A 72,089-nucleotide genomic window follows, 5' to 3' on the forward strand; every position below is an offset into this window, starting at 1 on the left:
TGTTATGATAATTTCAGTATATATCTTACTGTCCTTTGCTGATCTCATTGTATTTTCAATTCATAGGCAACTCTCCGACGAAGTCTCCTCCAGGTAATATATGTCTCATGCTTTCTAAAGAGTACTAGTATACTGACTAAACTATCCACTTGCTATGCTTAGCTGCTCTGTTGTCTGAATCGTGACACTTTGCCAGCTGAAACTTGCCTATCACACTATCGCTGCATTGCTCAACTAAAAACACAAATATTTGTAGTTTTTGCCTATCATAATGCAACTAAGCATACTAGTCTCAACTAAGCATACTAGTTTTTTGTAGTGAGACAGTAAGATAGTGAGACAGTAAGAAGGAAACTTCCCAAATTATGTAGAAAGAAAATACTTGGTTTGACAGCAAGTACCATGACATGAATCAAAAAACATATACGGTGGGAAAAATAAAATGGCAGAAACCTGGGAGGTTCTGGTTTGCTGTATCTCCACCAGTTTGGGTTGGTGAATGTGGATGATTTTTTTATCCTGTGAACTCATTGTACTGCTACAAGAATTTGGTATCATCATGGTGTAATTTTGTTAACATTCTGGTTTTGTTAGATAGTGGCTACACTAATCTAGAGTGATACAATTTTCCTTCCCATTTGGTATCATCATGTTCAGTGTATACAGTTATAACATCATGTGGGTTTTTTAAGTCTGTTTACAGCTCATGTGGGTTTTAACATCATGTGGGTTGGTGAATGTGGATGATTTTTTTATCCTGTGAACTTGAATGTTGCAATGTTGTTTTCTTCAGAGGCTACTGTCAAAAACTTGAGCTACTGTCTTGCAAAGATGATGATCATCTTGCTAGTTTGCTAGGTTTTGTCTCCGACCATTGTGTCGTGATGAATTTGCAGGTACCCCAAGTTGCCCTTGAGTTTGCCGAAATGTCGATTAACTTCCGTTCCGGCAAATTCGGGTGCTCCATATGTCCTATTTTCAGCAAAGGTCATGCTAAAATTTTCCGTGGATTTTAGCATGACTTTGCTAAAAATAGGACATATGGGGTACTTGCGACTAATGCATGGCCCGGGGTATCTTAGTACTTAGTTAAGTAGGATCAACTGCCCTGCCATTCTTGCTGCATTAAACCATAGGTGGCAATAGAGCCAAGTTATTAGGCCCAACTTAGAATTCTCCTTAGCATCGATAAACCCTAGATGATAAACCCAACATAGGTGGCAATAGAGCCAAGTGATTAGTGCCAAGTGATTAGGCCCAACCTAGGGTGCCTCGGCATCGATAAACCCTAAATGATGAAAACTTAACTTGGCTGCCTCGGATGCCTCGGTGTCGATGAGAACCTAAATGATGTACGCTTAGGCTTTTAGGGTGCCTCGGCGTCGACAAACCCTAAATGATGAAAACTTAGCATTTAGGGTGCCTCGGCATCGACAAACCCTAAATGATGAAACCTTGGCTTTTAGGGTGCCTCGGTGTCGATGAGAACCTAAATGATGTACGCTTAGGCTTTTAGGGTGCCTCGGCGTCGACAAACCCTAAATGATAAAAGCTTAGCTTTTAGGATGCCTCGGTGTCGACAAACCCTAAATGATGAGACCATGATCTTATTCCTTGACAATAACCAACTTTTTGACCAAACTTTTTTCCTATTTAGAGCGAAACATGGCCCACAACGATGAGGTCGGCGGTTCGGGCGGCAAGCAATTCTGGGAGCTGTCCCAGGAGTTGGAGGAAGAACCTCACCGCTATGAGGACGCCGCGGAAGACACCGATCCTGACTACACAACCCCTAGTGGCGTCGGGGATGACACCACTGATGATGGCGCCGTGGATGCCACCATTGATGATGGCGGTGCACGCACACATGGCAGCCAACCGAAGAGGCAACGGAAGGACCGGCGCCCGAACATGCTCGGCACCGTCAGGGAGGAATTTACTGAAGTGAACTCCAACGGGCATCCGACGGCGCCCAAACACGTAGTCAAGGGGTACTCGATTCAGCTCGGGTGCATTCTCTGGAGCACCGCCTCGATCAACACCGAGAACCTAAGGCATAAGGACCGAGGGAATTTGCGCAGCCTCCTCTTCACGAAGCTGCACGAACGATACAAGTTCCCCGCTGAGTTCGCAAACACACGCCTCTCGGGTAATAAAGTGAACGGTGCCACCCTCACGATGATGCGCACGGCCCTGTCTACTTGGAAAAGCACGGTGAAGGCAATGATTGACAAAGGTGATAGTTATGAGAAGATCAAGGCAAAATATCCTTTGATGAGCGAAGATGACTACAAGGAGTTCAAGATCAAGTGTGAGAGCCCCGCAACCTCCGAATCAAGTAAGTGGGGGAAAGAAATGTGGCAGTTGAACATAGGGGTCCACCAACTCGGTCCCGGCGGTTACAGAGTGGCGGAGCTTGTATGGGACAAGGAGGACGCGGAGCATGCCGAGCAAGGCCTACCGCCCCGCTTCGAGAAATACAGTGACAAGCAGACCAGGAACTTTCTCAGGGCCCGGTACAAGGAGGACCCGGTAACAAAGGAGCTTACCACGGATCCGGAGACCAAGGAGCTTGAGCTTGTTCTAGTAAGGAATACACCCCCACGCAATTAGCTCCATATGGTTGCATTCTAATTAATCCCCAATATTTCTAAATGGTTCACGTTCCTTCCGCAGGACAAAGAAAGCAGTAGCGCGGGGTTGTCTCAGAGCTCCCCTTTCGACACTCCTTTGAATAGGGCGTTGAGCGTAATGAAAAACAAGGATAAGCTCAGTAAGCCAACGTCAGCTGGTCGTGTGGCCGGCAAAGGCTTGTCCACAAAATGGTCGTCATACTATACCGCTGGTGGGCGAAAGGAGAAAAAGACCAGCTCGGAAAGCCAGTCGCGCGAGGTTGAAGCACTCAAGGCGCAAGTGGCGCGGATTCCGGAGATGGTCCAAGAGCAAGTGCAACAACAACTGGGATCGATGCTCACCGGCATTATGCCTACCTTGATTCATGGGATAACGACGTGGATTGCGGGTGGCCAACAGAGGCCGCCCCCGATTCCCAGCTTCATGGCCAGCAACTCGCACAACGCGCAGGCGGCGCCATTGGTGTCTCCGGCGGCGACGGTATTGGTGTCTACGGTGGCGGTGCCATTGGTGTCTCCGGCGGCGGCGGTATTGGTGTCTCCGACGCCGGCATACACCCGGGTGTACGCCGGCCGACACCTCGCCAGCAAGCGGCCCCTCCGTCAGTTGCACGCCCGCCGTTGGCGGTGCCTCGACATTAGCCGAGCTCGACGGCATCACGGTAACTAAGCCTCTCGACCGAGGACTTCATCTCCTTGCCTTTGACTGGGCATCCCTGACGCCCTACATGTTTTCGCAGGGCGTCGCCGATGTTCCTTGCACTCTCCTGCACTTCGTGGGCGGCGAGTTGGTCGATGTCGCCAAGGGCAGAATCGTTCAACCGGGCAACCCCGTGTTCCATGGTAATCCGATGCCACCCACAATGTATAGGGTTAAAGTGGTTCGGGTGCTGCCAGGCTGCGACGAGCTGTTACCTCCGATTCGACCTGCTGGGGCCAACGAAGAAGATGAGATGACCCTCAGCGCCTTCGTAAGCTGGCCCCTGCTTTGGCCGAAGAGCTAGATTTGTTTGGGGGCGGGGGACACCACCCCACAGATAAGACCGCTAGTCATGCCGGCACCAAGCCATGGCAAGAATGCCGCAACGCTACCGGACATGTCGGACATCCCTATGGCACAGGATCCGGACATGCATATGGCACAGGATCCGGACGAAGACGACAACGACGATGGTACATTTACCAACGTCGATAAGTACTTTGCCGAACATGGGTACGGTGACGAGTTCTGCGGGCCTCCTTCTCAAGAACCCAAACAAGACGACCGCGATCTAGCTGGTACGGTGGAGAAACCCAATTGCAACAGGCGTCGTCTGGCGTTCAGTTCTCAGGAGACGCCTCCAGCTGCCGCCTTCACCGAGCCTCAGATAGCGGAGGTGCCAAATATTATCAGCCCCAACACGCTCAAGAAGGCGGTTTGTGAGCAGAACTCAGTCCCATTATAGCAGATCAAGAAGAAGGGCCGGAAACGGCCGACTAAAAAGGGCGTCGGTGCGAGCCAGCCGGCACCGAGTATGATCCATGCTCAGGACGGGCCACCTTCACCTAAGGATATCTCGAGGAGGGTGCATGTGGCGGGTAGGGTGATGCTACCGACAAATATGCTCAATGTTGCAACCGGTGCTATGCGGAGTCTGCACGACAGTGTTCTTTCTTTGGAGAAGCGGCGTCTCAGAGAGAATGATGTGGCATACCCGGTTTTCGTGGCCAAGGTGCCAGAGGGCAAGGGCTTTGTGGATGGCGCCATCGGGGGTATGATCGTCCTATGGTTTGATGACATCTTTGCTATGTTCAACCTTCATCCGCTGCACTACACCTTCGTTCGGCTGTTTTCGTTGAGTATGGAGATGCGGATCATTAGAGACAAGACCCCGGACATCGTGATCGTCGACCCCTTCTACATGCGTGCCAAGCTCTTGAGCAGCGCTGGGGACCGCCAAGTCGTGAGTTCACACCTTGAAGACGTCATTCTGGCAAACCCAGATAAGGATAACTTCCTTGTGGCTTACTTTCCCGAGTAAGTCATCCCTTAACCGCCCCGTAACATATGATTTCTTAGATTTCGATCGTTCTTTTTTTTCTAACATTCCGTGTTCTATGCAGTGACACACATTGCACACTCATCCTCTTAAGCCCGAAATATTCCATGGCCACGTATTTCGACCCGAACCGTAACTCCAAGATAGACTACACAAATATCAAGAAAGTTCTTGATGATGTTCTCCCTGGCTACGCCAAATCTGGAGGCACCTTCATCAGGGAAGTTCGTAAGTACGGCAAGCATGTGTTCGCCCACAATACGACGTTCTGCTGCGTCAAGCAGCCGCCTGGCAGTCAGAAGGATGCCTACTACACCCTCCATCACATGCGGGCGATCGTAAGGGACCATCATCACCTTATGCTACCAAATAATCTCAAAGATTTGGCTGCGAGCTTGTCGGCAATCCAGGACGCGGACATTAGACAAGAATTCTTTCGCATCCAGTCGGAGTTTGCGGACATCATCCATCAAGATGTCCTTCATACCTCGGGGCAGTTCTTCCTCATATATCAACCGTCCAACATTGAGATAGACAGAATGCTACAAATGCAGGCTGACAACTCCCGCGATTTCATGACCATCACGACAGACGGCGGCTTCATCCACGCTCCTGTCCATGAGTCGAGTCGAAAGTAGTGATGTGTAGTTCTGAAACATTGATTGGCTCATGTTGTAATTAAACTTTAATGAATTGTATGTCTCTTTGGTTTGGACAGTCATTCAACTTAGATGTAATCGATGCTATTTATTAGTAGGACCATGAATCGTGCTATTAATGTCTTGCTTTTCTCTTCCGATCCTTTTGTTGCATACTTATATATTGCTTATGTATGTATTGTCTGTTGTTTGGCTTGTGCATAGAGATGCCGTCGTATGTCGTGTACAAGGGTAAGGTTCCCGGAGTCTACGACGACTGGGAGGAGTGTCGGAGACAGGTTCACCGTTTCAGCGGTAACAGTTAAAAAGGGTACACCACTAGGGCGGAGGCCGAATCTAGATACGCCCGCTATCTAGCGGGAGAGAGGAGGGAGCATTGGAGGAACCGGATGAAGACCAGTTTGATCGCAATGATGCTCATCATGATGACCGCAGCTCTCTTCTATGTGATGGTAGTTTAGATGATTGATATCGACTTGTAATGTGAAGACAAACTCGATACTCACGGTCTTGAGACTTGTAATGTTTTATCTTTGTTCGGTCTTTTGAATTCGGAGACTAATATGATAAATTGTATTCGGAGACTAATCTTCTATTGTATTCGATGAATCTGCTGTTGCTGTGTGCTGCTGTCTATATTCTGCCAAATAATATATTTTGTAACCTGTGCAAAAATTAGAAAAGTAAAAAAAACCAAATATTCATACTAATGGCGCATCACCACAAGGTGCGCCATTAGTATGCCAAAGGATACTAATGGCGCATCAAGACAGAGTGCGCCATTAGTATGCCAAGTATACTAATGGCGCATCTATCCGCAGTGCGCCATTAGTGTGCCAAAGCACATGGTTAAATATGGCCCCTGGGAGGCACACTAATGGCGCATGGTTTTATATACTAATGGCGCACTTGGTGGTGCGCCAAGTATACCAGATACTAATGGCGCACCAGTGGTGCGCCATTAGTAAAAATTACTAGTGGCATGCTAGTAATGGCGCACCAGTGATGCGCCATTAGTAGGCAAAACTGGTGCGCCATTAGTAGGTCTTTTCCTAGTAGTGGCTTCTTCATGGCCATAGTTCCTGCTGAAACATGGGCAGTACGAAAGGCCTGCTGAAACTGGTCCCATGTGACAGCGTCGACAGGGAAAGTGGCTGTGAAATTCTCCCACCATGATGCTGCGGGTCCTTCAAGCTGATATGCGGCAAACTTCACCTTCTCCGCATCCGTGCATCCTGTGTGGTCAACTCTCTAGCTGTCTTGCGGAGCCAATCATCTGCTACTATCGGCTCGGTGCTACCGGAAAACACCGGTGGATTTAGCCTAAGAAAACGGGCTAAGTGATCAACAGGTGGTGGTGGTGGTGGGTTGTTGTTGTTGTTCCCCTGGTTCTGATTCTGGACTAGCAACTGCATCAATGTGTTCTGCTGCTGGATCAACTGGGTGAGCTCCGGTGGAAAGGTAAATCCGGGGTCACGTCTCGGAGGCATTTGAGGGTTTAGAAAAGATGAGATGTAAGAATAGAGGGGGTCTAAAGAGAAAACACTACCCATATGCACATGAGGCAAAGGCAAACAATTCACTTCATTCAATCAAACAAGGGCATACAATCGATCTAGCTATCGCAAAAGTACTCGGACTACTATATTTACATGGTGGACTACTACTACTAATGAGGTGGTCTACTAGAAATATTCTTCGGTTGCAGACTCCATGATATCTGCTCTAGCTTCATCAACATAGTCATCATCGCTTTCATCTGGGTTCGAGTCTGTGTCGTCGATGATGATGTAGTCTTCCGGGCTAATCTCCTTGGGTTCTTCGTCTTCATCTACTGGTGTAGGGTCTCCCATAAATATCGCTAGCTTCATAGTTAGGTCGGCATTCTTATCCACCAATACTTCAATTTCCTCTTCATAATCTTCATGTGTAGCCTTGAGTTCTTCCTCCAGTTCCTTGATTCTTGTCCTTACCTTCTTCAGATCTATCATGTCGGCGCACATCTGGTTCTCCTGTCGTCGAATGTGCTGGTTTAACTCATGGATAAAAGCTGCAATTGATCTATCCTTCCTGGTGCTGATCATCTCCCAGTGCTCATCTCGGAGCCCACAAATCTGGTAGATAGTATCCTTGAGATCATTGCGGCAGACTTCTCCAATGCGTCCCATGGCGATGTGAGCTGCCATGCTCTTTCCTAGACTCCAAGTTGGTGCATCAAAAGAAAACTCTATGGGCTCAGTGACTGGCATGAACGTCCTTCCTGGAACTTGAACTTGAATCATCCAGCGCTCTTCTTCAGGTAAAGTGGCATTGTAGGTTCCGGTGAAGCTTGGTACTCCTATGTTCAGGTATCTAGTGACTTCCTTCAAGTGACATCCAAAGGGTGTATCTTCATCCGGTTGTGTGAACTTGTTCCTTGCATCCGCCATCCTAAAAGAGTAGAAAAGGATGAGGAGTCAGAGGAGAAGAGAGTGAATAGTGATCTAGGTCTTTTAGCTTAGTGGTCGTGTCCTACAGTCAGCGTGTGCTCTGATACCATCTCTTTTGCGACCAGACCTCAAACAGTCTGATCTCTGTGCTCCGGTGTCATCCCTGGATCAGTAATGCTAACACCACACAGTACTCGGAAGATTTATAACAGAGTGGCAATCACACACTTATTACATCGAATGACTCCATACAGAACTGATTACAATAAATATGGCTTAAGGCCATCTAATAACAATAACAGCGGAAGGCTTGGAAGATAAGTGAGTCCATCAACTCCAACGGCATCACTGAGTATAGAACCACGACCTAAAAACTCCTTAATCGTCGTCTGAAAAGTCTGCAACATTAACGTTGCAGCCCGAAACGGGTCAGCACATGGAATATGCTGGCAAGGTAACACATAGAGAGTAATGGAATGAAACAGCTATACTATATGCATATTTGGCTGGTGGAAAGCTCTATGGTTACAGTTTTGCGTAAAGCCAATTTTTCCCTACTTCAAAGGAATAAATTTATTTAACTATCATGGTAGTTGTTAAACATTGAGAATGGTTGACAGCATTCTCAATCCAATTAAGCATCATCATTAAACAAAGCCCAACAAAATTAATTTAGGGTAACATGTTGAGATTCACATGATAATCCAGGTACTAGATACTCAGTATTGTTCATAACCGGGGACACGGCTAACCATGATTAGTTTATTACACTCTGCAGAGGTTTGCGCACTTTTCCCCACAAGACTCGATCGCCTCCCTTTGGTTTCTCGCATTACATGGTGTTTGAGAAGACGAATGACCGAGACATAGTCTTTCAGAAGCGCTAGCACCTTACGATCGGGTAGACCGTACCACCTACATCCCCTACATCTGCTAGTCTACCACTGTAAGAGTTCGCACGACTTAGTCAACTATGCTAGAGCCCATAATAGCTTGTGGCTGCACATGGAAGTTTCTAGTATGAATAGTCTCATGATCCCTTTGAGCCTTGGTGGCGGTCCAAAAGAAAACGGGCAAGTCCTGGAATACCCAGGTGCCTCAATCCATCCAGATGTGTGTTTAAGTTTCCACCTTAGATAAACCATTAATTAACAAACTCACATCTGTCATGGATATCACTCACCCAATCCACGTCTACTAGCATAGCATGGCATAATAGGCAAACGTAGAAGTAACTCCCAAAGGTTTGATAATAAACAGGTAATAGGTACTACCTCGGACGAGACTTGCCTGCTCCCCCGACGTGCGCCCATTCGTACTCCCGCATACGTGGTATGGTTTGATTGGAACAAAATAAGGCCCGGCCCTACCCCCTTAAAATCAGGGGGAGATGATTAGATTAGAAAGAAAAAAGAGAAAAAGACAGCCGTAGGATGGAGTGGGAGCACGGATGGGAGCATGAGGAGGGAGCAGGCAAGCCGGATCCTACTACCTCAACTACTTCCCATCCCACAATTTAATTAGATCCTAATCATGCAATGTGTGAGGATTGATCTAATGCAATAAAACTGGGTAGTAGGAAAGGTATGATCAAAGTGTTACTTGCCTTGCTGATGATCCGAGAAACCTAGCGATTCGAAGTAATAGGCGCCGCACTCCGGGTATTCTATCGCAGACAAACAAACAAACATACAATAAGTACTCATCTAATGCACAGGTAAAAGTCAAATAAGAGATCTAACCAGAAGGTTCAACTTAAAAACTCCAGTTTGCAAAAAGAATCAAATCGAACGAAGCAACGAAAGTCAAACGGCGAAAGAAAACAACTTCGTTCTACTAATATGGATCTAAGGCAAATTTTATAGTAGCAAAAACTTGTTTAAGTTGGTTAAACGGATAGAGGGTTTCGAGACGAAACTCCAGGCGCTTGAATCGCCTGATTCCGATGAACGAGCGAAAAGTTATACTAAAAAGAAAATCGGATCAGGAATCGCGATCAGAAAAATCACAGATTAAATCCAAGAAAAAGAAAAACGACGAACGTTCACTAGAACGAACGAACAGGCGAACGCTCGCTAATTAAATAAATCAGAAAAACCGATCTATTTAAAAAAACGAAACTAAAAAACCGATGGAAAAACCGGACGGTTTTTCGAAAAGAAAAAAATAAACGGATGCGGATTTCGAGGCGCGGCGAACCTCGGGCGGCGTGCGGCGGCGAGGCGGCGGCGGCGCTGGGAGGCGGCGGCGGCGTGGCGCTGGGGCTGGGGCGGCTTAGGGTTTCGGCTGGGCCTCCTCTCCAGCTTATATAGCCTAGTCGGGCCGGAGTCCGGGTCGGACACGGCCCGTTAGGTCAGTTCGTTTTTAAAAAAAAATTACGCGCAAAAGAAAAATAAAAAGAAATACTAAACGGACTCCAAAAATCCCGAAATAAATTTTCCCGGGCTTCTAAAATCAAGCCGCACAAGGTGAACATTTATTTGGGGCCTAAATGCAATTTTGGAAAACGCACATTTTTCCTAAATTCAAATAAAATAACAAAAAACTCCGAAATAAAATCTTATTTGATTTTACTATTAAATCCTCAATATTTCTTTATTTTGGGAAAGTCATTTTATTCCCTCTCTCATATTTTTGTAATTGAAATAATTGACGATAAAATGAATAAAATCAAATGATTCTATTCTCAAAATTTGAGAAAACTCAAATATGAAAATAACGAAATCGCCAACTCTCTCCGTGGGTCCTTGAGTTGCGTAAAATTTCTAGGATCAGAACCAAAAGCAAAATAAAATATGATATGCATTTATGATCTAATGTATAACACTCCAAATTGAAAATTTGGGATGTTACATCCCATCTTGCTCGACCACGTCTCGCAGCATGGTTCTGGACAAACCCGAAACCTACCTTTATAAATATCCAGTTACGGAGTAGCGTTTGGTCGGCCCAAAGCAAGTCTGTTACCATCCCGAGTACATGCGTCAGCTCAGGTCTTAGGACATAGAATATATGTTGTACTAGAGACTCACAGATGACATATCGTTGCGTCTCATAGTTGGGTCTGCCCGCTCGGACCTTATCTCGACTCGAATCCGACTACGTCGAATCTGACCAGATCCTTCCAAGTCCATATTATCCGGTTAGCATCCAATGCTCCATGGCTAGTGAGACCAAGCCATCGACCGTGTCATATGCTAGTCTAGTTGGTTGCGCGTCCACACAGCCCTTTCGACTAGGGACCTTTTAGGACAATCATCATACAATGCATAGTCCCACAAACAAGTCACGTACTTGCTGATACACATCATTGATAATGTCCATGGACTATCTTTATTCATAAACACATAGGAAATATCATCATACATGATTGCCTCTAGGGCATATCTCCAACACTTTAAAGACTGCCGCATTCACTTTAAATAGGGCACCGTCGAAATCCGTTGAGACGACACCGTATGAATTATGGTTTAGGAAGAAACCTAAGTTGTCGATTCTGAAAGTTTGGGGATGCGATGCTTATGTCAAGAAACTTCAACCTGAAAAGCTCGAACCCAAATCGGAAAAATGCGTCTTCATAGGATACCCTAAGGAAACTATTGGGTATACCTTCTACCTCAGATCCGAAGGCAAGATCTTTGTTGCCAAGAATGGATCCTTTCTAGAGAAAGAGTTTCTCTCGAAAGAAGTAAGTGGGAGGAAAGTAGAACTTGATGAAGTATTGCCTCTTGAACCGGAGAGTAGCGCAACTCAAGAAAATGTTTCTGTGGTGCCTACACCGACTAGAGAGGAAGTTAATGATGATGATCAGGAAACTTCAGATCAAGTTGCTACTGAACTTCGTAGGTCCACAAGGACACGTTCCGCACCAGAGTGGTATGGCAACCCTGTCCTGGAAATCATGTTGTTAGACAATGGTGAACCTTCGAACTATGAAGAAGCGATGGCGAGACCGGATTCTGACAAATGGCTTGAAGCCATGAAATCCGAGATAGGATCCATGTATGAAAATGAAGTATGGACTTTGACTGACTTGCCCGATGATCGGCGAGCCATAGAAAATAAATGGATCTTTAAGAAGAAGACAAAGGCGGATGGTAATGTAACCATCTATAAGGCTCGGCTTGTTGCTAAGGGTTATCGATAAGTTCAAGGGCTTGACTACGATGAGACCTTCTCACCCGTAGCGAAGCTGAAGTCTGTCCGAATCATATTAGCAATTGCCGCATTCTATGATTATGAGATATGGCAAATGGACATCAAAACAGCATTCCTTAATGGTTTCCTTAAGGAAGAATTGTATGTAATGCAGCCGAAAGGTTTTGTCGATCCTAAGAATGCTGACAAGGTATGCAAGCTCCAACGCTCGATCTATGGGCTGGTGCAAGCATCTCGGAGTTGGAACATTCGTTTTCATGAGATGATCAAAGCATTTGGGTTTACGCGGATTTATGGAGAAGCCTGTGTTTACAAGAAAGTGAGTGGGAGCTCTGTAGCATTTCTCATATTATATGTGGAAGACATACTATTGATGGGAAATGATATAGAACTCCTGGAAAGCATAAAGGCCTACTTGAATAAGTGTTTTTCAATGAAGGGCCTTGGAGAAGCTGCTTACATATTAGGCATCAAGATCTATAGAGATAGATCGAGACGCCTCATTGGTCTTTCACAAAGCATGTACCTTGACAAGATATTGAAGAAGTTCAATATGGATCAGTCCAAGAAGGGGTTCTTGCCTGTATTGCAAGGTGTGAGATTGAGCACGGCTGAATGCCCGACCACGGAAGAAGATAGAGAAAAGATGAGTGTCATCCCCTATGCCTCGGCCATAGGGTCTATTATGTATGCCATGCTGTGTACCAGACCTGATGTAAACCTTGTCGTAAGTTTGGTAGGAAGGTACCAAAGTAATCCCGGCATGGAACACTGGACAGCGGTCAAGAATATCCTAAAGTACCTGAAAAGGACTAAGGATATGTTTCTCGTTTATGGAGGTGACGAAAAGCTCGTCGTAAAGGGTTACGTCGATGCTAGTATCGACACAGATCTGGATGACTCCAAGTCACAAACTGGATACATGTATATTTTGAATGGTGGGGCAGTCAGCTGGTGCAGTTGCAAGCAAAGCGTCGTGGCGGGATCTACATGTGAAGTGGAGTACATGGCAGCCTCGGAGGCGGCACATGAAGCAATTTGGATGAAGGAGTTCATTACCGACCTAGGAGTTATTCCCAATGTGTCAGGCCTGATGACTCTCTTCTGTGACAACACTGGAGCTATTGCCCTTGCCAAGGAGCCCAGGTTTCACAAGAAGACCAGGCATATCAAGCGTCGCTTCAACTCCATTTGTGAAAATGTTCAAGATGGAGACATAGAGATTTGTAAAGTGCATACGGACCTGAATGTCGCAGATCCGTTGACTAAACCTCTTCCACGTGCAAAACATGATCAACACCAGAACTCTATGGGTGTTCGATTCATCACAATGTAACTAGGTTATTGACTCTAGTGCAAGTGGGAGACTGTTGGAAATATGCCCTAGAGGCAATAATAAAATGGTTATTATTATATTTCCTTGTTCATGATAATTGTCTATTGTTCATGCTATAATTGTGTTATCCGGAAATCGTAATACATGTGTGAATACATAGACCACAACATGTCCCTAGTGAGCCTCTAGTTGACTAGCTCGTTGATCAATAGATGGTTACGATTTCCTAACCATGGACATTGGATGTCATTGATAACGGGATCACATCATTAGGAGAATGATGTGATGGACAAGACCCAATCCTAAGCATAGCACAAGATCGTGTAGTTCGTCTGCTAAAGCTTTTCTAATGTCAAGTATCATTTTCCTTAGACCATGAGATTGTGCAACTCCCGGATACTGTAGGAGTACTTTGGGTGTGCCAAACGTCACAACGTAACTAGGTGGCTATAAAGGTACACTGCGGGTATCCTCGAAAGTATCTGTTGGGTTGGCACGAATCGAGACTGGGATTTGTCACTCCGTATGACGGAGAGGTATCTCTGGGCCCACTCGGTAGGACATCATCATCATGAGCTCAGTGTGATCAAGGAGTTGATCACGGGATGATGTGTTACGGAACGAGTAAAGAGATTTGCCGTAACGAGATTGAACAAGGTATCGGTATACCGACGATCGAATCTCGGGCAAGTGCTATACCGGTAGACAAAGGGAATCGTATACGGGATTGATTGAATCCTTGACATCGTGGTTCATCCGATGAGATCATCGTGGAGCATGTGGGAGCCAACATGGGTATCCAGATCCCGCTGTTGGCTGTTGTCCAGAGAGATGTCTCAGTCATGTCTGCATGCCTCCCGAACCCGTAGGGTCTGCACACTTAAGGTTCGATGATGCTAGGGTTATAGGGAATATATGTACGTGGTTACCGAATGTTGTTCGGAGTCCCGGATGAGATCCCAGACGTCACGAGGAGTTCCGGAATGGTCCGGAGGTAAAGGTTTATATATGGGAAGTCCAGTTTCAGTCACCGGAAAGGTTTCGGGGTTTATCGGTATTGTACCGGGACCACCGAAGGGGTTCCGAGGGTCCACCGGGAGGGTCTACCTGCCCCAAAGGACCTAATGGGCTGTAGATGGGTGGGAACCAGCCCCTTAGTGGGCTGGTGCACCCCCCAAGGGCCCAAGGTGCCTAGGGTTGGAAACCCTAGGGGCCACTGCCCCCCCTAGTTGGAAACCCTAAGGGCCCCCCCTCTAGATGGATCTAGGGGGCCGGCCCCCTCTCCCCTTCCCCCTATAAATAGTGGGGGGTGGGAGGGCAACCGCACCCCTTCTCCTGGCGCAGCCCTACCCTTCTCCCTCCTCGTCTCTCACAGTGCTTGGCGAAGCCCTGCTGGAGTGCCACGCTCCACCACCACCACGCCGTCGTGCTGTTGCTGGACGGAGTCTTCCCCAACCTCTCCCTCTCTCCTTGTTGGATCAAGGCGCGGGAGACGTCATCGGGCTGCACGTGTGTTGAACGCGGAGGCACCGTTGTTCAGTGCTTAGATCAGAATCGGCCGCGATCTGAATCGCTTCATGTACGACTCCACCGACCGCGTTCTTGCAACGCTTCCGCATCGCGATCTTCAAAGGTATGAAGATGCACTCCCCTCTCGTTGCTAGTAAACTCCATAGATTCATCTTGGTGATGCGTAGAAAATTTTTAATTTCTGCAACGATCCCCAACATGGCTGGTCATAGTGGGGAGTAACTTAGACTAGTGTCATGCATATGACACTAGTCTATGTTACTACCTTCATAGTGCAAAGTGTCATAGAATTAGTATCATATATGGTTGCATTTATTAGCTTATAGACTCAACATTTCTTGGGAAGCGCTATGTGATGGTAACATAATATGTTACTCCAAACACCTCTCTCCTCATTAACTAGGTGCAACATAAGCAAACTTGTTTTGTGATGCGTTATGTTACTAGCTAAGTTACTCCCACTATGACTAGATAGAACGAGTAACACACACAGGCGCGCACACACAAACACACACATCTATAATGCCACATAAGTGTATCCCTCAACACATTTTCAGTAGCAATCCCAAGCAGCACATAATATGTTCAATGCAAAGATGAAATAAAAGTAAGCTATCCAGAACGAGCTTACTTTCGATACAGATCGACGGTGGACAAGATACCATTTCGTTACAAGGGTGCTCCTTTCGTCCTAAATTACGTGGTGTGCACATATTTCAAAATTCAGGTTGGACTATCAATTTAAACAACTAAACAAGGATTATGGGTCACAAAACTATATCATCAAATTCTTATTCAAACCATGATGAAAAAAATTATAACAGACAACACATATATTATTGCTCAAACTAATGGCCGAAGTTAAACAAAGAAAAATGAGAAGGCCATGTGAATGGGAACAGATAGAATAATATAGTAGGTTCATGTGGCAAAAAAAAACAGTTAGAACCTCATCACAAGTTCACTAAGATATTATTTGGACAAACCATTTGGGCCCAGGGCCTTGACCCGTCTGATTTTTTTAAAAAAATCTTCAGTCTATTGCCAATAAAATCACAGATCTCTTTGTTTTAGCCATATGTAATCCACCTCTGCTGTCTTCAGAAATTCAGCCAGTGTTGCAGTTAAACCGGAGCTCATCAGAACATAATTATTTCCATGTACAGTTATACACGATCTGGCCCTTTTCTTTCTGAAATTCTGCAGATGCTATTGCTGTTCCTGAGGGCTCCATTGTATTTGCAGACACACTTTACCTTTTGCTTCTCTTTTTTTCTTTTTCTTTGGCCCGTTTTCTTTTTTATCTTCCCTTTCCGAAATCACACTTAGACATCTGATTTTCCATCATACAAGATGCAAGAGAGCCGTGGCATCCCATCAATTACCCGAGCCGTCGAGTTCAACAGGCGGGCACTATACTGCTTGGCAGCTTTCTGATAGAGTGGAAAATTACTAGCAGGTGATCTAGCAAAAGGTCGTATCGTATACCAGCTGAAGGATATGTTTGATTAGCGCCCAGTCATGAGCTGAAGCTAAGACAGTGATGATTCTCCTCCAATTAGAATCCATTACTTGCTCAACCGATGGTCTCGAATGCTTCCTCATAACTGCTGACGGGTGGGGCCCACTTGTCAGCTTATCCAACGTGACACACCGAATGTGAGTAGTGACTGCTGACATGGAGGACTACCCCTGTAGAACGAGTGAACGACACAAAGAAGAGCAAAAATGTTTTTCTGTGTCTGTGAGCAAAGAAACAGAAAGAACAAGACCGGACAGGACTAGCCCCTGAAATCAATTTTAATTCTAGAAAGAACAGTTCCGGGCAGTTTACGAATTTAAACATTTCAAATCAAATCTCATCCCATATCAACGAAACACCGGCAACAAGAAAACACCTACACCGCACCTGCTGATACGGCGAGTTCGGAGGCAGAGACCAAGCTACGGATTTCAGGACGGCACCAGAACTGAACTTCAGGGAATTCCAGGCACCGAACGCCAGCAATACAAAACAACACACACACCGGTGAACTTCGATATGAGCACGCCTCAGATGAAGTTCAAACACTATATGATCAAATAATAGAAGCACATTTCAGAACTCCCATTCCATTTCCATAGCATCAGGGTGCACACCGAAAAGATGATCATAACGCTTCATTGCTCGCCTATGGATTAGGCGGTTGCTCGAAACTCATGGACAGCCTTATGAGCTGCACATGCTCTCTTTATGATGTTCAATTCCTTGACTACATCATCTATCTTCATTCTGTGCCTTGGGCAATCCTCGCAGCAAGCTAGGGCAAGCTTAAACATAGGATATAAGAATATATCAATGATATGCTGCGTGTCTCCGCTGTAGGTTGCACTAGCATCCAATATTTCCAGTAGCTTATAAGGATAGGACATCCTGACATAGCCGACAAGGCCTGTCACACCATCCATGAAATTGTCAGTTGGCCTCCTTCCAGTAAATATTTCCAATAGCAACACCCCGTAGCTATATACGTCGCCTTCCGTGGAGGGTTCGGATCCTGAGCCATACTCTAGAAAACATGTAGACAAAGATGTTACTCGTTGTGCACTGAGTAGACACAAATTTGGCAGATTTCACTCATCAATTCAATTTAGCTTGTCAAGTGAAATCTGCCAAACTGATATTGAATCAAATAATATACATATTCCTAAATGAGTTTAAAATGTTGCTGACCTGGTGCGACGTATCCAATTGTGCCTTTAATTACAAGTGAGCTGCTTTCGGTTCCACCACCACCGTGCTCGCATTCTTCAGTATGCATTATCTTTGCTAGACCAAAGTCGGTAATGTGCGCAACAATGTCATCATCTAGAAGGATGTTGCATGGTTTGATGTGACAGTGAACTATGGATGGCTCAATTTGATGATGAAGATATTCTAATGCCTCTGCAACATCAAGAGCAATGCATAGCCTTTCCATCAAACTTAGCCTTCTAAAGGTCATGCTGTTAGTCGCTGCTTTTGGATGCAGCCACTCATCTAAATTTCCATTGCAGACAAATTCTAAGACAAGTGCCTTAAACTCATCACCATTACGGTCCAAACTGCTACACACAGTGATCACTTTGACAAGTTTCCGGTGTCGAATCTTCCTTAGGGCTTCACACTCTCTCAAGAAGCTTCTATTAGCTCCTCGTTTGCCAAGATTGAGAACCTTGATTGCTACAGTATATAAACTCTCATCAAGATTTAGAGTTCCTATGTACACGTTGCCGAAACTTCCAGAACCAATCAAATTTGCCAGTGAGAATGACTCTGTTGCTGCATCTATCTCAGCATAGGATATCCTCTCATGCATCTCATGGTGAAATTCGATTTCTTGATCAGCACCACTGTTTGGTTTGATTCTTGTCTTCATCAAGTAGCATGCAGTTAGGGAGCACATGAAGAAGATCAAAATTCCAACAATGCAAAAGAGTATGACTCGACGCCGATGCTGCGAAGCCTGGTTATATGGGCATGAAGGGAGTTGCAAGGATGGGGGACCCCCGCATAGCATGCCATTACCAGGGAGCAACAATACAGTGGCATTGTGAAAGATCCCTGTATTTGGAACGGGACCAGATAAGTTGTTGAAAGAGAGGTTTAGATACGTTAGGAGCTCCAAACTCAGGAGGAACTCAGGTACAGGTCCTGCTAAGTTATTATTGGAAAGATCCAACTTTTCGAGGCCTCACAAAGAAGAAAAGCCTCTCGGTATTGGCCCTTGCAAAGGATTTCCTTGCAAATTTAGGAAATTCAGTTGGACGCAACTGCTGAGAGCGTCTGGGATTTCACCAGACAGCTTGTTCATTGATAGGTCGATTATGCCAAGGCTGTTCAACTTCCCTATCTGTGTTGGAATGGAGCCACTTAGAGCATTGCTGGAGAGGTTGAGAAGTAAGGTAAGAGAGGGAATACTAAGTATCTCCTGTGGGATTTCCCCCATCAAGGAGTTAGCGGAAAGATCCAGAGATACAAGTTTTGTGAGGGTACCAAGGGTTGGTGGAATGCTGCCACCTAGAAAGTTATTAGATAGAGAGAGGTTGCTCAATTGTGTGATATTGCCTAATGACTGTGGAATCCGCCCATAGAATCTATTATGGGATAGGTCAAGATACTGGAGGCCAGGAATCTGGCCAATATCCAGAGGCAGGGTGCCCGTGAAAAGGCTATCTGCGAGGATGACCTTTCTAAGTTTTTGAAACTTCCCTAAACCTGCAGGTATGGTCCCAGCTATTTGTTTCTGCCTATTGTAAGCCAGTAGAGCTCTGTAGATAGATTGGCAATAGTAACTGGCATAACACCTTCGAGGTTGTTTTGTTCAAGGTCTAGTATTGTCAGGTTGCTACAGTTGGTTAAGGATGTGAGGAAATCCCAATCCCTACGCTCTGTGGTTTGAAGAAAATTGTGTCCTAAGGAAAATATCCGGATATGACCATGGATGCCAATGTCCCTTGGAATCAGCCCATGATGCTGATTTCCGCGAAAAAACAAATCTTTAAGTGCGGAGCATTTGACAAGGAGGCTGGTATTGGTCCAACGAATTGGTTCCCATTTGTGGTGAATATATGTAGCTTGGGAAGCTTAAAGCCAATATCAAGCGGCAGAGATCCTGAAAACTGGTTGAAGCTGATGCGGAAGTCTGTGACGGAAGAAAGATTGAACAAGGATGGAGGAAAAGGGCCTTCCAGTCTGTTAGCTGTGATGTCAAATATAACAAGATTAGCCATCTTACCAAGAGCTGGAGAGAGATGGCCATTGAAACTGTTCTGGGATAATCCTAAGTGTGTCAGTGAAGTCAGGTTGCCGAGCCAGCTGGGGATTTGGCCATGGAAGTAGTTGCTACGCATGCTAAGGTTCGTGAGGGCTGTGAGGTTGGAGAATGACATGGGAATATCACCAGTCAGATTGTTATGGGTAACGTTGAGAGATGTGAGGTTTGATAGGAGACCTAGAGAAGCAGGCATGGAAACCATAGAGGTAGTTCCCGCTCAGGTCCAAGGCATGAAGTGATGTACAAGCACCAAGGTTGTTGTCCGAAAGACTGAGGACGCGGAGGCGGGTCAGGTTACCGAGCTGCGGGGGCAGATGGCGCAGGCTAGGTCCAAGCCATCCAGATGTATGGCGGTGACACGGCCTGGGTGCCGGCGGTTGCTGCAGGACACGCCGGTCCACTCGCAGTAATCAGGCAACGGCACCGTGCTCGTGCCATTCCTGACAGGGTCCCAAGACCAAGAGGACAGTGCCTCTGTAGGATCACCGGTTATCAACGATTTGAATGATAGGAGCACAGGGAGATCGGCGCTGTAGTTGCTATACTTTGGTTGCTGGTGGGTTGAGAAGAGCTGGGTGTGAGATAAAGGAGGGTACGAGTGAGAAGATGGACCATGAAAAGCCGCCATGTCTTCATGGTTGAGCAAGGAGGTGGAGATGAGGGTGGTGGGTGGAGCTGTAGGTCCTCAACGAATGTAGTACCCTGCACTTCTCTCCTTGTGTACATGTCGCTAAATAGGCGATAATCCCTATCATTCTCCGGGGTCGGCCAATGAAAATATTGGATGCTGGTATATAACCACTTATTTACAACAAATTTCTCAATCACAAGTGAAAAAAGTGTGTGTGAAAATGACTAGTGCAATGTCCAGTGTCATGCAGTTGAAGGTGTGACATAATTTCAACGGTTTGAAATATTCCAACGATGTTACAGGAATGGGCAATAAATTTGATGTGGAGAAAAGGCAGGTTAAGTTGGAATTTCATGTTCATGTGGCGCAATCATATTGCCAATCAGAGAATTCGTCACTCCATAAAATCCGATTTCCCATTGGATGTAGACCTGTGCAGTGCAGACTTTCCTCTACTTCCATGCCATGGGCTGATTTTCCCATTAGATTAAAGCAGCCAATTCAAGCCAATAAGATTAGTATCTGATTCATCAAGCTTGCAAGCTCTGGAACTAAAGCAGGAATTCATCAAAAATAATCTCGAACACACGTGTAGGAATTCATAAGAAATAATCTCTGAATTGAAGCTTGCAATCTCGAACCTTCAGGCTTCGCAGCCTCCATGAGCACCGGGCCAGAGGTGAGAGCACCGCCATCGCCACCGGCAGCTCCAGCCGACGGGGGCCACCCGCCATGAGCGCCGGCGTGGACCGCATCCCGACTACCGCCGTCCCGGCCTCCCTCCCCCACTTCGTTGGCAAGGAGGTGGCACGCGGTGGTGGCGCCGCTCCAGTAGGCGGCCAATGTCGACGGCTGTTGGGGGCGCGGCGTGGGTCGATGGGTGCGGACGGGGGCCGCCGGCCGATCTGTGGCGGAGACGCCGGAGAACGGGAGGGGCGAGACAGGTGTGTGCCTGGGCTGGGCCGGGGACGGTAAGAAATCAATCGCCGGCCGTCCGTGTGGGTATGGACGGCTGTGATGTCGGCCAGGTGTGGAGTTAGTCAAAGCTCTCGCCTGATCCTGCGCTGCTTCGTTGCATCTCCGTTGGTGAAGGATATCGTTCAGGTTTGCCAAGAAATAATATTGTTCAAAAGAAAATTGCTGGTGAGCAAATGTAATGTTGCAATCGCCTAAAAACGTGATGATGATGAGGCAAAGGGTTGACAATGCAGATGTGATGGTGGTCGCCGGTGGCTCTGGCCGTCCGTCAGCCTCGACCTCAAGGGTGACTTAGAGCATAATTGTTCCGATGTCAAAAGTTGGCATGCCAATATTCGACAGATGCCAAATATTTGACTATTGGCTACCAACTTTTCTTGTCAATCTCGTAAAAAAATACCAACTTTTGATTTTGTCAAATATTGGCAATGCCGCATCAAACCAATTATGCTCTTATTGCCTGGAGTCTCACCTGCTGCATATTCTGGAGAGTTGTAGAAGCATCTGGCGCCCTCAGGGAGCTTCTGAATACTGCTGCCGCTATTGCAAGCCCTGTCTCCACACTGCATGCTATCTACTGGCTTCACTGCAAGTGGTATGAAGAGAAAGAAAGGGCCTGTGTAGTGTAATTCTGGCATCGTATTTCTTTCTAGTGGCTGAGTGATGTTTAGTTTCTGGGAATTTGATGAAAACTTGGCATATTTCTGAATCATGTGGTTCCTGTAGGTTTTTTTACTTCTTTCTGCACGTATTGCGTGACCAGCTTTGTTGAGCTGGGTTCATCCTTCTTATCAATGAAAATGGAGACAAGGAGCTCTCCCTGGTGATCTAAAAAAAAGGATGAGACAGTCCAGGACTAGCCCTTGCCATTTTAAAAGACAGAACAGTTCCCAGCAGTTCCTGAATTTGAACATTTCAAACCAATTATCATCCCATCTTAAACAAACACCAGCAACAAGAAAGCATCTACACCGCACCTGTTTCGATGCAGCGAGTTCTGAGGCGGAGACCAAATCTACGGATTTCAGGGTGCCACCAGAACTCAACAGACCAAAGAGCTACAGATTTCAGGGTGCACCGGAACTCAGCACAAGGAAAATCAAAGTTTTCGAACACCAGCAATACGAAACAAACAGCACAGAGGTGACACATAGGTGAAATTTGACATGAGCACGCCATGGATGAAGGCATGAAGCTCAAATGCTTTATGATTAATGACAGAAGCACAAGTTTTAAAAGTCACAGTATTGTTAGGGCAGATGCTCATTTCAGAACTCACATTGCACAGCATCAGGCTGCACGTCGTTACATTGTAGTGGAGAATACACCCAGCTGGATTATTATTCAGCTTATTATTTGCCTTGATAGGATACTCGCAGTATCTCAAACGTTTACACAATAACACATATGTACATCCACGAGCGCATACTTATCGGTGTATACATACAAGAACCATCTTGAGCTATGCCCCACCCTAGGGAAAAGAATTGCTTGAGCACACAAAACTGGCTATCTACACCAACTTGATAAGCAACACTAGCCTAGGGTTAGAGCATCATCTCGGAAGCTGTACAAATGTCACTGCCCCAACCAACATTCATAAATAGCCAGACTAGACGCCGACAGGACCAGTACAAGGAGAACACAAGCGTCTCTTGGAAACAACTGAAGCTGCTATGGTGAATGGCTGATGCTCGCTCACTCACTCGTTACCCTGGAAAACGTAAATGGTCACTGTTCAGATGCAGTACATTTTTAGGCCACAAGCATATGAACATGGAAAGAGACTGAATTCTTACATGGATGGGAGATGGCTACTCTGGGACCCGAGATTTTCCATGCCTTCAGGTTTATTTTCGTCTCCACCAGAACCATACGACGAGAGCAACTGCCTCTGCAATCAAAAAAAGGTAAATCAGTCGGTTCAGAACAATACACTGGAACAAATCAAGCAATGAATTAATTTCCATAGTTGTGTGCAAAATACATGCAATGCCGCTTATCAACATGGCTAATACTTCCTCCGTCCTTTAAAGAGTGTACTTCCAACTTTCTTGGAAAGTCAAACTTTTTTATATTTGACCGTGTTTATATAATAACACATCAACATTTATGCCATCAAATTAGTAGCATTAGATTTGTAATAAAATATACTTTCATCACATACCTATTTAATTTCACAAACATTGATATATTTTTGCACAAACTTGGTCAAACTTTGAGATAGTTTGACTCTCCAACAAAGTTGGAAGTACACTTTTTAAAGGACGGAGGGAGTATGTACCAGCGGTTATCTTTGAAGACCACAAAATTGCATCTTTGCAGGGTTGTTTAGGGAATAAATGTTTCATATATTATTTCTAAGGTCAACGCATCATTACAGTTTTCATGAAGATCAACGGTCGCTCAGGAGTGTAATGCTTGAAAAAGATGGATACAGTTCAAATTCCATCAGATAGTCCGGGGACAGAGATAATCAAAGCGTGCTAGGGCACTGTAGCTACCTGATGTGCTTCCATAGCACTAACAGACAGTTGCTATGAACATATATATCAAAGATGTTTATCAAAATTACATGTTTTCCCTTAAAAATATGAACACTGGCAGTCCATAAAATTAACTGCTAGTTGACCTTTTGAATTTTTTTCCCTAGCAAAAAGCATGGGAAAATGTTTTTTATGTGGTCGTTATACGGTACCATATCTATATATAAAAGTTGTGGCGCCCCTCCAGACAAGGTCGTAGGCCCTGGAAATATGCTGGCTGAGCAGGCAGGGGCACGGGAGGTTAAAGCAGGAGCACATGCCTTCTCCCATGAACTGGAGAGAGAGAGAGGCAGCAGAATGCGCTTCTCCTGTGTAGGTCTCAGAGAGAGATGAGAGGGTGGGATTGGGCTGAGCTTTGCATCGTCTTCTTTCCTTTATTTTATTTCATTTTGTGCTATAAGGAAAAGATTCTTTGTGCCTTATTTCCATGTGTTTGCAAAGGGTCATAGACTTATACTAGGTTAGGAGTGTGCAGCTATTTAATTTGTTAGTGGCTCTGAGTTACAGTCACACCAAGTGTTGTGATAGAATTTGTTGCCATACACCACAAGTTTCATAAAGTTATGAAGGAGTTGGGTTGCCACAAAATGCATTATACATTTAAAATCTTCAACAAGATTTCAGCACACTGTGCACTGTCAAGGACCCATGACTTCGAAATCAGAATACCTAAAAAGGGGGAAAATCCATTTCCATTATTGTTGTGAAGCATAAAGTGGAATTTTAGGGTGTCCTAGGAATCTGATGTAACCTAACAATGATAAAAATATCTGAAAACACTGCTATCACCACTGGGTCAAAGTATGGTGTGGTCAAGCACAAGGATAGTATGCAAGGACTAAGAAGCATTAGAACATCAATATAAGGCAAAGAAAGAAGAAACAAAACTTACATGGGCCTCAAATTCTGGGTTAATCAAGTTCACCGATAGATTTCGCATGAGCAGTAGTACCTGTAGATTAGTCACTTCAACAGATCAATATTCATTGCAAGTGAAAAGGAGAAGTTTGTGTGTGAAAAATACAGATAAGCATATGATAGTAATAAAATGCATGAACTCCAAGTGGTGAATGGATAACGATGAAATGCAGTACACGAGGAAATTTAACAAAACTATAAGGAATGAGAGCATCAGGACTAAGGACTGTTTATTAAATGCAAAATGTAGGTGATCCTTCTTCGTAACTCGCACATATCTAACACATTACTGCAAGATTTTACAAACTCTACAAAACATTGTAGCTTCTAATTTTTATTCTAATAATAAAGCTGGATAAGAGAATTATGACAAAACATTCAGAAACTATCTCTCCTATGATCATGTTAATCAAAAGGCAGGACTATTTTAGTCTTCTTTGGTAGTCAACAAATATTTATACACGAAAACTATAGCCAAGACTACAGCCTGAACTAGCAAAAAGGAGGTGGCAATTTGGCAGAGACATACAGGAATTAGTTCCATTGAAATGGGAAAGCTAATACAATGGTGAAACAACAAAACTGTTCTAATAAAAATTGAGGCCTTAGAGCAGACATACCGTTTCCACATCAATAGGATCCATTGCCTTTAACCTCTGCAAATGCCCAGTTGTATCTGGATCGAATACACTTCCCAGGAAGTTGTATACTTGGGAAAAATCTGGCATAGCTGCACGTGTAACCAGGGAGCAGCAGAGGTAAGAATACATACAGTGAGAAATAGAATCGATCTCACAGAGATATCTCTAGCTTAAAGTAATGTTTAAATAAGAAAAATACATCATACATTCCATAGTAGGTAAGGCCTAAGCTGATGGCCAAGAAAACAGTTGTGAGGATGGATTTGCACGGGCTAAAGAGGAAACTTACCCCGCATTTGTGGCAGCACATTTTCTTGTTCAACTGCTTCAGAGGTTGGCCACGTTCCAGATTGGCTCTCTATACTACTAGAGCAGTTATTTGTGGCAATGGCACTTGTAACTGTCAAACATGTGAAACTTCAGTACTTCCTTCATAAATCGTTAGTCTTCAATCGGCATTATGACAATAGTGAATAACAGACCTTGTGTAGGTTGAACAAGAGCATTGTCCCAGGAAGGCACCACGGCATTTGCATTTGTGCTTGGTACAACCATAGATGCATCCATAGACACATTAACACCATCTTGATCCCTCGGAGGAGGGGGAGGAGGAGCAGGTTGTTGTGGTAAAACAGCTTGGGATGCTACAGGGGCTAAACAAATTTTAGTTAGCAAGCGCTGAACTGCTGAAGTAGAAACAGTTCACGCTGGAGACTAGAAAGTAGAAACATGAGCGGTAAGTACCAGTTTTAGAGGCCTTCTGCGGATATGGATGGGCTGCCTTACGCTTCGGCCGAGGCGGAGGTAAATGTTCGCCTGTACCGTTCTTCTGAACCTTCAAAAAGTACTTCTGTGCATGGCTCCTTATCTGTTACAGAAAATGCGCAGCGTGCCAAGAAGGTTTAGCACGCCAACTTTTTTCATGATATTGTGGTTTTAAACAATACAAGAGTGCAACTTTTGTAATGAGACTCAACTTGTTTCACCAGTATAACTTAAGTGCACCAAAAGTTGAACAATTTGCTTATGTAATGTGTGGTACACTAAAAGGCTTGACCAGCATTATTCAAGTTTTGCTCAGCTAGCATTTGCAAGGAGTTGTAGATACTAATATAGCTACCAACTATACCTGTATCACAGTTTTTGAGCCAACAAATGCTTCTATCTTTTTCCAATCACGATCAAACCTATAATAACAGACAAAAAAAAGAGGTGAATCCCTTTATAGTAATACTGTCAGTTACATACTCGCTACCTATAACTAATATAAATGTATAGCTGAACCCCTTGTCAAAATCAACTTTTTCTGCAGATATACACCATGTTCTCCAACCAAAACCCAAAAGTATACAATCCTGCTGATACATCAGTTGGACATGGATCCTAACTTGCAAAAAGTACAATAAAACCTCCCCAATGCCTTGAAACAAACATCTAATAAATAAAACACATCTGCCTTTTGTTAGTATGCACGCCCTCTGCTACCTCTGAACCGCGCGCCAAATGCTTATACCACATTTCAGCCAGAGAAAGAATCAAAATCCAAAAACTCTATGAACAGCCCAAAATGCTACGCGTGTATCGAAGTGCCTGGGGGCAATTCTAACAGATTCGGGAAAAATCTCACCACCCAATTCGGTCCACAACCAAAACCAACTAGGAATCGACACGCTCCGCCCAAGATAAAGCATCTAAAGCAGAAATTTTTCACATTTCGCGGAGCGGATGCGCAGACCGAATCTATCTACCGAGGCAAAAGAAGATGCGCGCCCGAGACGAGGGAGGGGGCAGGGGCAACTCACAGCTGCAGGGCCTCGAGGAACTTGTCGTGCTCGGGCTCGGTCCAGCTCTCGCGGGACTTGGTGATGGTGTAGGGCTTCCGGACCTTCATCCTGGCGTCCTCCGCCGCGTCCGCCGGCACGGCCATCGGCGGCCCCGCGGCCACCGCCACCTGCTGCTGCTGCTCCTTCCCCTTCCCCCCTTTCCCCCCTCCCCCACCCCCTCCGTCCCCTCCGCCTCCCCCCACCGCGGCCGCCGCCGCCCCGGCCTCGAGCGGCTTGGGCGTCGTGCTCATCGACACCATCCGCCGGCAGACTCTCTCGGCCGACCGGCTGACTGTACGCCCGCGGTAGGTGCGCCGCGGGAGCTAGGGTTTCCGCCTCCTCTCTCTCTCCCTGGTGCGCGTGCGTGCGTGTGGCCTGGCTGCTCGGGGAACGAATGGCTCGGGTCTGGATTCCGGAGCGGGATGGCTCGGGTCGGTGCGTGCGTGCGTGTGGCCTTTTCTTTTCTTTCCCTCTGGTGCGGTGCGGTGTGGTGCGCGCGCGCGCGTGTCAGGGCCGAAAGAGAGATGGTCATGCCTGCGCGGCTGCGGACGTCTCTGGGGGCTTCGCCGGGCGTCCGGCCGCTCGTGGCCACAAGCGTGGCGCGGCGTGGTCGGCCGGTTGGTTGGGACGGCCATGATGCGGTTCGCGCGCCCGATGCGACCCGTGCGAGCGCGAACCACGTGGGCCTGCGCGGCCGCCGGGGGAGCGCCGCCCGGAGCGGCACCGGAAAGTCGGTTGGATTCGCTCCTCTTTCATTCTCCCCTGGCGGTATATGCTCCACGCGGCCGCATTTTCTTAGCTTATTCCAACGTGTCAAAGGTCCTGTTAGAGGTTAGAATTAGATTCTAGCCCTGAACCAAAACTGAACTAACTCTAATCAAAGAGGTGTTTGGATGGCAAGATTACATTGACAATAAATGCTCTTTCTCAATCATTTGGCTACTTTGGCCCCTATTACCTGCTAGATTTGGCGGAGCGGGCCTGGCCGAGGCAAACGGGGACGCGCCCGGCAAGGAGCCGCGCTGGCCTCTCGCGTAGCCCGCTGACCGAATACGCCGTCCCTACGCAAGGAGTCGCGCTGGCCGAGGCCGACGAAGACAGGCCGCGCAAGGAGCCACGACTGTTTACCGGCGGGCGGACGGGCCGCGGGGAGACGGGGAGGTTGGAACGGGAGGATAGGGCGGGGCTGCTTATTGGCGGCGGACGAGAGCGCGGGTACGGCAAGACACCTTCACGAGCGGCGAGAGGGAGGGAGGGAGAGGACAAGAAGCTTCGAGGAAGTTGGAAGGGATCTGCTGCGGGGAGAGCAAGAGAAAAAGGTGTTTTTTTAATGGTCCCAAGAAAAACTAACCCAAATAAGCACCTTTTGGGTGGGTTACATTTTTTGAATGGGTTAGATGCATCATGTTTGGATATTTTTAGGTTATATTGTTCGGTTCAAACTAACTCTAACTCAGGGAACCAAATAGGGCCTCTGACATTTAAAAAAATGTTTCTCCAATCTCCTTTCCCCCTTGCTACGGTACCGACGGGACCACTTCGGCGGTGTTTGTTTCGGCTTTAGGGACAAGATCAAGGGCTGAAGCCAAAATGAACGGTCGTTTTTGAATCAATTTTGAAAAAATTAGCCAAATTGGGGCTATTTTTAGTGTATTGGGTTGAAGCACGTCCCCTAGCACGGCTGAAAGAATCGATATGGTTGACTAGAGGGGGGTGAATAGGCAACTAACAATTTTTATCTTTTCTTTAACAATTTAAATTTTGCATCAAAGTAGGTTGTCTAGATATGCAACTAGGTAAGCAACCTATATGATGCAACAAGGATAGGAACACAAGCAAGCAAGAGATATAACACAAATAAGCTTGCACACGTAAAGGCACGAGATAACCAAGAGTGGAGCCGGTGGAGACGAGGATGTGTTACTGAAGTTCCTTCCCTTTGAGGGGAAGTACGTCTCCGTTGGAGCGGTGTGGAGGCACAATGCTCTCCAAGAAGCCACTAGGGCCACCGTATTCTCCTCACGCCCTCACACAATGCGAGATGTCGTGATTCCACTATTGGTGCCCTTGGAGGCGGCGACCGAACCTTTACAAACAAGGTTGGGGCAATCTCCACAACTCAATTGAAGGCTCCTAACGACACCACGAAGCTTCACCACAATGGACTATGGCTTCGCGGTGACCTCAACCGTCTTGGATGCTCAAACACCCAAGAGTAACAAGATCCGCTAGGGATTAGTGGGGAAATCAAATTTCTCTTGGTGGAAGTGTAGATCGGGGCCTTCTCAACCACTCCCGAGCAAATCAACAAGTTTGATTGGCTAGGGAGTGAGATCGGGCGAAAATGGAGCTTAGAGCAACAATGGAGCTTAGGGTTGGAAGAGATAGTCAACTCGAGGAAGAAGACACCCCTTTTATAGCTTAGGACAAAGATCCAACCGTTATCCACCAACCAGCCCGCAACCAGTGGTACTACCGCTCCAGACCAGCGGTACTACCGCAGGTCCACGCGTTACTTCCGCTTGCTGACCAGCGGTACTACCGCAAGGCCACGCGGTACTACCGTGCAGGCCCGCGGTACTACCGCAGCACTAGCAGCAGCTAGGGCAGACCTGTAGCACAAGTGCTGAGAGCGGTACTGCCGCGGGCGCGGTACTACCGCTCCCCCTTGCGGTACTACCGCAAGGCAGGAAACCCCTAGCCTGGGAAGAGCGCGGATAAGGAAACATCCGTGCCTACTTCCGCTGGAAAACGGAAGAAGCAAAAATCCGACACAGTACTACCGCAGAGGGGCGGTACTACCGCCTAGCAACTGAGCACGGTACTACCGCGGAAGGGGTTGTGGTACTACTGTGGTAGTGCGGATGTAAAAAATTACATCCGCCCCTACTACCACGAGGGAGCGGTACTTGGCCTGGGGGCCACGGTAGTGCGGCTCCAGAGGAGAGGTACTATCGTGGGCACCTGTGGTACTACCGCGCCACTGCATGGTACTACCGCTGGTGCCTACGGTACTACCGCTCACCTGGGAGCAGTACTACCGCAAGCCACCACAGCAGCCAGAACAGAGTGAAGAGATAACAGCGGAGGAAGCTCCAAGGTGCAGGGGAAAGGAGGGGACTATAAAGAAACGTGTACGTGATGATTCCACCGAAACCTTTCCGACGCGGACCCCCTCTTAATAGTACGACTTTCCTACGACTCAAATCCACCAAAAAGAAACATAGAAAAAACGCCGTCTTCAACAGTCTTCGAGGGGCACCAAACCGTCTTGTGCCTAGCGATGAAACGTCTCGGAACTCAAGGCACACGATTAGTCCGCAAACGCATTGTCATCAATCACCAAAACACCTTAGGGATAAATATGCCCTTACAATCTCCCCCTTTTTGGTGGATTGATGACAATACGGGATTTGCACAAGGGAAATAATATTAAGCAAATGCAAACCCCTCCTCTCTATAATATAGACGGGCTCCCCCTAGATGTGTGCCAACTAGATGGGTGCTTTGGACTGCACGGCACACATACTAGAATCAACGCTCCCCCTATATTATAGAGATGGCATATCTAGCAATAGAAAGGCTAACACTAGACAAGATAGCACAAACATAAGTTAACTAAGATAGAATAGAGCGCATATGTCTTACACCATATGAAGGATAAGTCTCGAAGGCACAAACCAAACAAAGGCAAACGAGGTTCAAACGACAAAGCAAACACACCAAGCACGACACATGACTGCAAACACGCAAATCCCTACACTCTCTCCCCCTTTGGCATCGAGACGCCAAAAGGCAGAGAGGACACCTACACACACGGTGTCGTGGTTTTGTCACGGCAGATGTCCTAGAGAAAGGACTTAGTCGTGGAGCCATCGCGATGGGTTAGCTTGAAGGGGTTAAAGCGGACACAAGGACGCAAGAGAGTTTATACTAGTTCGGCCCCTTCGATGAAGGTAAAAGCCTACGTCTAGTTGTTATGCAATTGATGGGGTTTCGATGACTAGGGAGCAAACAAGCTTCGCCTATGTCTCGAGTTGTTGTCTGTCGTCCCTGAAGCGCCGCCGGGTCGTCCCCTTATATACATGGGTGACACCCTTCGGTTCACAGAGTCCCAACACCGGTCGATATTCGTATCCGGGTTGGTCTCTCCTTATTCCTAACTTACAATACAAGTTTATATACAAATTTCGGTTTACCGCTACAAGTCTTGAACCGGCTACCGGCCTTAGGCCCTCATCTGCCTTCTTGGGCTTTATCACTTCTGGAACTACTGATGAAGTTGACCCGGCCCAGATAGGCCGGTTTACGCCCAGCAGTAATATCCCCAACATTAGGCCCCAGATTGATTTGAACGGGTTTATGTCAATCCTTTAACAAAAACTTCATCTTCAACATCTTCTCATAAATTGGTAAACCGCCATGATGTCATCTTCTCTGATTACTGTAAACCGGAGTGACGTCACCTGTCATAACGAAGATACCCATTATGCTTCTTTATTTAATATATCTGCGGAAATCGAGGCGACAGCTCCGTTTCATGGCCCCTTGATTGTCGTGCCTGACACATGTCTTTTTGCCTTATAAATAGGACCGAAGGGTCATTTCCTTTCTCTTTCCCTTCTTCCCCTTCTGCTTCGTCTTCCTCGCATCGCCTGACTTCAGAACTCCGCCGCCACTGTCGACCTCTGCCTCAACCTTGGCCGCTGCATCAACCTGGGCGCACCAGAGCATCGCGGCCACCTTCCGCGTCTTCCGCAGCTCTGGTAAACCTTCTATCCTTTCCCCCGCAGATCTGTTTTAGGGTGTCACAGTTCTTCCGTATTCATTGTCTGCTTCTTGCTCCTGCGACAGATCTTTTAGATGAATCTGCAAATCTTTATTTTGTGCAATGATAGTTGTTTAACCTTCGCCTTCACTTATGCATCTCAAAATTATAGATCTATATGAACACTTTGCTTATAGGTTCGGTACTGCTCCTTTTGAACTTCTAAGTATTTATCTCTTTTCTGAACTTGCTTCAGATCCAATGCCGTAAAGGAATCTTGTAAAACCTGTTTCTACGTACTTGTCCATCCGCAATCTCAGCTTTTCCATGCTTAGATCAGGCGGTTTAACCTTATAGAAAAAATTTCCAAACCGGTATATGCCATTAGTCCCCTTGTTGAACCGCCAGATGTTGGTTGCTTCAAGAAACTCCGGTTCAGATAGTTCTGTCTCTGGTTTAACAGTGCATATACCAATGTACCTTGATCAAATACATTTTTAAACCGGGATCTTCTACCTTGTAGATTCCATCATGGCCAAGCAAGTATATGAGCGCAATTGGGTTCCTTCTCGCGTCACAGAGGCTGAACTGGACGATTTAGTCCTGATTGGCGCTTTAGGCAGCAAAGATACCATCCATTGGAGGGCTCCTGGCAAAGAATGCCCTCCCACACCTCGAGAAGGAGAGATTGTTGTTTTCGTAGATCACTTAGCCCGGGGCTTTAAGCTGCCCGGTTCTAAATTTTACCGGGATGTTTTAGCCGATTTCCAACTCCATCCACAAGACACTGGCCCCAACTCTGTAACAAATATGTGTCACTTCCAAGTGCTCTGTGAGGTGTTCTTTCAAGAGGAGACCACAGTGGAATTGTTCAGAGACCTTTTCCATTTAAACCGCCATACTGAATTTACTGATGGCTCTAATACGGAGTTGGGTGGTGTGGCGATTCAGAAAAGGAAAGAGGTCACATACCCTCACGCCAAGCTGCACAGCCACCCTAAAGAGTGGAATCAGACATGGTTCTACTGCAAAGACACCTCCCCTGCTGGTGAGAATCCCTTGCCTGGCTTTCGTCCGGAGCGGCTCAGCAATACACACCCTTTTCCTCAAAGATTGACCGCCCAGGAGAGAAGCAAATATGCTCCCCAACTGTCAAAGCTCAGAGCCTTTATGGCCAATGGTTTAACAAGGGTTGATCTTGCTCGCGGTTGGATATCATGGAGCATACTGCCCCTTAGTCAGTGCTCTGGTTTGATGTGCGATTATACTGACAGTGTTGATGACCCACTGCGACATTCAAAAATCCAGCTCTCCGATGAAGAAATCACAGAGGCTGTGAATAAGATGCTGAATGAACTAGAACACGTCTGCTCAGGCAGAGAAATCATCCCACTGCTCCTCGTGCTCCTCGTCAGACTCGGCGGTGGGGACGGTCTCCTCGATGCCCTCCTCAGAACTAGTCCACTTGTACCCATGCTTCGCCATCCATGCAGCCTCTAGCATGATGGCATCCTCAGAACTGCCAGAGACATCCTCTCCAAAGAGCCTCATGACCTTCTTGTCACGGCGGCGACTCTCCTTGTCTGCCACGTGAGTCCTGTACTGTCCCTTCGCCTGCATGCGGAAGAGAGTCTTCATCTTGTCCTTTAACTTCTTGGCCCACGACGGCTCAGAGGAAGGTGTGGAAGACCTAGTAGCACGGTCCTCAGCAACATTCTCTGCACCAGTCTCCTCCTCACCAACAACCCTCCTAGCAGCAGACGCCTCAGCACGGGTAGTAGTGTTGGCCCAGTTGGGCTTGACATGGAGACTGATGGACTCATGCCGAATCCAGTCTGGAGCAAGGAACTCATCACCAGAGTACATCTTCTCCCAAGTTGTGGAGAGCAACAGAAACAGGTACGGTCCATAGATAGGTACCTTGTGGGTGAACACCGCAAACCGAAGCTCACACCACATGATGTGTGAGACATCAAGTGGCTGAGTCTGAGACGAACGTGCCTCCGCGCACAGGAGCAACATGTCCACTAGATAGGAATGAACCTTGTCCTTGTTGCCAATGCGTGGGAATAGAGTGTTGCGGAAGATGCGATGCATGATATCCAGAAAGGAATTCAGCACCCAAGACGACTTGCCATTGGGGAGCACCTTCTCAACATAGTACGGCTGAAGCAAGTTCTTGTTAGCAGACTCGAAGTTGGCGTGGGGGCGAACACCAATGGGTGTGTGAAGCCCATCATCGGGAATGTGAAGCAGATCCATGAACTCCTTCCATGTAGCAGACAGCTGACGGCCGTTGGTCATCCAGGTCATCCTCCGCTCATCCCCGGGGTGAAAGTAAACTGAGGCAAAGAACTGACAGACAAGCTCAGGGTCATAGTCAAGGTGAAAGGAGATCACAGGCTCAATAGCAAACTGCTCCACCAAGTCCAGAGCTTCTCCAAAATAGTCAAGAAACTTGTCCTTCCTCATGTGATTCATGTCTATCCACTTGACATCCATGAAGGTATTCTGCTTGTTCTTGATCACATCCAGATAAATGAAAGCCTGCTGCTTGGTCCAAAACAACTCAGTGCCTCTGAGGATAGCACGAGGATTCACATAGGGATTGATCTTCCGGCGTTCGACATACTCATTGAGGGAAATCTCGTCCATGCCCTTAGCAGGTTCCTTTTGCTTGCTGGCAGTGGTCTTGACATTGCGCTTGGGGGCATTGGAGCCCTCCGGTGCTTCATATTGGGGATTGCACAGACGCTTGGAGACAGTGTCACGACTGGGATTGGAACGGCGAGAGCCACCACTTGAGACACAAAGCGCAAAACACACACGACAAGCAAGAAGGATCAATGCAGAGACCACAACAAAGCAAAAGAAACATGTAGGAAGCACACATGATAATTGCCATGAGAGAGATTTGACCCCTACGGTAGAACAGCCAGGTGCTGCGATACTAAGATTTTAGTACTGCTCCTAGTCGCGGTAGTACCGTGTGAGGTCACGGTAGTACCGGGTCTGGGAGCGGTAGTAGGATCTTAGTGCCACAGCTAGCGCGGTAGTACCGCACCTGATGGGCAGTAGTACCGCACGAGCGGTAGTACCGCACCGCGTCAGATCCGAACAAGTTCAAATCTGAGAAAGCCCACGAAACCACGGCGGTACTATGGTTGATCAAATCTATCACAGGACAACATATCAAGTATAATTCCTATGCAACACGACTCTCCTACATCCTACTCTTGCACAGATTTGGCCTAAAATCTCAAGAACAACATGCATCTCCCCAAAAACCTAGAAGCGAAAGAACAACCAAGAAAGAGAGGGATTTGGGGAAAAACCTTGTTCCATGACAAGAGGAAGTGGTGGGGAACGATCCCACCGGTCGGAATCCGAGGAGAGTGGCCGGAGACGGAGATCCGGCGAGGACCTTCGGCGCCGTTCTTTGAGCGAGAGAGAGAGAGAGACGTAGGGAGAGAGACAAGTGAATGGGTATGGAGAGTTGGAACTCCCCTGCCCAAGTCATAACCCCCATGCCCACTCGACGACGCGGTAGTACCGTGCATCATCGCGGTAGTACCGCTCGGCGGAAGTACCACACTTGAGCGGTAGTACCACTCTCCGAGGCGGTAGTACCGTGCCCTCTCAACGCGGTAGTACCGTGGCAATCCGTGGTAGTACCGTGGGCTCAAGAAGTTGCATGTTTCAAGCACACGAAAAATAGGTCTTTGCATGAAAACTTTGAGGCAACACGACGCCACAAGACCACGCGACCCACGAAGGCAGAAGGGCAAACGACAACACGAAACAACCACGAGACACCACCTCTCCAAAGAGAGGGTGGTGGCCGGAGCCACCTATGTTTGAGTCAATTGGTATGGCACCGTGAAGAATTATCCTTGGGCCCATGACCAAAACTCGTCTTTGAAGCACAAGTACCAACAAACATGGCTAAAGTGAAAGACTTGATCAATTTATGCATAATGGGGGGAGGGAGAGTTCATTGAGAGAACAACACTCCCCCTATGTCCATGCCTACATCTAAACAAGACAACAAGTTGAGTATGGTGGGGTGTGCAAGGGTTCAAGGAACATTGCTCGAATCAATGATATTTAGCTCATGCCTTAACTCGTGAAATCTTGCTTCATCCAGGGCTTCATGAAAATATCTGCAAGGTTATCATGAGTGTTGACATAGTTGAGCTCGATCTCTCCTCGCCTAATGTGACCCGGATGAAGTGATACCAAATCTCAATATGCTTCGTCTTGAAGTGTTGCACCGGGTTGAGAGAGATCTTGATGGAACTTTCATTGTCACACCAAAGAGGCACTTTGTCACAAATGACACTGTAATCCTTTAAAGTTTGCCTCATCCATAAGAGTTGTGCACAACAACTACCGGCCGCTACATACTCCGCTTCGGTGGATGAGAGAGACACACAACTTTGCTTTTTGGAAGACCAACTTACCAAAGAGCAACCAAGGAATTGGCACCCTCCGAAAGTGGACTTCCTATCCACTTTGTCTCCCGCCCAATCGGAACCCGAATACCCTACAAGCTTGAAGTTTGCTCCTCTTGGGTACCATAAGCCAAAGTTTGGGGTATGGGCCAAATATCGAAAGATTCATTTGACCGCCACATAGTGACTTTCCTTAGGTGCGGCTTGAAACCATGCACAAATTCCCACACTCAACATGATATCCGGTCTAGATGCACAAAGGTAAAGCAAGGAGCCAATCATGGAGCGATATACCTTTTGATCCACCACTTTACCATTGGGATCTATGTCAAGTTGGCACTTGGTGGGCATTGGAGTGGAAGCCGGCTTGACATCACTTAGCTTCAATCTCTTGAGCATGTCTTGAGTGTATTTGGCTTGGTTGATGAAGGTTCCTTCTCTTCTTTGCTTCACTTCGAACCCTAAAAAGAACTTCAACTCTCCCATGGAAGACATCTCGAACTTTGAGGTCATGAGAGTGGCAAATTCCTCATTGAAAGCTTTGTTAGGGGAACCAAAGATAATATCATCAACATATAATTGCCATACAGACAACTCCCATTTGACCTTCTTAGTAAAAAGAGTGGGGTCGATTAGCCCAACTTCAAAACCACGGTCTTGTAACAACTCGGTAAGGTGGTCATACCACACACGTGAGGCTTGTTTAAGGCCATAGAGTGCCTTATCGAGTTGATACACATGATCGGGAAAGTAGGGATCCTCGAACCCCGGGGGTTGCTTGACATAGACCAATTCATTAATAGGACCATTAAGAAAAGCACTCTTCACATCCATTTGTTGCAACTTAAAGTTATGATGAGAAGCAAATGCAATCAACATGCGAATGGATTCAAGACGAGCAACGGGAGCAAAGGTTTCATCGTAGTCGATACCCTCGACTTGGGAATAGCCTTGTGCTACCAAGCGAGTCTTGTTGCGAATGATAATCCCATGGGCATCTTGCTTGTTCTTAAATATCCACTTAGTTCCAATGACATTGTGGTTCCCCGTCGGTCTTGGCACCAATCTCCACACTTTGTTGTGCTCGAAGTTGGTGAGTTCTTCATGCATGGCATTGAGCCAATCCAGATCTTCGAGTGCCTCATAGACCTTGTGGGGTTTGACACAAGAGACAAAGGCGTGATGTTCACAATAGTTTGCTAATTGTCTATGAGTGCTTACCCCCTTTCTTAAGCTTCCAAGCACATTCGTCATGAGATGATCCTTGGTGGAGAGCTTGGAAGCAACCTTGGCGGCACGACGCTCCAATTCATCCTCGGGAGTGAGACGAGGAGTGGTCACTTGATCATCTTGAGTGTCGTCTTGAGCTTGTTCTTGAACTTGCTCGGAGGAGAGACCTTGACCTTGGGCATCACTTGGTGTGTCAACACCGTCTTGACAATGATCTTGCCCTTGGTCTTGTTCTTGAGGATGAGGGCCTTCATGTTGTTCTTCGAAAGCGTGTGGGCCTTGGGTTGGTGATGGCTCCACTAGAGTGGAGCATTGTCCTTCTCCTTTGGCCACAAGGGGTTCCTCAATGGGTAGGATAAAACCAACACCCATTCCTCTTATGGCTTGAGGAGGAATTTCATCACCTACATCACAAGTGCCACTTTGCTCCACTTGGGAGCCGTTATTCTCATCAAACTCCACGTTACACGTCTCTTCAATAAGTCCCGTGGATTTATTGAGGACACGGTAAGCATGAGAGTTTGTAGCATAACCAACAAATATGCCCTCATAAGCTCTAGCCTCAAATTTAGACAACCGAACACCTTTCTTGAGAATGAAACACTTACACCCAAACACTTGAAAGTACTTAAGGTTGGGCTTGTTACTGGTGAGTATCTCATATGGAGTCTTGTTCAAGCCCTTGCGGAGGTAGAGCCGATTGGATGCATGACACGCGGTGTTGATGGCTTCGGCCCAAAAGTTGTATGGAGACTTGAACTCCGCCATCATGGTCCTTGCCGCATCCATCAACGTCCGATTCTTCCTCTCCGCAACACCGTTTTGTTGAGGGGTGTAAGGTGCGGAATATTGATGCTTGATCCCCTCATCACTAAGAAACTCATCCAAGGTGTAGTTCTTGAACTCGGTGCCGTTGTCACTTCTTATTGTCAAGATCTTTGCATTGTGTTGGCGTTGTGCTTCATTTGCAAAGTCAATGACGGTTTGTTGGGTCTCACTCTTCCTCTTGAAGAAATACACCCAAGTGTATCTTGAGTAGTCATCCACAATCACCAAGCAATACTTCCTACCCCCAAGACTGTCAAAGGATGGAGGCCCAAAGAGATCCAAGTGAAGGAGCTCCAAAGGCCTCTTTGAGTAAATGATAGTCATGGGAGGGTGAGCCTTCTCATGTAGCTTTCCTCCGATACAAGCATTGCAAGCACGATCTTTAGCAAAACTAACATTCGTTAGTCCACAGACATGGTCCCTCTTGAGAAGACTTTGCAAAGATCTCATATTGACATGGGCTAAACGGTGATGCCAAAGCCATCCCACATCAACTTTAGCCATTAGGCATGTCGCGGTCTTAGTGGGTCGCTCCGAAAAGTTAATCACATATAGACCATTCTCGACATGCCCAACAAAGGCTACTTTAAGAGTCTTGCTCCACAAGAGGGCCATGGTATCGATATCAAAGAAAGTGGCAAAGCCCATGATTGCAAGTTGACGAACGGAAAGTAAATTGTATGCAAGGGACTCAACAAGCATGACCTTCTCGATCGTGAGATCATGAGAGATGACTACCTTGCCAAGTCCCAATACCTTAGAAGATGAGGCGTCACCCCACTCGACATTAGTGGGCATAGATGGAATCTTGTGCACGTCCACCACCAAGTCCTTGCTTCCGGTCATATGATTTGTAGCTCCGCTATCGAGCAACCATGATCCCCCACCGGAAGCAAACACCTACAAGAGATCAATTCTTGGTTTTAGGTACCCATTTTGTAATGGGTCCTTTGATGTTAGTAAAAAGGATCTTTGGAACCCAAATAGACCATTCAATGCACTCATGAGGAGAACCAACAAATTTGGCATAGACATGCCCATCACTAGCACGACATAACACATAAGAAGGATTAAAGTCGCCGGCTTTGATGGGAGGAGTGGCATTGCCCTTTTTGACACCGCCACCCTTCGCATTGTTCTTCTTCTCCTTGGAAGCAATCTCTCCCTCCTTCACAAAGGTTTGCATGAGAGGAGGAGGTTGATTGGTCTTGTCATTCTTCTTCTTGTTCTTGGACTCGGGCACATACCCAATCCCTTCCTTGGCCACAACTCCCTTTTGGTTGGTTAAGAGGTCGTTGAGGTTCTTCTTGGCTTGTATGCAAGACACAAGACCTTTCTCAACTTGCACCTTTAGCTTAGCGTTCTCCTCAACAAGATGCACATGCTCACAACACGAGTTAGTAGCATTTGCATTATCAATTAACATCATACGAGGAAAAGTGGCTTTTTCCTTGGTTAGCTTTACTTGAAGTTGATCACGAGACTCTTTGAGACTAGCATGAGCACCCTTCAAGACCTTGTGAGCCTTGTCAAGTAGATCAAACTCCTCTTTGAGTCTAGCAAGATCAACCTCAAGTTCGGCCTTCTCGGAGTTTAGCACACGAGAAACAATGAGGACATGATTGAAATCTTTCTTTAACTTAGCATGATCAACGTTGTGTGACTCCTCAAGAGCCAAACGAAGACCACGCTCTTCCTCAAGAGCACTGGAAAGATCTGAAATCTCATCGGCATAGTCATGACTATGTCCTTCCATCTTAGCGACGGTATCTTCGTGGGCCTCGATCATGTCATTGGCTTCACCAAGTTGTTCCAAGAGAGCAACAAAGTGCTTCTTGGATTTACCCTTAAGTTTGCCCATAAAGGCCTCAAATTCATTCACCTCCACATTAGCTCCCTCATGTTCATCAATGCTATCCGTGGAAGAAGGATGATTAATGATGGTAGTTTTGATGTTGGGGGTTACCTTGTTGGTGGCTTTAGCCATGAGGCACTTGGCGGTGATGCTCTCATTGGGTGAGTCAAAGACATACACCCATGGAGTCGTCACAATGGCAACTGAGGCCATGGCAACCGACTCACCATCTTCATCATCATCAGCATCCTCATTGTACTCTTCTTGTACCACCAATGCATTGGGAGGAGTCTTCTTGGTGAAGTTGCTCTTGTTGGGGAACGACTTGGCCTTGTCCTTACGGATAGCTTGCCACCATTGTCTTCCCTCTTCTCATACGGGCACTCCGCCACAAAATAACTCACATTGCCACAATTGTAGCAAGTCCTTACACGTTGCTTGCTCTTCGTGCCACTTGAGTTGTTTTTGTTAAAGTTTGGCCTTGAGTTCTTCTTGCTCCAAAATTGTCTTGAAGCAAGTACCATGTGCTCATGATATGCATACTTTGTATCTTTGGGGTTGCTCTCCTCTTCTTCCTCTTCTTCAACGCAGACCTTGGCATTCAAAGCAAGGTTGGGCTTCTTTGCCCTTTAAGAACGGAGCACTGCATTATCGGCGGTCTTGTCCAAAATGTTCATGGCCACAAACTCATCCAACACTTCGCTTGAGGTCAAAGTGTGGAAGTCCAGCCTTTGACGAATGACGGAGGACATGGCCTTATGGTAAGGCATCATTGCCTTGAAGAATTTGCGCTTGATCCAATTGTCATCCGTGTCCTTGCTCCCGTGATCTCGGAGTGAGACCGCGAGTTTGGTTACTCTCCGATAAAGCTCACGAGGTTCTTCATCTTCTTTCATTGCGAACTCATCGGCTTCATCTTGCACCACTTCATAGTTGGAGCGTTGAATGCTTGCGCTTCCCCGGTAGAGTGAGACAACACAAAGCCATGCGTCTTTGGCCAAGGCGAAGGGCCGAAGATGAGGTAGATCTTTGGGTGGAATTGCATCTTGAATGATGAAGAGAGCATTCTCATTGAATTGATTATCCGTGGCTTCTCGAGGAGTGAAGTTGCTTGGATCATGCGGATGGAAACCTTCTTCAATGATTCTCCAAAGATTAGTGTTCACATGATTTAGATGATGCTTAAAGCGGTAAACCCAAGAATCAAAGTCCTCATTTTTCACAATCTTAGGGGGAGGACCGGCATGATTCAAATGAGTGGAAGGAACCGGTCCACCATAAACAAGTGGTGGTTCCACATGAGCAAAGATGTCGGTGCCATTTTTACCACTAGAAGAAGGAGCCTTTTCACTACTAGCTTCCCCCTTGTCGGCGATAGCACCCGTCACCTTGTCGGTGGGATCACCCACTTTCAACGGTGCGGTGGATAGTTTAAGCCCTTCAAGGAATTTAATAAACATGCTTTCAACCTTGGTCGTCATGGAGGTTTTCAATGTCTCCAAGGCCACATTGAACTCCTCACGAGAGACCGAGGTTCCCCCATCGCCCGTAGACGAGATCAGATTCACACCGGAGTGTTCCCCCACACCATCTACGGTATCAACCATACTCTTCGGACGGTAAAGTCCTTAATAAAGAGACGAGGCTCTGATACCAATTGAAAGGATCGATATGGTTGACTAGAGGAGGGGGGTGAATAGGCAACTAACAATTTTTAGCTTTTCTTTAACAATTTAAACTTTACATCAAAGTAGGTTGTCTAGATATGCAACTACGTAAGCAACCTATATGATGTAACAAGGATAGGAACACAAGCAAGCAAGAGATATAACACAAATAAGCTTGCACAAGTAAAGGCACGAGATAACCAAGAGTGGAGCCAGTGGAGACGAGGATGTGTTACCGAAGTTCCTTCCCTTTAAGGGGAAGTACGTCTCCGTTGGAGCGGTGTGGAGGCACAATGCTCCCCAAGAAGCCACTAGGGCCACTGTATTCTCCTCACGCCCTCACACAATGCGAGATGCCGTGATTCCACTATTGGTGCCCTTGTAGGCGGCGACCGAACCTTTACAAACAAGGTTGGGGCAATCTCCACAACTCAATTGGAGGCTCCCAACGACACCATGAAGCTTCACCACAATGGACTATGGCTTCGTGGTGATCTCAACCATCTAGGATGCTCAAACACCCAAGAGTAACAAGATCCGCAAGGGATTAGTGGGGGAATCAAATTTCTCTTGGTGGAAGTGTAGACCGGGGCCTTATCAACCACTCCCGAGCAAATCAACAAGTTTGATTGGCTAGGGAGTGAGATCGGGCAAAAATGGAGCTTAGAGCAACAATGGAGCTTAGGGTTGGAAGAGATAGTCAACTCGAGGAAGAAGACACCCCTTTTATAGGTTAGGACAAAGATCCAACCGTTATCCACCAACCAGCCCGCGACCAGCGGTACTATCGCTCCAGACCAGCGGTACTACCGCAGGTCCACGCGGTACTTCCGCTTGCTGACCAGCGGTACTACCGCAAGGCCACGCGGTACTACCGTGTAGGCCCGCGGTACTACCGCAACACTAGCAGCAGCTAGGGCAGACCTATAGCACAAGTGCTGAGAGCGGTACTGTCGCGGGCGCGGTACTACCGCTCCCCCCTTGCGGTACTACCGCAAGGCAGGAAACCCCTAGCCTGGGAAGAGCGCGGATAAGGAAACATCCGTGCCTACTTCCGCTGGGAAATGGAAGAAGCAAAAACCCGACATAGTACTACCGCAGAGGGGCAGTACTACTGCCTGGCAGCTGAGCACGGTACTACCTGAAGGAAATATGCCCTAGAGGCAATAATAAAGTTATTATTTATTTCCTTATTTCATGATAAATGTTTATTATTTATGCTAGAATTGTATTAATCGGAAACATAATACATGTGTGAATACATAGACAAACAGAGTGTCACTAGTATGCCTCTACTTGACTAGCTTGTTGAATCAAAGATGGTTAAGTTTCCTAGCCATAGACATGAGTTGTCATTTGATTAACGGGGTCACATCATTAGAGAATGATGTGATTGACTTGACCCATTCCATTAGCATAGCACTTGATCGTTTAGTTTGTTGCTATTGCTTTCTTCATGACTTATACATGTTCCTATGATTATGAGATTATGCAACTCCCGTTTACCGGAGGAACACTTTGTGTGCCACCAAACGTCACAACGTAACTGGGTGATTACAAAGGTGCTCTACAGGTGTCTCTGAAGGTACTTGTTGGGTTGGCGTATTTCGAGATTAGGATTTGTCACTCCGATTGTCGGAGAGGTATCTCTGGGCCCTCTCGGTAATGCACATCACTTAAGCCTTGCAAGCATTGCAACTAATGAGTTAGTTGTGGGATGATGTATTACGGAACGAGTAAAGAGACTTGCCAGTAATGAGATTGAACTAGGTATTGAGATACCGACGATCGAATCTCGGGCAAGTAACATATCGATGACAAAGGGAACAACGTATGTTGTTATGCGGTCTGACCGATAAAAGATCTTCATAGAATATGTAGGAACCAATATGAACATCCAGGTTCCGCTATTGGTTATTGACCGGAGACGTGTCTTGGTCATGTCTACATAGTTCTCAAACCCGTAGGGTCCGCACGCTTAACGTTTCGATGATAGTTATATTATGAGTTTATGTGTTTTGATGTACCGAAGGTTGTTCGGAGTCCCGGATGTAATCACGGACATGACGAGGAGTCTCTAAATGGTTGAGACATGAAGATTGATATATTGGAAGCCTATGTTTGGATATCGGAAGTGTTCCGGGTGAAATAGTGATTTTACCGGAGTACCGAACGGGTTACCGGAACCCCCCAGAGGCTATTGGGCCTTATGGGCCCAAGTGGAGGAAGAGGAGAGGTGGCCAAGGGGCAGCCGCGCGCCCCTCCCCCCAAGTCCGAATTGGATAAGGGGGGCGCCCCCTTCCTTTCCCCTCTCTCCTCTCCCCCCCAAGTCCTAATCCAACTAGGAAAAAGGAGGGGAGTCCTACTCCCGGTGGGAGTAGGACTCCTCCGGCGCGCCTCCTCCTATGGCCGGCCGCACCCCCTTGCTCCTTTATATACGGGGGTAGGGGGCACCCCATAGACACAACAATTGATCTCTTGATCTCTTAGCCGTGTGCGGTGCCCCCCTTCCACCATAGTCCACCTCGATAATATCGTAGCGGTGCTTAGGCGAAGCCCTGCGTCGGTAGAACATCATCATCGTCACCACGCCATCGTGCTGACGGAACTCTCCCTCAAAGCTCGGCTGGATCGGAGTTCAAGGGACGTCATCGAGCTGAACGTGTGCTGAACTCGGAGGTGCCGTGCGTTCGGTACTTGATCGGTCGGATCGTGAAGACGTACGACTACATCAACCGCGTTGTGCTAACGCTTCCGCTATCGGTCTACGAGGGTACGTGGACATACTCTCCCCTCTCGTTGCTATGCATCACCATGATCTTGCGTGTGCGTAGGAAATTTTTGAAATTACTACGTTCCCCAACAGTGGCATCCGAGCCAGGTTTTATGCGTTGATGTTATATGCACGAGTAGAACACAAGTGAGTTGTGGGCGATATAAGTCATACTGCTTATCAGCATGTCATACTTTGGTTCGGCTGTATTGTTGGATGAAGCGGCCCGGACCGAAATTATGTGTACGCTTACGCAAGACTGGTTCTACCAATGTGCTTTGCACATAGGTGGCTGGCGGGTGTCAGTTTCTCCAACTTTAGTTGAACTGAGTGTGGCTACACCCGGTCCTTGCGAAGGTTAAAACAGCACTAACTTGACAAACTATCGTTGTGGTTTTGATGCGTAGGTAAGAACGGTTCTTGCTAAGCCCGTAGCAGCCACGTAAAACTTGCAACAACAAAGTAGAGAACATATAACTTGTTTTTGCAGGGCATGTTGTGATGTGATATGGTCAAGACATGATGCTCAATTTTATTGTATGAGATGATCATGTTTTGTAACCAAGTTATCGGCAACTGGCAGGAGCCATATGGTTGTCGCTTTATTGTATGCAGTGCAATCGCCCTGTAATGCTTTACTTTATCACTAAGCGGTAGCGATAGTCGTGGAAGCATAAGATTGGCGAGATGGCAACGATGCTATGATGGAGATCAAGGTGTCGCGCCGGTGACAATGGTAATCATGACGGTGCTTTGGAGATGGAGATCACAAGCACAAGATGATGATGGCCATATCATGTCACATATTTTGATTGCATGTGATGTTTATCTTTTATACATCTTATTTTGCTTAGTTTGGCGGTAGCATTATAAGATGATCTCTCACTAAATTTCAAGATAAATGTGTTCTCCCTGAGTATGCACCGTTGCCAAAGTTCATCATGCCCAGACACCACGTGATGATCGGGTGTGATAAGCTTTACGTCCATCTACAACGGGTGCAAGCCAGCTTTGCACACGCAGAATACTCAGGTTAAAGTTGACGAGCCTAGCATATGCAGATATGGCCTCGGAACACCGAGACCGAAAGGTCGAGCGTGAATCATATAGTAGATATGATCAACATAATGATGTTCAACATTGAAAGCTACTCCATTTCACGTGATGATCGGTTATGGTTTAGTTGATTTGGATCACGTGATCACTTAGATGATTAGAGGGATGTCTATCTAAGTGGGAGTTCTTAAGTAATATGTTTAATTGAACTTTAATTTATCATGAACTTAGTCCTAGTAGTATTAGCATATCTATGTTGTAGATCAATAGCTCGCGATGTTGCTCCCCGTTTAATTTTTATATGTTCCTCGAGAAAACTAAGTTGAAAAATGTTAGTAGCAATGATGCGGATTGGATCCGTGATCTGAGGATTATCCTCATTGCTGCACAGAAGGATTATGTCCTTGATGCACCGCTAGGTGACAGACCTATTACAGGAGCAGATACAGACGTTCTGAACGTTTGGCTAGCTCAATATGATGACTACTTGATAGTTTAGTGCACCATGCTTAACGGCTTAGAATCGGGACTTCAAAGACGATTTGAATGTCATGGAACATATGAGATGTTCCAGGAGTTGAAGATAATATTTCAAGAAAATACCCGAGTTGAGAGATATGAAGTCTCCAACAAGTTCTATAGCTAAAAGATGGAGGAGAATAGCTCAAGCAGCGAGCATGTGCTCAGATTGTCTGGATACTACAATCGCTTGAATCAAGTGGGAGTTAATCTTCCAGATAAAATAGTGATTGACAGAATTCTCTAGTCACCATCACCAAGTTAGTAGAACTTCGTGATGAACTATAATATGCAAGGGATAACGGAAACGATTCCCAAGCTCTTTGTGATGCTGAAATCGACGAAGGTAGAAATCAAGAAAAGCATCAAGTGTTGATGGTAAACAAAAACCACTAGTTTCAAGTAAAGGGACAAAGGGAAGAAAAGGGAACTTCAAGAAGAACGGCAAGCAAGTTGCTGCTCAAGTGAAAAACCCAAGTCTGGACCTAAGCCTGAAACTAAGTGCTTCTACTGCAAAGGGACTGGTCACTGGAACCGGAACTACCCCAAGTAATTGGCGGATAAGAAGGATGGCAAAGTGAACATAGGTATATTTGATATACATGTTATTGATGTGTACTTTACTAGTGTTTATAGCAACCCCTCAGTATTTGATACTAGTTCAGTTGCTAAGAATAGTAACTTGAAATGGGAGTTGCAGAATGAACAGAGACTAGTTAAGGGTGAAGTGACGATGTGTATTGGAAATGGTTCCAAGATTGATATGATCATCATCGCACACTCTCTATACTTTCAGGATTCGTGTTAAACCTAAAATAAATGTTATTTAGTGTTTGCGTTGAGCATGAATATGATTGGATCATGTTTATTGCAATATGATTATTCATGTAAGTTAGAGAATAATTGTTGTTCTGTTTACATGAATAAAACCTTCTATGGTCATACACCCAATGAAAATGGTTTGTTGGATCTCGATCATGGTGATACACATTTTCATAATATTGAAGCCAAAAGATGCAAAGTTAATAATGATAGTGCAACTTATTTGTGGCAATGCCGTTTAGGTCATATTGGTGTAAAGCGCATGAAGAAAATCCATGTTGATGGGCTTTTGGAATCACTTGATTATGAATCAGTTGATGCTTGCGAACCATGCCTCATGGGCAAGATGACTAAGACTCCGTTCTCTGGAACAATGGAGCGAGCAAAAGATTTGTTGGAAATCATACATACTGATGTATGTGGTCCAATGAATATTGAGGCTCGCGGCAGGTATTATTATTTTCTGATCTTCACAGATGATTTGAGCAGATATGAGTATATCTGCTTGATGAAACACAAGTCTGAAACATTTGAAAAGTTCAAAGAATTTCATAGTGAAGTGGAGAATCATCGTAACAAAAATAAAAGTTTCTACGATATGATTGCATAAGTAAAATATTTGAGTTACGAGTTTGGCCTTCAGTTAAAACAATGTGAAATAGTTTCACTACTCACACCACCTGGAACACCATAGTGTAATGGTGTGTCTGAACGTTGTAACCGTACTTTATTAGATATTGTGCGATCTATGACGTCTCTTACCAATTTACCACTATCGTTTTAGGGTTATGCATTAGAGACAGCTACATTCACGTTAAATAGGGCACCATCTAAATCCGTTGAGACGACACCGTATGAACTATGGTTTGGCAAGAAACCTAAGCTGTCGTTTCTTAAAGTTTAAGGTTGCAATGCTTATGTGAAAAAGTTTCAACCTGATAAGCTCAAACACAAATCGAAGAAGTGAATCTTCATAGGATACCCAAAAGAAAATGTTGGGTACACCTTCTATCACAGATCCGAAGGCAAGATATTCATTGCTGAGAATGGATCCTTTCTAGAGAAGGAGTTTCTCTCGAAAGAAGCGAGTGGGAGGAAACTAGAACTTGATGAGGTAACTGTACGTGCTCCCTTATTGGAAAGTAATTCATCACAGAAATCTGTTCCTGTGACTACTACACCAATTAGTGAGGAGGCTAATGATGATGATCATGTAACTTCAGATCAAGTTACTACCGAACCTCGTAGGTAAACCAGAGTGAGATATGCACCAAAGTGGTACGGTAATCCAGTTCTGGAGGTCATGTTACTTGACCATGACGAACCTACGAACTATGAGGAAGCAATGATGAGCCCAGATTCCGCGAAATGGCTTGAGGCCATGAAATCTGAGATGAGATCCATGTATGAGAACAAAGTATGGACTTTGATTGACTTGCCCATTGATCGGCGAGCCATTGAGATTAAATGGATCTTCAAGAGGAAGACGGACACTGATAGTAGTATTACTATCTACAAAGCTAGAATTGTCATAAAAAGGTTTTCGACAAGTTCAAGGTGTTGACTATGATGAGAGTTTCTCACTCGTATCTATGCTTAAGTCTGTCCGAATCATGTTAGCAATTGCCGCATTTTATGAAATCTAGCAAATGGATAAACAAAACTGCATTCCTTAATGGATTTATTAAAGAAGAGTTGTATATGATGCAACCAGAAGGCTTTGTCAATCCTAAAAGTGCTAACAAAATATGCAAGCTCCAGCGATCCATCTATGGACTGGTGCAAGCATCTCGGAGTTGGAATATACACTTTGATAAGTTGATCAAATCATATAGTTTTTATACAGACTTGCGGTGAAGCCTGTATTTACAAGAAAAGTGAGCGGGAGCACTACAACATTTCTGATAAGTATATGTGAATGACATATTGTTGATCAGAGATAATGTAGAATTATTCTGCAAAGCATAAAGGAATGTTCGAAAGGAGTTTTTTTTCAAAGAAAGACCTCGGTGAAGCTACTTACATATTGAGCATCAAGATCTATAGAGATAGATCAAGACGCTTGATAAGTTTTTCAATGAGTACATACCTTGACAAGATTTTGAAGTAGTTCAAAATGGAACAGTCAAAGAAGGAGTTCTTGCCTGTGTTACAAGGTGTGAAGTTGAGTAAGACTCAAAACCCGACCACGGCAGAAGATAGAGAGAGAATGAAAGTCATTCCCTATGCCTCAGCCATAGGTTCTATAAAGTATGCCATGTTGTGTACCAGACCTATTGTATACCCTGCCCTGAGTTTGGCAAGGGAGTACAATAGTGATCTAGGAGTAGATCACTGGACATTGGTCAAAATTATCCTTAGTGGAATAAAGATATGTTTCTCGATTATGGAGGTGACAAAAGGTTCGTCGTAAAGGGTTACGTCGATGCAAGTTTTGACATTGATCCAGATGACTCGAAGTCTCAATCGGGATACATATTGAAAGTGGGAGTAATTAGCTAGAGTAGCTCCGTGCAGAGCATTGTTGACATAGAAATTTGCAAAATACATACGGATCTGAATGTGGCAGACCCGTTGACTAAACTTCCCTCACAAGCAAAACATGATCACACCTTAGTACTCTTTGGGTATTAATCACATAGCGATGTGAACTAGATTATTTACTCTAGTAAACCCTTTGGGTGTTGGTCACATGACGATGTGAACTATGGGTGTTAATCACATGGTGCTATGAACTATTGATGTTAAATCACATGGCGATGTGAACTAGATTATTGACTCTATTGCAAGTGGGAGACTGAAGGAAATATGCCCTAGAGGCAATAATAAAGTTATTATTTATTTCCTTATTTCCTTATTTCATGATAACTGTTTATTATTTATGCTAGAATTGTATTAACCGGAAACATAATACATGCGTGAATACATAGACAAACAGAGTGTCACTAGTATGCCTCTACTTGACTAGCTTGTTGAATCAAAGATGGTTAAGTTTCCTAGCCATAGACATGAGTTGTCATTTGATTAACGGGGTCACATCATTAGAGAATGATGTGATTGACTTGACCCATTCTGTTAGCATAGCACTTGATCGTTTAGTTTGTTGCTATTGCTTTCTTCATGACTTATACATGTTCCTATGACTATGAGATTATGCAACTCTCGTTTACCTGAGGAACACTTTGTGTGCCACCAAACGTCACAACGTAACTGGGTGATTATAAAGGTGCTCTACAGGTGTCTCCGAAGGTACTTGTTGGGTTGGCGTATTTTGAGATTAGGATTTGTCACTCCAATTGTCGGAGATGTATCTTTGGGCCCTCTCGGTAATGCACATCACTTAAGCCTTGCAAGCATTCCAATTAATGAGTTAGTTGCGGGATGATGTATTACGGAACGAGTAAAGAGACTTGCCGGTAACGAGACTGAACTAGGTATTGAGATACGGACGATCGAATCTCGGGCAACTAACATACCGATGACAAAGGGAACAACGCATGTTGTTATGCGGTCTGACCGATAAAAGATCTTCATAGAATATGTAGGAACCAATATGAACATCCAGGTTCCGCTATTGGTTATTGACCGGAGACGTGTCTCGGTCATGTCTACATAGTTCTCGAACTCGTAGGGTCCGCACGCTTAACATTTTGATGACAGTTATATTATGAGTTTATGTGTTTTGATGTACCGAAGGTTGTTCGGAGTCCCGGATGTGATCACGGACATGACGAGGAGTCTCAAAATGGTCGAGACATGAGGATTGATATATTGGAAGCCTATGTTTGGATATCGGAAGTGTTCCAGGTGAAATAGTGATTTACCGGAGTACCGGAGGGGTTACCGGAAGCCCCCGGAGGCTATTGGGCCTTATGGGCCCAAGTGGAGGAAGAGGAGAGGCGGCCAAGGGGCAGCCGCGCACCCCTCCCCCCAAGTCCGAATTGGACAAGGAGGGGGGGGGCGGCGCCCCCCTTTCCTTTCCCCTCTCCCCTCTTCCCCCCCAAGTCCTAATCCAACTAGGAAAAAGGAGGGGAGTCCTACTCCCGGTGGGAGTAGGACTCCTCCGGCACGCCTCCTCCTATTGCCGGCCGCACCCCCCTTGCTCGTTTATATACGAGGGCAGGGGGCACCCCATAGACACAACAATTGATCTCTTGATCTCTTAGCCGTGTGCGGTGCCCCCCTCCACCATAGTCCACCTCGATAATATCATAGCGGTCCTTAGGCGAAGCCCTGCGTCGGTAGAACATCATCATCGTCACCATGCTGTTGTGCTGACGGAACTCTCCCTCAAAGCTCAGCTGGATCGGAGTTCAAGGGACGTCATCGAGCTGAACGTGTGCTGAACTCGGAGGTGCCGTGCGTTCGGTACTTGATCGGTCAGATCGTGAAGACGTACGACTACATCAACCGCGTTGTGCTAATGCTTCCGCTATCGGTCTACGAGGGTACGTGGACATACTCTCCCCTCTCGTTGCTATGCATCACCATGATCTTGCGTGTGCGTAGGAAATTTTTGAAATTCCTACGTTCCCCAACACTACCATGGTAGTGCGGATGTAAAAAATTACATCCGCCCTACTACCGCGAGGGAGCGGTACTTGGCCTGGGGGCCACGGTAGTGAGGCTCCAGAGGAGCGGTACTACCGTGGGCACCTGCGGTACTACCGCGCCATTGCTGTTGGAAATATGAGCAATTTACCAAATGATTTTGTTAACAGAAATACTAGATAAAGCATGACCAATATAGTAGCGATAAAACAAGCCATGCGATTTGTCATAGAGAAGGTAAACAACATCTGCATATATGAACTTGAACTAAACACATCTAGAACAGACACTAGATGAAGTTGCATATATGAAGTAGAACCTAACACATGTAGGACAGAAAGTGGAGCAAAGAACTGTGTCATGACATCTAACAGAAAGAGCAAGAACACGTACGGGACAACAGCAGTAGAAGTGCTGGACTTGGGGTCGGTGTCCTCGCCTGCCATGTCATCGAGGAGGTCGTGGACGTCGGGGAAGAAGTCGTCGTCGGGGAAGTAGTCGTCGGCGACCGGATCGTCCGTGGTGAAGCAGTCAGTAGTTGCGCTGAGCGCTCCCCAAAAACCTTATCACCCTTCTCCCATATAGGACTCAAAAGGTGCGGTTTCGGAGGCCTACTGTCCCGATCCGTGGTGCACGCCGCAAGCCGGGATGGGGAAGATTGTAGCAGCAGCGCAGTGCTCAGGAACTTGTGGCGAGAGGAGGAAGAGGTTCTGGTGCATCTCTCTGGGAAGAGCGACCTCCCTTTTATAGGCGCAAGAGAAGGAGGCGAGAGGGCAGCGACGGGAGGCGAAACGAACAACCAGCAGCCGAAGGGCTGCACCGTTCACATTCGAACTCCAGTTTCGCAAAAATCTTTCAGCTTCCGTGTGACCTTTCGTATACCTGTAGTGCGTGGCAAAAATTTAGATATCGGCTCGGCTCATTCCCGCAACCCATGGCGCGTCATGACGAGGCGTGGCGTGGCGAGGCGGGCGGAGGAGGAGGAGCGTGCGTGGATATCCCTCTTGTTTTCTCATGCTCGTACAAGAGGGGAAAGAACCTCCCTTATAAGGAGGTCCAACTCCCAGTAAACTAGCAATGTGGGACTAATCTTTAGTAGTATCCCTTGCCTTACACAAATGGGCTAAGTGGGCCTCTAGGATTTATTAGGAATTTCTGAAATAGTTATTGGGCTGCCCAAAATAGACTAAATTCCAGAAATCCCTCACCAGATCCCAAAGGCACACAGAAATTTGCCTTTGGTTCCAAAACACTGTTTTATATACCGGTACTGCAGTGGAGACTGTTAAGTTGAACTTCCACCTAGAACTCTATGCTACACTAGTAAGCAACTTGAACAGTGGACTGGGCCTTGAACTGCAAGTTTTCTGCGAATCTAGCTTCACATAAAGCCTTGACCGATACGTGGCTACCGTGGGTCTTCCCCACGGGTGGAGCTTATGCATCATACTCCGTGACCTTTCATGAGTTTACTAGAGAGAACCCTACTCTCATAGATTGCGATGTTTGACAATCAGACTCATATAGGTGTGTTCTTCAAAAGATGTTCTGCGGGATAACATCTCTGCTTAAATAAGCCACTTAGAACACATTAAGATATACATCAACCTGCCATGCAGATTAGGAGAGTATTGCATCTTCATGGAGTGGTATTGTGAATAGTAAGGATACTCTGCTCTCAGTTGACCAACAACTTGTCTTCCACATCTAATTCACGGCATCTCCGATCACAAAGAATAGGTTACCACTGTGAACAACTCATATTGTGGGTCTCATACCCATCCCCCTCGATGCATTATCTATCACATTACGTGATAGACCCTTAGTAAAAGGATCTGCCAGATTTTTAGACGTTTGGATATAATCCAATGCAATAACTCCGGAGTTTTTCATTTTCCTGACAGACTTTAACCTTCTCTGAACATGTCTTGATGACTTCATGTTATCCTTTGAGCTGCTCACTTTCATGATCACAGTTTGATTGTCGCAGTTCATAAGGATACCCGGTACAGGTTTCTCAACAATCGGCAAGTCATTCAAGAGCCGACGAAGCCAATCTGCTTCGACCGTAGCTGTATCTAGTGCTGTGAGTTCTGCTTCCATTGTTGACCTCGTTAAGATGGTCTGCTTGCAATACTTCCAAGAAACAGCGCCACCTCCATGAGTGAATACATAACCGCTCGTGGCCTTTATCTCATCAGCATCTGAGATCTAGTTTGAGTCACTATACCCTTCAAGCACCTTTGGGTGCCCGGTGTAGTGAATTCCATAATTCGCAGTGCCTTTCAAATAATGCAAAACACTTTCTAGAGCTTTCCAATGCACATCTCCTGGTTTTGAGACAAACCGACTCAGTTTGCTAACAGCAAAAGAGATGTCAGGTCTTGTAGCACTGGCTAAGTACATAAGCGAGCCAATAATCCGAGAATACTTCAATTGGTCTCTAGCAATTCTTCGATTCTTTCGAAGTAACACACTTGCATCATAAGGTGTTGGAGAGGGCTTGCAGTCACTATAGCCAAAGAGACTCAAGATCTTTTCCACATAGTGAGATTGAAGCAATGTAATCCCACCATCATCGTCTCTCAACAACTTAATGTTCAGAATGACATCAGCCACTCCTAAATCCTTCATCTCAAAACAGCGAGATAGGAAATCCTTGACCTCCTTAATAACATTCAAATTTGTTCCGAAAATCAGTATGTCATCAACATACAAGCAAAGGATAACTCCCTCGCCCCCACCATGGCGATAGTACACACATTTGTCAGCTTCGTTTACAACAAAGCCTGCAGCTGTTAAAGTTCTTTCAAACTTCTCATGCCACTGTTTGGGTGCTTGCTTGAGTCCATACAAAGACTTCAGCAACTTGCATACTTTTCCTTCCTGAGAATCTAGTACAAACCCATCTGGTTGTTCCATATAAATTTCCTCGTCCAACTCTCCATTTAGGAAAGCAGTCTTAACATCCATTTGATGAACGAGAAGACCATGCGAGGCAGCTAGTGAAAGTAGAACTCGAATAGTGTTCAGTCGAGCCACTGGTGAGTAAGTATCAAAGAAGTCTTCACCTTCCTTTTGGGTATAACCCTTAGCCACGAGCCGAGCCTTGTACTTTTCAATAGTACCATCAGGCCTAAGCTTCTTCTTGAATACCCAATTGAATCCTATAGATTTGCACCCATAAGGACGATCAGTTATCTCCCAAGTTTCATTCGCCAAGATGGAATCCATCTCGCTACGAACCGCTTCCTTCCAGTAGTCAGCATCTTCAGATGCATAGGCCTCTGAAATAGAACTGGGAGTGTCATCTATGAGGTACACAAGAAAATCATCACCAAAGGACTTTGCAATTCTCTGTCTCTTGCTCCTAATAGGAACTTCATTGTTCTCCTCCACAGGACTTTCAAAGTGTTCCATCAAAATTGTAGGTTCGGTAATTGTAACTGGTTCCTGATTCGATGAACTAGGCATCTCCTGATTAGATGAGGTAGCCATATCCTTCATGGGAAAGATATCTTCAAAGAAAGTCGCATCACTCGACTCCATGATCGTACCGACATGCATGTCAGGTACCTCAGATTTTACAACCAAGAATCTATAGCCAATGCTATGAAAAGCTTATCCCAGGAAAACACAATCCACAGTCTTTGGTCCTAGCTTTCGCTTCTTTGGAATTGGAACATTGACTTTCGCCAAACAACCCCATATTCGTAGATAAGAGGGTTTTAACCTTTTCTTCTCCCATTCCTCGAATGGAGTTATCTCTTTGTTCTTTGTGGGAACTCGGTTTAGGACATGACATGCCGTCAATATCGCCTCCCCCCACCATGCCTTGGAGAGACCCGATGTGTCTAACATGGCATTAACCAAATCTGTTAGAGTATGGTTCTTTCTTTCGGCCACCCCATTTGACTGAGGTGAGTAGGGAGGCGTCCTCTCATGGATTATACCATGTTCCGCACAAAAAGCATCAAATTCATTGGAAAAATACTCTCCACCACGGTTGGACCTAAGCCTCTTGATTTTTCGATCAAGTTGGTTTTCCACTTTAGCTTTATAGATCTTGAAAAAGTTCAAAGCCTCATCCTTAGATTTCAGAAGATACACATGGCAGTATCTAGTGGAGTCGTCAATTAACGTCATGAAATATTTCTTTCCACCTTTTGTCAAAACGCCATTCATTTCACAAAGATCTGAATGTATGAGTTCTAGTGGTGCAAGATTCCTCGTTTCCGTAGTCGTGTGAGACTTACGAGGTTGCTTAGCTTGCACACACACTTGACACTTAGATCCCTTGATAGTGGTGAAGCTAGGGATTAAGTTCAACTTTGCTAGTCGCGACATGCAACCAAAGTTAACATGACAAAGACATGAATGCCACACATTTGATTCACTATTGTTGCAAACATGATTAACAACTTTATTGCAAGCGTCTGATAAGGATAAACGAAACAAGCCTCCTGACTCATAGCCTTTACCAACAAAGGTTCCATACTTGGATATTACAAATTTATTCGACTCAAAGACAAGCTTGTAGCCATCCTACATAGAAGGGATCCGCTAACAAGATTTTTATTGACGGAGGGGACATAATGCACGTTCTTCAGCCGCACAATCTTCCCCGAAGTAAACTTCAGATCGACCGTGCCAACACCAGGAATAGAAGCACTTGAACCGTTGCCCATCAGCACGGTTGAAGTCCCTGCGGTCTGATAAGACGAAAACATGGAAATATCACCGCATACATGCACATTAGCACCCGTGTCAATCAACCAATCAGGAGAATGGCACACTGAAAGAATAGTGGGAAATATACCATACCCAGCATCCTTCATATCAATATCTCCAATGACAACATTAGTGGTCTTGCCGCCTTTCCCAGGATGACACTTGTCATAGCGATTAGGGCAACTAGGAGCCCAATGATCAGGATCCCCACATACATGACAGACACCTTTCTTCTTGTCATTCTTCTTCTTGAAGTTCTTGTGCTGGACAGCCTTGTTCTTCCCATCAAACTTTGCTTTACCATCAAACTTGCCCTTGTTCTTGAACTTGTGGGGCTGGAAGTTCTGCTTCTGTACCACATTGGCACTAGATCCTCCCCCAATACCTCGAGCACGTGTATCCATTGCTCTCGCCTTTTTTTTCCACATCAAGAGTGCCAATGAGATCCAGGACGGAAAACTCCTGCCTCTTATGCTTCAGCAAGGTAGCAAAGTTCCTCCATGAAGGAGGAAGCTTAGTGATGATACCTCCGGCAACAAACTTGTCTGGTAGCATACAACCGAAGTGCTCAAGTTCTCTAGCAAATGACTGTATCTCATGAGCTTGCTCAACCACGGAGCGGTCTTCAGTCATCCTGTAATCATAGAATTGCTCCATGATGTACACCTCAGTGCCAGCATCCGAGACCCCAAACTTGGCCTCAAGTTCATCCCACATATCTTTTCCATTATCAATTGACGCATAAGCATCTACTATGTTCTCACCAAGAACACTCAAGAGAGCAGCCTTAAACAGAGTATCCATTTTCTGAAAGGCTTGTGCCTGTTGAGCATCAAGATCCCCTTCAGGTTTGCCAAGAGTGGCGTCATAGCAACTCATGGTTTGAAACCATAAGACTGCTCTCACACGCCACCTCTTATAGTGGATACCCTCAAACATAGGAGGTCTCATGGAAGCAGCAAAACCACTTGGTGTAAATTGCCTATAATAAGGTTTTTGGATTGTTGGAAATATGAGCAATTTACCGAATGATTTTGTTAACAGAAATACTAGATAAAGCATGACCAATATAGTAGCGATAAAACAAGCCATGCGATTTGTCATAGAGAAGGTAAACATCATCTGCATATATGAACTTGAACTAAACACATCTAGAACAGACACTAGATGAAGTTGCATATATGAAGTAGAACCTAACACATGTAGGACAGAAAGTGGAGCAAAGAACTGTGTCATGACATCTAACAGAAAGAGCAAGAACACGTGCGGGACAGCAGCAGTAGAAGTGCTGGACTTGGGGTCGGTGTCCTCGCCTGCCATGTCGTCGAGGAGGTCGTGGACGTCGAGGAAGAAGTCGTCGTCGGGGAAGTAGTCGTCGGCGACCGGATCATCCGTGATGAAGCAGTCAGTAGTCGCACTGAGCGCTCCCCAAAAACCTTATCACCCTTCTCCTGTACATGACTCAAAAGGTGCGGTTTCGGAGGCCTACTGTCCCGATCCGTGGTGCACGCTGCAAGCCGGGATGGGGAAGATCGTAGCAGCAGCGCAGTGCTCAGGAACTTGTGGCGAGAGGAGGAAGAGGTTCTGGTGCGTCTCTCTGGGAGGAGCGACCTCCCTTTTATAGGCGCAAGAGAAGGAGGTGAGAGGGCAGCGACGGGAGGCGAAACGAACAACCAGCAGCCGAAGGGCTGCACCATTCGCATTCAGACTCCACTTTCGCAAAAATCTTTTCAGCTTCCGTGTGACCTTTCGTATACCCGTAGTGCGTGGCAAAAATTTAGATATCGGATCGGCTCATTCCCGCAACCCGCGGCGTGGCGAAGCGGGCGGCGGAGGAGGAGCGCGCGTGGATATCCCTCTTATTCTCATGCTCGTACAAGTGGGGAAAGAACCTCCCTTATAAGGAGGTCCAACTCCCACTAAACTAGCAATGTGGGACTAAACTTTAGTAGTATCCCTTGCCTTGCACAAATGGGCTAAGTGGGCCTCTAGGATTTATTTGGAATTTCTGAAATAGTTATTGGGCTGCCCAAAATAGACTAAATTCCAGCAATTGCATGGTACTACCGCTGGTGCCTACGGTACTACCGCTCACCTGGGAGCAGTACTACCGCAAGCCACCACAGCAGCCAGAACAGAGTGAAGAGATAACAACGGAGGAAGCTCCAAGGTGCAGGGGAAAGGAGGGGACTAGAAAGAAACGTGTATGTGATGATTCCACCCAAACCTTTCCCACGCGGACCCCCTCTTAATAGTACGGCTTTCCTACGACTCAAATCCACCAAAAAGAAACGTAGAAAAAACGCCATCTTCAACAGTCTTCGAGGGGCACCAAACCGTCTTGTGCCTAGCGATGAAACGTCTGGGAACTCAAGGCACACGATTAGTCCGCAAACGCATTGTCATCAATCACCAAAACACCTTAGGGATAAATATGCCCTTACAACTGCGAACACATGGACGGTTATGTTGAAATTGAGGCCCAGACAAACAGGGCCTACGTCTCTTCCACCGCCGACCCCACGGCTCCTCTTCGCCCTTGGGAGGTGCCACCCACCCACCCACCCATCCCATCTACTAGCCTTTATGCTCCGGATTTGCCTTTATCCTATCGTGTCCCCTCCATGCGTCGCTTGAGGCTCGGGAGCAATGGAGGTGTTGGGGGCGAGGCGGCCCGGCTCTTCGGGTTAGATCGGTGGTAGAGGTCGCGCTCAACTCTTGAAGGACAAAAGGTGCAGCTGTTGTGAATTCGTTCGTGTGGCGACGGACCCGACTGCCTAAATGAAAACCTACCTTTTCATGATCTGGCGAATAAGGACACGAGTTGTTGTGTCCCGCCTCTTCTCACCGTGGGCGCACATTCCCGTTGGAACCTTGGTTGCCACCACCTTAGTTTCACATAGCCATCAACCTTAAGCCTCGGTTTTCACATCTTTGATGTTAGGGTTCTGCTTTATAATAATAAAAACACTATTTTTTGGCTACTCAAGGAAGGCTAGAGCAGACCTACGCGCACAGGGAATTAAGGTAACTCACAGCTGCAGCGCCTCGAGGAACTTGTCATGCTCGGGCTCGGTCCAGCTCTCCCTGGACTTGGTGGTGGTGTAGGATTTCCTGACCTTGGTGTCCCCCACCGGCCTAGGGGGTGCCGCGTGGATCGACGCCATCCGTCGGAGCACGGACTCCTGCTCCGGGTTGGAGTTGCGTCCACGGCTCCCGTCCCCCTCTGTGACAACAATGAAGTGCCGCTTCGGCTTTGGCTTCATTGGGTGCAGCAGCACGGTCGACGAGAACTGAGGGGGGCGGGTGGGGTCGCTCCCTTCTTGTGTTTTTTTTTCTGGTCACGGTGCATGCGTGCAGTGTGTCCAAGGGGCTAGAAGCGAAGCCAATGGGCCTGTTAATATGTACGCGGATGGATGTCCGCCGGTCGCTCCGTGGAGCCTTCTTCCATGATGCTGGCTGGTTGGGTCATGCGCTTCGCACCCCCGACGAAGATGATGCCTTCCTCTTCCTCACCATTTACGCAACGCGGCAGAGCTTCGCTCCACGGCGGCTGGAAGGGGTCACCTGGACGAATGGCTTATGATATATGCGTGTCTCGCGGGTGTGGAGTTTCTGCCAAAATCCAAGTGTTCAGGCAATGCTCCATGACGTCCAAGGCCGAACGGGGGGCAACAGCATGCCATCCGGTGCCTATAGTGACCGGGACTATGTTTTCTTTCTATTGTTCAGGCAAACTAAGGGAATGTTTGGTGATCCACTAGCTCCACCAAATCTGAGAATCTGTAGAGCATCTACTCCCCCGCTCCTGGACTTTTAACTAGCGCTCCACCAACTCGTGGAGTGAGAGTGTGGAGTGGAGGAGAGTCGAACATGCCCTAACTTCCTGCTTTTCATATGCTTAAGAGTAACTCCAACTCCAACAGTAGATAAAAAAACGCCGCCAAAAGAGAAAACAATATTTATTTTTAGTTCTTGGACTAGTAAATGGCTGACAGCAGTCAAAAACCTGCATGGCAACGAAGAAAACCAGACAAAAAAATTGCTGCTATATTTGGGTATCCGCTAGCACGAGACCAAAAATAAATAAGTAAAACAATGACGCCAAGCCTAACCGCCGCCCCGTCAAACTTCTTCTGTGTATTCTGAATTCTCGGTAGCTCCTTTATCGGCTTGCACTGTTGAGTATCGTGATTGTTTAGAAAATATAGGATAACATATAATTTATTTTACCTTATCTTGTATTTGAAGAAGGTCATATACTCTCTATATACGCCCACGAGGCTCATCAATAATCATCGATTCCACCAACCCCTCTCTATTCATCTTATTACATGCACCAATGTTGCAAGGTGGTACAATCACATTGATGCACTCCTGAAGCTGAAGTATGTGCACTCAATCTAATTTCAATTCGGAACTGCCTTTTCATTTCCTGTTATCACACCAAGTGATGCTATCTTTTGTAGTTCATCTGTTCATTTTTTTCGAAAAGGGGGGGCTCCCCGGCCTCTGCATCAGAGTGATGCATACGGCCATCTTATTAACGAAAAAACAAAATGTGCCAACAAGGTTCCAAAGTCTCCAACTTAAAAAAAGAAAAGACAACTCACACAGAGCCTAAAAGGCTAGAGACACAAACTAGCCAAGAGAAGACGCCACAACCGGCTGGCTAAAAATAGATAGGTAAACTAATTGCCTATCCTATTACATGACCACCATCCAAACCGGTTGAAGATATCCCGAGCTACCATCTCCCAACGGATAGATCCAGTAACCAAATGCTCCCTTGCCTCCATCGGAGTGAGTAGCGATCACGAACGGATCACTGTCGTGGCTCGGAAAATAACCTGCAAAAATTGAATACGTGATGTTCTATTAAAAACCAAATCATTTCTGCAATTCCAGATAGTCCACAAAAAGCGCAAACTCCAACCCGAATATGTCTTGCTAAGCCAGGCTCAATCCCATTAAGCCATGTCCCAAATAATGCGTTGACAAAATTCAGTGGAGTAATATTAAAAGCAATGTGGACCGTCTGCCAAAGGACTTTGTCCAACGGGCAATCAAGAAAGAGGTGCTTAATCGTCTCATCCCGATCACAGAAACTACACCTAGTAGGTCCTGTCCAATTACACTTTATCAAGTTGTCTTTTGTTAAAATAACTTATTTATGGACAAACCACATAAACACTTTTATTTTCAAAGGAACTTTGACATCCCAGACATTCTTGGAAGTTGGAATGGAGTTCGAATTAATAACATCAATATACATTGATTTAACTGTAAATACTCCAGACCTAGTCAATTTCTAGCGTAATTCATCAGGTTGGTCAGAAAAATTGAACCTCCATGAGTCTCCTAACTAAATGGAGCCATTCTTCCCAATGATTGCCCGCTAGCGATCGTCTAAACTGAATATTAAGGGGGATAGATTGAAATACTGTTGCAACGAACACCTCACGTTGTTGAGAAATCTGATATAAATACGGATATTGAATGGCCAAGGGTGAGTCGCCAAGCCAAGTATCCTCCCAGAAACGTGTACTAGCACCGTTTCCAATAACAAACCTCGTCCTGTTGAACATTGATTGTTTGACTTTCATTAGTCCTTTCTAGAAAGGCGAGTCAGTCGGCCTGACTCTGACCTGGGACAATGTTTTAGTCTGGAGGTACTTGCTGCGAAGGATCTGCGCCCACATGGCCTCAGTCCCGGATGAGAGCTTCCACAGCCACTTACTAAGAAGGCATCTGTTCTTAACTGCAAGATTCTCAATACCAAGACCCCCTTAGTCTTTCGGTCGACAGATGATATCCCATTTAGCAAGCCGGTATTTTCTTTTAAGTTCATCACCCTGCCAAAAGAAACGCGATCGATAGAAGTCCAGTCTTTTCCTAACACCAACCAGGACCTCAAAGAACGATAAGAGGAACATAGGCATACTCGTGAGCACCAAATTTATCAAGATTAATCGGCCTCCGTATGACATGAGCTTACCCTTCCAGCAACTCAGTTTCTTCTCAAATCGGTCCTCGATGCACTTCCATTCTCTGTTTGTCAGCCTACGATGGTGTATCGGAATACCTAGGTAGGAAAAGGGTAAAATCCCCAACTCGCACCCAAACAATTGCCTATAAGACTCCTGTTCGTCTTTCGCTCTACCAAAGCAGAACAACTCGCTCTTATGAAAGTTAATCTTTAACCCGGTCAATTGTTCAAATAGGCATAACACCAGCTTCATATTTCTCGCCTTGGCCAAGTTATGCTCCATAAAGATGATTGTATCATCAGCGTACTGAAGGATGGATACACCTCCATCAACAAGATGAGGTACGAAGCCACCCACTTGACCATTCTCCTTAGCCCTTCCTACCAAAATTGCTAACATATCCACCATAATGTTAAACAGGATAGGGGACATCGGATCGCCTTGTCTTAGGCCTTTATGTGTCTGGAAATAATGACCTATATCGTCATTCAATTTAATTCCCACACTCCCTTTTAGCGTAAATGATTCGACCTGTCGGCCCCAGGCTTCATCAAAACCTTTCATACGCAATGCCTGTTGGAGGAATGGCCATTTGACCTTATCGTACGCTTTCTCGAAATCCACCTTAAAAATTACTCTATCTAATTTTTTGGAGTGGATTTCATGGAGCGTTTCATGAAGGACAACCACCCCTTCAAGGATGTTTCTGTCCGGCATGAAAGCAGTTTGGGATTGTTGCACCACAGAATGCGCAATCTGTGTGAGCCTATTAGTCCCGACCTTGGTGAAGATTTTGAAACTAACATTGAGGAGGCAGATCGTCCTGAACTGTTCAATTCTCACAGCATCCGTTTTCTTAGGGAGCAATGTGATAGTTCCAAAATTCAAGTGAAATAATTGAAGCTGTCCAGAGAACAGATCATGAAACATAGGTAACAAATCCCCCTTAATAATGTGCCAGCACTTTTTATAGAACTCGACCGGGAACCCATCCGGTCCGGGAGCCTTATTGTTTTTCATTTGTGCAATAGCATCAAACACCTCCTTCTCTGGGAACGGGGCAACTAGGATATCATTATCGGCAACAGACAATTGAGGCACATCCCCAGTCCTGGACTCATCGAGGGAGACACAATTATCCTCCGGAGGTCCAAATAACTGCCTATAATACTCAGTAATATATGTTTTTAGATTATCCTGTCCTAAAATAGTGCCCTCATCTTGTTCAAGTTGAAAGATTCGCTTCTTTCTGTGCTTACCATTGGCAATCAAGTGAAAGAATTGAGTATTCGCGTCCCCTTGGACCACTTTGCGGACCTTAGCTCGCAAAGCCCACTTCAACTCTTCTTCGCGAAGAAATTCTTTCAACCTCTTCTCCGCCTCAGTTTTAACCTAGAGCTCAGCTGGCAGCAAAATCGCGGATTCGTGTTTTATGTCCAAGGCCTGTATAAGAGAAAGGAGCCTATCCTTCTCAATCTTATACATCCCACTGAGGTGCTTAGCCCAACCCCGTAAGAAACTTCTCAAATGCCTAATCCCTGGCAATCAGGTCTAAGAACCCCTCACATTCAAACTAGGCCATCTCAAATGCGAAGGTGTTTTTGTTTCCCATGTGGTTCGGCTCCCCTGAGTCCACGAACAAGGGTGTGTGATCAGATATTCCCCGCGAGAGAGCTTGCAGCGTGACAAGAGGGAATTTCTGTTCCCACTCCACGCTCGCGAGAACTCGATCAAGCTTTTCATATGTCGGGTTTGGCAAAGCATTAGCTCAGGTAAACTTTCTACCAGAAAGCTCTATCTCCCTCAGATCCAAGCTTTCAATAATGGTATTGAACATAAACGACCACCTGCCATCAAAGTTTTCATTATTTTTCTCCTCTCTCCTCCTAATGATATTGAAATCACCCCCGACCAAAATTTGAAGCTGCTCGGACCCACAGATCCGAACAAGGTCCGCCAGAAACTCTGATTTAAGCTCGGGTTGTGCGGCACCATAAACCGCCACCAAAGCCCAGTTGAAACCATCAACTTTAGACCTAACTCAACCGCGAAACCCATCACTACACTTCGGGCTTCAAGCGAATCACATCTCACACCCAGCAAGATACCACCCGATCGTCCTCGTGGAGGGAGGCAATGCCAATCGAAATCAACACCACCCGCAAGAGAGGATAGAAACTGAGGCGCAAAATTATCTCTACCGGTTTCCGATAGAGCAATAAAATCTAACCGATGTTCCAAAGAAGCCTCAACAAGAAACCTTCTTTTAGCCAAGATTTCAGACCTCTGCTATTCCAAAAGATTCCTTTCATATTTCATCATGAATTTTTTTAGTAATCCAAATCCTAGCACTCCTACGAACTGCAGAATCGGGATAAATCTTCCGTTCCCACTTATGCTTTGGTTTACTAGGCTCTGTCACCCGGTCCTCATAACCGGGCTCAACGGAACTAACAACGGCAATATCTAGGGGCACATCATCATCCTCAGACTCATGATTAGAAGGTGCTAGATCCGCACATAAATTATCGAGCACTCTAACCCCTAACACATCAATCTCATCATCATTCATGGGTTTAACCGCTGCAAGATTACGAATAGTCTCTAAGGCAGCTCCGCCTCCAAATCTAACATATCATTCACCGAATTGGATATCTCACTATCAGTAACACCTAGTGTAACTCCTAATTGATTTGCATTATTGATAATCTCCTCATTAGAAAATGCAATAAAGAATTAGATATGTTGACGGACATACCAGAAGAGATCGCAGCATCGTGAAGCTTGGCCGCCCTCATAGCGCACCGCTGCTGCATATCATCAACCTCCAGAAGCTCCTGAATGCGAGCACTCATCCGTCTCCCCGTCGAGACCGGGTCCGAGATCCCGCCAAAGGCAACAACCTCCTCCCTAGTAAAGCCTCGCGGTGAGTCCCGCAACGGGTCAACCACGACTACCGGAGGAGGCGGCTGCGCGCTCCCATGCCCCTCAGACAAATGCCCCACGGGTAAGACAGGAGAGTGGATAACTAGGGCCGCCTGCCCGATCCCTCCTCCCGCCCCACCCACCGGCTCAGAGTGAAGTGCCGACATTGTAGGAGGTGCGGTCCTCCTGACCGCAGACGAGGAAGGGGGATCTAGGGTCACCTGCCCCAACCCCCCTCCCCCAGCGCCACTGGAGGCGCGGGTGCCACCGCCACGACCGGAAGAGGAAGAGCCGAGACCGCCTGCCTCGGGCTCCCTCTCCCAGCGCTGGCCGACCCCGACATGACCGGCGTCACCGGCGTCAGGATAGGGAGTGGAGAAGTCAAGGCCACCTGCCCCGACCCCCCTCCCCCAAGCCCCACCTCGAACACAGACGACATCACCGGAGCCTCGACAACAGGTGAAGCAAGGGAAATAGAAGCGACCTCCGGCTCCACTTCCCCAACTCCAGCACCCTCAAACTCCAACAAAGGGAGCGTGTGTTCAAACACATCGTCAGTCTCCACCCGATCACTCCAAAGTCTGGGAGGCGCTGAGGCTAGCTCAAAGGACCCAAAACACAACGAAGGCATAGGCACCGAAGGTGAGGGTGCCGGCTCAACCTGGGTCCCATCCCCGGGCAACTGAGCATCTGGGCGAGAACCGGTAGACCCCTCTCGTGTGGAATCGGTCGGTGCCCCCTTGACTCCTGCATCGCCATCATCCTCGTGCATATCAACATCATTCCCATTAACCTCCTCAGCAAACAGATCAGTGTCCTCGAACTCTATGTCGAGCGGGAATACCTCTCCCCTATATGTCCAGTGGACCACATCGGGCACGAACTCAATATTCAAAACACTCACCAAAATCCGGGCCACTCCATGAGCACGGGTGAAAGCCATATCCACTTTCTCCGTCTTCCCAACCATGATACCCATACTGGCCACAACTCAAACATCCTGCAAAGGCTTAGATGGAGCCCCCGAAAACCTCAACCAGACCTGCGTAAGCGGCTTTCCTTTAGGCTCCACCTTCGTCCACTCGTGAAACTCCAAAATACATGTAGTACCAGGTACTCTACACAAGCCAAAGCTCAGCAGTTTCTGCAAATCATCCACAAAGGGGAAATCCACCTTAAAGACATTAGCTCCGAGACTAACCAGCTCCCACTGGAAGTCACCCGGTGCCAGCTCCTGAAGCCTCCGGACAATCTGAGCCTCAGTCACCTCTCCCTGGGTTGCTTTCACAACCCCGGTGGTCAAGCTCTATGTCTCCTCGGGAATCTCCCTCGCGGGCTGGGACTCAAAGAACAAAAGCTCTGCACAGTATAGCCCATACATTGTCAGAGCCGGAGCCTGGTCACGCAATAACGGGTAGTCTCCCGAAGTATGTGCTGGCTTGCCACACGAGTCACACAGCTCTGCCACGCACTCCGCAATGAAATGGCCCTTCTCACCACAACGGTGACAAAGCATCCTTTCCTTATTGCGCGCCCACTTGGACGAGGAACCACGGTGCTTTCCGTCTCCATACGCATCAACACCATCATCCCCCCACTGACCTTGGGGCGGCTCAAAGGAATCTCTAGCTATCGAATTATGCCTCGTCTGCGATGGTCCCGAACGGTTCTGAGCCGGCCTCGCGACATAGTGTGACGGAGGAGCGGCCCGAGGCGGACCACCAACAGGAACCGACACCACTGGACTAGGGCCAGACCCACCGCCCCGACCCATAGCAGCAGCTACTGGAGGCGTTGGCCCCGACGGTCGGTGTCCAGTGGCAGCGCCTCGCCTGACGCCGGCTACAGTCAAGCCCCCACCGGGGCCACCTCTTCCCACCGGCAGCACAGGCGGCCTGGTTGCCGCAGGCACATGCAGCTGCGGCCCAAGGTTGCCGCCTGCACGCCCCATAGCCAAAGTAGGAGCAGCAGTGCCACGCCCGACGCAGGCTATAGCCAAGCCACCACCGGCCGCGCCAGGCCCAGTGCCGGCGGCCCCCCGTCCAACACCCCCAGGCGGCGGCGGCACAACTGCCCCGGCCCTGTCTTTGGCTGTAGCCGCCTGGGGCTTCGACGCTGGCGGCCCTCCCGTCCCTCGGCCCGCCATTGCACCAAGGGGAGGGATCCGATGAGCACGACCAGGGCCACAAGGAGGGAACACAGGCGTCCCGTTCCGGCGAACCCTAGGACGAAAAACGATCACGCTCGCACGACAAGTCTCAATCTCTTTTGTGCATGCAGCGACCGTGTTAATACATGTGGTGCCCGGTATAGCCTGGGCCTCATACCCAGCTATCTCCGGCCCATCTAGTCACGCGTGAGAAACCGAAGAAGCCGGCCCAACTTGGCCCAGCATCTGGTTCAAACGATCGCGACAAGCCGCTCGGATCCCGACCGACGTCCTCGACGGCACAGCAGCCGCCACCGCCGGCAACAATCTGGCCCTCAACCGGCAAACCGGCCTCCTCTTCTTAACCACCGTCCATGAATCCGGATGAATCAAGTCGAAAAACGTGAGGTTTGGAAGTCGTACCTTAGGTACAGGGCCCTTCCAAGGCCTGACCGCCGTCGCCGCCGTTCTCCGGTGAACGACACGTCACACCATCTCCTTCCTCTCGTCCGGATGTAGCCCGATCCGCGCCGGATCCTCCACCGGCAAGAACTTGTCTACGGTTGTGGCCACCTTGTCTTCGTCATAACCTGCATGAAATAAATCGCAAATCAAATCCGATGGAGTAGGCGACGGCGGTGAACCCCCTGGATCCTCTCCGTCAAAATTCTTAAATGAGTATTAGTGAACAAATTATGTTATTTTACACTGTACTTCATTGTTTCATCTATGGCCCTATGTGGCACTTTATTTACAAACATTGTGTGAGGCTACTGTTTGTGCTTTTAAACTTCAAAACTCAGTTTTAGTACTAACTTGATACGTACTTTTGTTGTCAGCTAGAAAGCCACAATTTTGCTTCATGTTAAGCCATGGGACGATGAGACTGCATTGGTCAAGTTAGACGAAGTTGTCCGAAGTGTCAAGAACTCAAGAGGGAGGGCCTTCTGCGGGGTCCTTGTATCACTACTCTTAAATGTTTTTTTCATGCATGTTATTTTTGTGTCTACATAATTACTTGTGTTCTATAACATTGAGGGTTTTGCCATCCCTTGCAGCCAAGCTCATACCAGTTGGATATGGCATCAAGAAGCTTTAGATTATGATGACCATCATTGATGATCGTCGCTGTCGACACTCTCATTGAAGACAATCTCTGCTTTGAACCATCATTGCTGATCTCATTGAAGACGCAAGGCGCAAGAAGCTTCATAATCAATGATTTCTTTTCAAATTTCCGACCTTTTATCAAATTCGTGAACTTATTTCAAAATTGGATGAAGTTTTTCTCAAAATAGATAAACTTTTTGTAGGTTTGTGAAGTTTTTTCTAACTCGTGAACTTTTTTCAAAATTTGATTTTTTTAAATATGATTTTTAAAAATTCATGAACTTTTCCAAATTATGATTAACTTTTCCAAAATTTCTGTTTTTTCCCAATTTTTGAAGAGTCAATGGTCTAGTGTCAACAACTGAATGACTGACCGAAACAGCAAAGAATCAACCAAGCGAGCGAGTCGATGGAGGGATTGAGCATTCGTATTAGTGGGCTGGCCCAACTCACCAAGCATGTGAGCCCCAGTGGGATAACTAGTGCTTAAGCCACTATATAGGAGGTCCCCTGTTTTGAGAGGAGCGGTATTGTGCCTTCCGTAGCTCCAGCCTGCGCAGGGTTCGAGAAACAGTGGTTAAGTCCCAGTTGACTGAGACCTAGCCACAACCGTTCGAGAAAGGGTCCGACCACCTTGAGTCCATACACTAGTGCAGAAGGGGTAATAGCACCGGTTCGTAAGGCCCTTTAGTGCCGGTTCGGTAACCGGCACTAAAGTGTGGGCACTAAAGGTCCCCCCCTTTAGTACCGGTTCAACACGAACCGGTGCTAAAGGGTAACCACGTGGCACGAGCCAGCTCCGGGGGCAGGGAGCCCTTTAGTACCGGTTGGTAACACCAACCGGTATTAAAAGGTTGGGGGTTTTTGGGTTTATGATTTCTTTTTCATTTAATTTTGTGTTTTCCATTTAATTCTTTTTCGTTTGCTGGTATTTTACGATGCTACATATTGTACACGTTATGCATATATATAAATAGAATTTCTAGTAGAACCGATCATATATATATATATATATAAATATATATATATATATCATCGAATGTCTCACAACCACCATTAATTCACACATATATACACACATGTATATATGTATACAATTAGGTAGCTATATACAATCTCTCCTAATTGGTGCCTTCGGAGCCAGTGGCATTAGCCTAATTGGTGCCTTCGGAGCACGATGACAACTGGAAGTGGTTCATGGGGGCGGTAGCGGGTAATGGTATTCTCCTTTGGGATCTATGACCTGGTCGATCAAAAATCCCGTTATTTCCTCTTGAATTGCTTCTTTGCGGTCCTCTGGTAGGAGCTGCTCCTGCACCTCTTCGAACTGTTAAGAAGGAGATCAATATGCATGTGTATTAGTTGTGTGACTAGATATCGATAATGGTGTAAAAAATGTGAATAGTGTTCTGACAAACGTACCCACTCCTGTCTTTGAGATCTGCTCCTTTCGGACGCCATCATGCGAATGTTCTCGGAAACGTAGTACGCACACAGATTATTCCCCGGCGCCTGCTTCAGGGCCTTTACGAGAATGGAATTTGATCAGATAATAATTAATCAAGCATGATAATTAAAGAGATGGCAGCTAGCTAGCTAGTACTACTTAATTACTTACCTTGGGTCGATACCATTTCAGATTTTTTTTCCATTGGCCTGGAGTGACGCTGATGAACTTTGCCCAAGCCCTGCCCGCTGACAAAGAAAATGAATAAAGGGGTTATTAAATAGTTCATACCAGGAAATGACGAACTAAATAGGCTGACATATAGTTAATAATGATTGAAATTACCTGTTGACTATCCCAGACAAGATGGTGTAGTCACTTGGTTTTTTAAGTAGTGAGTCTAGTACTTCAACTATTCCTTCATCAACTTTAATGATTAACAAGAACAGGTGAAATCTGCATGCACACACGTTTGCATGTCTTAATTAAGCGGGCATATGTAAGCAAAAACATGTAGCTAGCTAGTAGGCAAAAACATAATTTGTAGTACAAGACAGTGTGACTCACTGGAAGTTGTAAGGAAGTAGTATATCTTCATTGTATTTGAGGCGCTTGAAGAACTCTAGCATGCTTTCCTCTACACTTTTTTCGTAATATGGATCTAATTTCCATGTGTATTCATTAATGGTATTTGGGTCAACGAACCCAATGCCATAGCGTCCACCTTTTTTCATTTCATAAATCTTCATCCTGCATAATACCACAGAAAAGAATATAGTGAGGATAATTACAGGTAATGATTGATCAAAATGATCACTACAGCTAGCTTGAGACTTAAATTACAGAAAGAAATCACTTACAGACAATAGCAACTGACGATAGATTTGTCGAGTGCGTCTTGATTGTATAACTGAAATAGTTCTGAATACTCAACGGACACAGCTTTCTCATGGTAGTAATGATCCTTCTTGACATTCAGCATGAGGGACTCTCTATTGGAAATCTTGGTAATGTCCATGTACCATTGATGCAATTCATACATTCTCGTTGGGAGCTTCTTGACCTTGTTTGGCTCGACCAAAGGTTGGCCCCGGACATATTTCCGTTTTATTTCCTCCTCTCTAAGCGGAGGCATGGGCTCGATGTCGAGGAGTTGTCCAACAGTGATCTTGAGGATTTCAGCCTGCCTTATATGCTCCTCGGTTATTACCACATCACCCAGCTCGGGAACGTAAACGGTTTGCCCACAATAATATTGGACGCGCCTACTCTCATGTGTTGTTGGCACAACAAGTGGGGGGATTGATTGCGCCGCCTATTCTCCCAGCTGGGGAACGGTTTTACCGCTCCTTTTGCTAGCTGATTTGCTCGAGCTCGAGCTCGCCTCTTTCTGTAGATGTGCTCGATTTAACTTCCTGAGGTGGCGCTCATAGTCTATGTCAACAGGCTTGGGAGCTGGTGCTCTAGCCATATGAATGACGTGGTCAATCTTTTCCTCAGGCACTCTCTCCCTTGGCGGCGGTGGCGGTTTCGGTGCAAAATGGGCTTCCACCTCGGCCTTCGATATGGCTGTGTTTTCCTCCTCGGACTTGTCGTAAGGCCTTTGCGGAAGAGGCGCGAGGCTGCTTGGACCATATTGAAATCGCTTGCCTCCGCCTGTTCCTCCAGCACTACCTCGACTTGTACCGCTACGCACCATAGCTGAGGCGGCTCTCTTCTGTGATTGCTGAGGCGGCGAAGACGACTGACGTGGCTGAGTTGGAGGAGGAGGAGTGGCCTGAAGCTGTGCCAGACTTGGAGGAGGAGTGGCCTGACGCTTTGCCGGACTTGGAGGAGAAGGAGTGGCCTGAAGCTGTGCCGGACTTGGAGGAGGAGTGGCCTGACGCGTTGGTGGACTTGGAGGAGTGGGAGTCTGCTGACTCGGTGGCGGACTTCGACGAGGAGTCGGATGACGCGGTGTCGGTGGCCTTCGAAAGATGATGCAATCCTTTCTCCATAGGATGATACGATGGTTGGCCTCTCCCAGTGTGTGCTCCTCGTCACCTCCAGGAATGTGAAGCTCTAGCCCCGAATATTGGTCCACCACCTCATCAACCA

At 46.5% G+C, this 72,089-nt stretch overlaps 2 protein-coding genes across 5 annotated transcripts; both read right to left on the reverse strand.

The window, feature by feature from the left end:
- Nucleotides 1–16,735: 16,735 nt before the first annotated feature.
- Nucleotides 16,736–21,177, reverse strand: LOC119332286 (probable LRR receptor-like serine/threonine-protein kinase At3g47570). Of its 3 annotated transcripts, none has more exons than XM_037605468.1 (3): nucleotides 20,853–21,177; nucleotides 17,498–20,681; nucleotides 16,736–17,333 (listed from the first exon to the last, which is right to left on the reverse strand). In XM_037605468.1, exons 2-3 carry the CDS (start codon nucleotides 18,321–18,323, stop codon nucleotides 16,963–16,965), a joined length of 1,197 nt encoding a protein of 398 aa, XP_037461365.1. In that variant the 5' UTR covers nucleotides 18,324–20,681; nucleotides 20,853–21,177; the 3' UTR covers nucleotides 16,736–16,962. The 3 variants fall into 3 exon arrangements, with proteins under 3 accessions (XP_037461365.1, XP_037461364.1, XP_037461363.1); XM_037605467.1 differs by having other exon boundaries at nucleotides 17,498–20,756; XM_037605466.1 differs by having other exon boundaries at nucleotides 17,498–20,762.
- Nucleotides 21,178–22,419: 1,242 nt separating this feature from the next.
- On the reverse strand, nucleotides 22,420–27,539 carry LOC119329559 (protein REVEILLE 6-like). 2 transcript variants are annotated; one of them, XM_037602620.1, is made up of 9 exons: nucleotides 27,097–27,539; nucleotides 26,424–26,481; nucleotides 26,039–26,162; nucleotides 25,777–25,938; nucleotides 25,584–25,694; nucleotides 25,274–25,383; nucleotides 24,628–24,687; nucleotides 22,989–23,083; nucleotides 22,420–22,903 (listed from the first exon to the last, which is right to left on the reverse strand). In XM_037602620.1, exons 1-9 carry the CDS (start codon nucleotides 27,375–27,377, stop codon nucleotides 22,888–22,890), a joined length of 1,017 nt encoding a protein of 338 aa, XP_037458517.1. In that variant the 5' UTR covers nucleotides 27,378–27,539; the 3' UTR covers nucleotides 22,420–22,887. The 2 variants fall into 2 exon arrangements, with proteins under 2 accessions (XP_037458517.1, XP_037458516.1); XM_037602619.1 differs by having other exon boundaries at nucleotides 25,777–25,947; nucleotides 27,097–27,537.
- Between the last annotated feature and the right edge of the window lie 44,550 nt (nucleotides 27,540–72,089).

This window comes from Triticum dicoccoides, chromosome 7A (assembly GCF_002162155.2).
Source record: "Triticum dicoccoides isolate Atlit2015 ecotype Zavitan chromosome 7A, WEW_v2.0, whole genome shotgun sequence".
Taxonomy (NCBI): domain Eukaryota; kingdom Viridiplantae; phylum Streptophyta; class Magnoliopsida; order Poales; family Poaceae; genus Triticum; species Triticum dicoccoides.

Coding starts and splice junctions, on each gene's coding strand:
- LOC119332286 (XM_037605468.1), bottom strand. CDS start 18,323: ATGCTATGCGGGGGTCCCCCATCCTTGCAACTCCCTTCATGCCCATAT. Junction 17,334..17,497: donor AATTGGATACGTCGCACCAG/GTCAGCAACATT, acceptor CATGTTTTCTAG/AGTATGGCTCAGGATCCGAA.
- LOC119329559 (XM_037602619.1), bottom strand. CDS start 27,377: ATGGTGTCGATGAGCACGACGCCCAAGCCGCTCGAGGCCGGGGCGGCG. Junction 26,482..27,096: donor TTCCTCGAGGCCCTGCAGCT/GTGAGTTGCCCC, acceptor CTGTTATTATAG/GTTTGATCGTGATTGGAAAA. Junction 26,163..26,423: donor GCTCAAAAACTGTGATACAG/GTATAGTTGGTA, acceptor TTTCTGTAACAG/ATAAGGAGCCATGCACAGAA.